The sequence below is a fragment of the Myodes glareolus genome, chromosome 25 (assembly GCF_982192425.1).
Source record: "Myodes glareolus chromosome 25, mMyoGla1.1, whole genome shotgun sequence".
Classification (NCBI taxonomy): domain Eukaryota; kingdom Metazoa; phylum Chordata; class Mammalia; order Rodentia; family Cricetidae; genus Myodes; species Myodes glareolus.
Window position 1 is genome coordinate 20,167,693 of NC_142050.1, and position 72,089 is coordinate 20,239,781.

A 72,089-nucleotide genomic window follows, 5' to 3' on the forward strand; every position below is an offset into this window, starting at 1 on the left:
GGCAGTGTTTAAATGAATACAATTTGTGTATTGTTATTTCTGGAGCTAAGTTAGCCGTGCAGGAGCCGGGCGGGACAAAAAACAGGCCTGCCCGCAGCTCCTCACTACAAAGAGCTTCCAATGTCTGTAGTTTAGGGACAGGTTCATTCATTTATCGGGTGTCTCACGGCTGCCTGCTTAAGGGCAGAAAACCATTGAGGGCGGAGCATTCTCTAGAGCGAGTATCTAGATCCCATTCCTCACACCTAAGGAAACTAACCAACTGAACCTCCTGTTCCGTATTCTTGGACTGCCCAGGTTACAGGCACCACTGACTACTGGCTTGTGGGTGACCCGAACACATTTAGATGACAGTGCCCAACATGATTCACTCTGAAATCTTCCCTACATCCAGAACTGAACTCCCAAGACATGCTGTTCACTTCTGCTCTCGTCAAATAATGCAGGTCTCTAATGAAGTTCCCAATGTAGTTGCCAACAGAACTAAACCTAAGCACAGTAGTTTTGGAGCTGAGCTTGAAAATTATTCAGATTTCCACGTTAATGTCATCATGCATAAACAAATCAAAATGCAAAGCTTGACATTTAGTTTTAAGATAAAGACACTTGAGAATCACATGTGTCCCTTAGTTCTAACTTTTCTGGATCTAGAAGTCTACTAGTCGGCAATAGGCATCGGTAACTAGACTTATTGAGTATTTTGTCTTTGGCTGGCACTGTAAACACTCTAGTACTGCTTTACAGAAAACCAACAACATTCAAACCACAACCAGTGGACACACAGGGCACACTCAGGCACATCAGTGGTGTTAAGCAGTATGCTACACCATTTCCTCTTACAGAATGGCCCCCCCTAAGGTTTTAGGCCCTCTTCTCTCTGGTTATCAAGCAAACAGAAGCTAATTCTATGAAATGTTGGCAGCTGGCATGTCCACAAAGTGTCCCCAATACTGGAACATCTTTATTAATACAGTCTCAAGTTCGCTCCATGTTCAGTGCATTCCACGCTGCAGAACTGATGTAGACAGAGAGTTTAGTACTAGCAACAAATAGCACCTGTCAGCTCAGGGGCTAGCGAGTCTCCCCAAGCTAATCACAAGGTTACAGACAACCCAAGAGAAACATTGATGTTACCTAACCTCAGGGTTGACCAACCCCCTTGTCCTCTGGCCACCATAGAATTACTTCCTCTGTACAGTGCTCTCATGGGGTACCCTCTCGGATGGAGGAAGATGTAAAACTCCCTCAATGGGCCTTCACTAGCCTCAACTTTTTCCTTTGATGCTCCGTTATCCTACCTGGCAACAATCGCCCCTCCCTGACTAAGCCTGACAATTTTTCATCCCACCTTGCTCTGATTTGATGGGTGCCAAGAGTTTCAAGAAGGAATAAGAGGAGAAAGAAGGGATTTGAGAGGTGGGGATTAACTGGCCATTTGGCATATGACAATCAAACCAAGTTTGTGGTAGCAAAGGCTTCCTGGTAAGGACAAGAACTCTTAGAATGCTTTAGAAAAGGTAAGATCCATTTCTAGCTTCTATAACTCCACACCATACGCACTTGAAAAGGTGGAGGTAATTGGTTGAATGGCAAATCTTTAACCCAATCAACAAGCATCCCCATTTCATACTGAGTTGAAAAGATGTTAAATGCATTTCCATTTAAACTGCTTCAAACTGTACATTTCTCTTTTTTTTTCATTTAAAACGGAAAGAGTGTACTAACAAAACAGAATAAACTATGCATCATTTTGAGATCAAATTATAGTTCGTGCAGACCTTTGAAATACAAAACACAAGCTAAATTATAAAATTTGCAAATTACTGGCTGATTTATTCAAAAACAATATAACAAAAGAAAATGAATTTAACTTGAGCCAAGTTAAAAAATATAAACCTTCTCTTTATTTTTCTTATTGCCCAGATACCCACTTACTTCCCCTTCCTGTTCTAACACCCCCGCCCATAGCTCCACAGGGGAGAGCCTGTGATCACAGATGGACCTGCATCCGCAGACCTCTCCCATCACTTCAACAACTACACGCCAGTTAGAGTTTTGACTTTAATAAAGAAAATTCTCAACACCAAACGAGCATTGTTTCACTTCTAAGGCTGATGTGAACGTAAAACAGTCGATTATTGCTTCCAGTAATGCTGGTGCAACCAACACAAGACAGGAGCCAGACGAAAACAATTGCACTGTAGCAGTTCCATAACCAGGGTTACTCTTCTCATACTTTACACTGCAAGAGCCATCTCTCCGGTCAGTAAAATCCAAAGGGATAGTCTGTTGTCAAGCAACTTAATTTCTACACATGTTCAAATATATCCAGAGAATATTACTGTGTTTAATGCAAAGACTTAATTTTTAAATGTTAAGTACTAAAAAAATTGTCAAAAAAGACAGTCATGTGATGTTTTGCAGATACAGTATGTACTTTGTCAAATACACACAGACACAATTCACAATGTGCAACCAAGAGTACTTACATTATTAAAAAGACAAAAAACAAAAACCTGCAACATTTATTTTCCAATCCCCAGAAACTGTAAAACAACTAACAGAATCAAGGGAAATATTTTACATGTCAAGACATGCATGTTGGGCATGAGTTAGGATAGAAGCACCAGAACTCTTAAAAGTTTACAAAACTTGCCTGAAGACAGAAGACAAGACTCTTTACGAACTACTACATTCAGTTCTTGAGAAGAAACAGTAACACAAGGTCAGTAATATTCAAGAAATATGTGAATTGCTTCCAGCTTTTAACAAAATAGCAAATACTGCTTTTTGATTTTTATACAAGCCACCTAAATTTTAGGTTCAAATTTTAAGTGTTGCTTCATCCCATGAAAAGGCAGCATGAGCCCTCCATTTATTTACGTTGCATTTTAAGTATTCCATACATGTCACATATGATAGGTATTGGTGCCCTAATAAATTAATTAGGGCTTTTTAAAATATTCAGTTGCAATTCCAGGCAGCGGTGGCTACTATGAAGTGAGAAGTAAATAACAGAAGTTCTTGGTTTACAAATCAACGCTGTGACAAGCAGAGTAATCCACGTGGTCAGTGACAGCAACCAAGCAGACGTGAGCCTGCATTGCCCTGGGGGCGCTGACCCAGCTGTTGTGAACGATCTGGTTAGGTTGAGGAAGAGACCTGGCCTGGTTCTCCAATTCGGTCCCACCTGTAGGCGGACTCTAAAAAGCTTACACAAATCACATAATTCACACTGCTAACACAAAATCCAGAAGGTGAGCCCAAAATGACACCTACATTAATGTTCATTTTCAGTGTATATATATAAAAAAAAACATTGTGCTTTTCACAAACCTGATGAAAATTTTCATGTGAAATATTTTATTTCTTGCTTTCTTTGGAAGGAAAAAAAATTAAGACTACGAAAAGAGGTACGCCAGGGGCCAGACTGTAAGATAACATTATACATACAACTAGTCAAAAATCTCTTTAATTTAAAGGATACTGCCATCACATGCCAGATATTTATACAGAGACATATGTATGTACGAATAAAATTTCCTCCCTAAAAGCCATGTTTTTCCAGGACAGAGTTTCACAGCAACCAGAATATAAATCAATGCCTATGTAGCCTGCCTGGTTACCCACCGAATATGCTTTCCGTACTAAAGTACATTATTGCCACTGAAGTCTACAAATTGTTCTTGTAGGGAAATGTGCTTAAAAGGGGTTTAGTGATCTGAGGGCTATTTACAAAGGTAGTCATTTATGTTAACAATAAATAATCCTGGAATCGACAGAGACGATCTTGCTCGTGCACACCCTGAACGGCCGCATGCTGCTGGAATATGTACACGGAGTGGAGCGGCGGCTTTATAGCCTGCCTCGTCGGAATCAAAGTGCGTTCCTCCCGTCTTCGCGCTCCCTTCAGTCTTGCTTCTGGGGGATGCATCCTTCCATCTCCACCACCTCGGGCCATCCTTCGTACTTGTTTGTATCCTTATTGTTCTTGATGTGCTGCGGGGGACACAACGGCAGTGCACAGCTTAACGGATGTTTGCGATCTGCTAACTCGCAGTGGCTGAACCGGCTCAGCCTCGTTTCGGGAACACAGGTTAACAATGCGGTAACATAACTACAGCTCAAGAGATTAAAGGTCCTCTGTGGGCAGGGAGCTATGTGGCAAACCATACAAAAATTAAAAACGCGTGTAAAGAAAAATCTGCAAATGCTTTGAAAGGATTATTTGTCGAAAAGTTTACATTCTATTTGAGTTCCGAGATACCTGCAAATTCAGCTGTTCCAGCACGAAAGCACAGCTGAAATCCTTAACAACTGAGAGTGACAATGCATTGTCGAATAAGAGGGTAATAATTTTAAGTTGAAAAAAATTTTAAAGGTCATCATTATTTTAATTATATACCAAGAACTTACAAAAACTATCTGGACATATTCAGTATTTGCTTCACCTAATTTTCTTCTATCTTTTCTTTTTTTTCGGGGGGGGGGAAGAAGTTGTTCAGATCATGCTTCTCTACATAGCCCTGGCTGTCCTAGAACTAACTCTATAGAGCAGGCTGGTTTTAAACCAGGTCCACCTGCCTCTGCCTCCCAGGTGCTGGGATTAAAGGAGAACACCACCATTGCCTGGAAATTAATGTAATTTTTAAATAAATGGTTTGAGAATATTATATGAGGAAAACTCAGACACTAACCTGTTCAAAGGGGCTTTTGGTCTTAATCCCCTTCCCACCACAGAAGACCCAGTTATCTCGGAAACCAAGACTAGTGATAGACGTACTGCCCAGCTCACCAATGAGCCGCCGCGCCTCGTCGGTGAGTCTGAAAGAGAGGACGAGACATAAACACAGGGCATGGTACTTTTTAAACGCTTACCCAGAGACTCACTGAACACGAGGGTGAAAACACTTCAGAAATGAATACGGAGAAAAACGTCTAAAACAACATCCCTACTCAAGGCAGAAATAAAGCAGTTAGTCAGTCAGAGCGTGCCCCGGAAACAGCCGCATTTCCTAACAGTCTGTCTGCACTGAGTTATTTCTAAGTGCGTGCACCATCAAGGGAGACCACAGCCCCGCTCACATTCGCCAGCGTGTTCACTCACTCCCCAAAGCCTCGTGGCAATGGAAGAGAAGCCAACGCTGACGGATGCCGGGGGCTTCTTAGCACTGCCTTTTATTTAAAGCAAACTTTGAGAAGAGATATATAAAGTGCCCTTTAGTTATTAAATAACTACGTGAGGGCTAAATGTTTGCCAGGAAGACTGTAACGAACGTCAGCCTCCAGACAAGCTCTCAATTGAAAGGTGCCACTAAAAATATCTGCAGAGATGCCTAAAATGTTGAGTGAGTCCCTCTCCTGACTCACAAAGAGCAGAAACAAAGCGATGAACACTAGCTACAGAGCTAGAAAGGGAAACTAAGAATCAGACACACAGGCTATTTGACATGAAGTCCTGCACAAACAAACAAAACCACCACCACCGACAACAACAACAACAACATGACTTTTATGGACCTATGTCGGCCTGTCCTGCTAACCCTCAGAGCAGCATGCTCCCCCTGAAAAGAGCAGGACCATCAATGAGGAAGGTGCTGATTCACGCCAGTAGCAGCCTTCCGTTCTCTAAAGCCTTAATGAACAAACTCCACCTTAAACTGACTTAAAGTATGGTGCTTGGCATTTAAAGGGAGAGCTTTATAAAATATGAAACGCACCGGTGTAGCACGCAGCTTTCACAGATTATTCAGTCACATCCAGAGGGCACAGGAACTGTTTCAAACACAGCTGGAAGGCTGTTGACACCCTGGAGGAAGCTCACCAGAACCCGTGAGAAAATAAGCAAAAGCCCCAGAACACGCCGCCTGCCCGACGCACTTCTGAAAAGATGCAGTGTGAGTAAGGGAACCGAAAAGAAGCACATTGCCTACGTTCAATAGGAGCCCATGAAAACAAAACACCAAATAATAAATGTTTCGAGGACTAGGGAAATGGTGCAGCGGCTAAGAGCTGGGGCAGCTCCTGCAAAGGACTCTAGTTCAGGTCCTACATACCGCCGTGGGTGGCTCACAACCATGCGTAACTTCACTTCAATGCCTCTATGGGCACGCACACACACACACACACACACACACACACACACACACACACACACTATTAAAAAGAGAGAGAGAGAGAGAGAACAGGCTTCAAAGCTACACAGAGAAACTCTGTTTCAAAAAAACCAAAAAGGAATTTAAAAAAAAGCAAGAGCCACGCCACCTGAGTCTGTGAATCTGTGAGGACCCTTGTAGGAATGGTGCTCACATGCTTCTGGGCTCCGCCTCATGGGTTCAGCTGTCACTTCCCATGGCTGGCTCGGCTGTGGAGCACCTTCTGCACTGGAGCAACCCTGAATGGACTGGCTGAGCCCTGCCTCCCCAGGAGTCCTGGTTCTTCTCCACCTGCAGTCTCTCTATGTGCTCCACTGTCTGGCTACTTTGAAAAGAACTCTCCGCTTCTCTCTACACAAGCAGAGGAGCTGCGGTACTGGAAGGAGAGTGAACATACGGCAATGTGGATGTCAGGCACTAGGCTCCAGGGTGCTAACCTCACTGCCCCCCCCCCCCCCGAGAGCCGCAGGGCTCCATTCACACTGATTCCTCAGAAAAAGGACAGTTTGCAGTCTTGATAAACTGAAATAATGAATGCTAAATGCACAAACAACAGGAACAACGCCCCCCCCCATACAGGGGTTATCCTAATGCTGTGTGCTTTACTTCTTCCTGATGGTGGTGGTCACCAGCTGAGCTCCTCTGAACAGGTGAGTTTAGAAACCTTAAGCAGAAGGCTTGGTGGCTAAGAGTGCACAAGGACGGTTTGAGCGTCCGCAAGTCTGTTAAAAGCCGAGGAGGCCATGTACGCCTGTATCCCTGGCTCTAGGGAGAGCATGGAGGCTGCAGGATGGTATGTGAAGCTTGCTTGCTAACCAATGGCCCAGGTGAGAAATGGTACGTGTCAGAAGCAGCCAGAGACTGTCTCAAGGGAATAAGCAGAAAGCAAGAAGAGGACACTTGATGTCCTCAAGGGTATACACACTTACACAAGAACAAGCCAGGACATATAAGTACATGGAATTCTGGAAGAAAACAGTGACACTCCTCTAGAGTCTGAAGACTAAAAAATATAATCACAGGTAGATAGAGAGACCAGAGATTAAACACAGTTCCTCAAAAATTCTTATGAGCATGCAGTTCTTTGAAAGCAAGCAAACATCTGTCTAGGAGATATCCCAGTGGGTCAAAACACCTACCAACAAGTTTGATCCCTGGGCCCGCAAGGCAGGGGAGAGTCAGTTCCTAAAACTGTGGCCTGACCTTCACACCTGGGATGTGTATTCCCCTATCCCCACCCCAACAAATAAATAAACTAAATAAATAAATGTAAAAACAAGCAAGCAAACAAAAGTAATTTTAACAATATAACAATCTGGGGAGGGAAGTAATTTCTAAATTAGTGCTATCATAGGATTGTACTTAATCGAAAACAGGAAAGCTTTTAAAGTCTAGGGCAAAGCACATTACTAAAGAGGATGCTTTTAGTAATACTATATGAATTCTGCCCTGTAGGAATGAAGCAGGACTCAAAAAAACCACTTTAAAAAAAAATCTGCTACGAAGACAAAAAGAGTAGCAACAAAGTGTAATGAAGAAACCCTGTGTTACAAAAAGAGGAACAGGATACTGTTTGATCAAGGCCATGCGCCCAGGGAGGCGCGCATTGCTTGGGTGGCGGAAAAAGAGAACCATAACTCAACAAAGTCCAGGTATGCATTTTAAACACAATCTAAGCCTCTGGGTCCACATACATCAGACACAAAGTTTCTAAAGGAAACACCTGATGCAATCTAAGGAAGCGTCAATTGTTTCATAATGAAAACAGGAGATGTTAAGACGTTAAAAGTATAATACTCCAGGGTTTTCTTTTTGTAAATCTTGTATTTTATTTTTAAAAGTAACCTTTATTTAATTATGTCCGAGATGACACCCTTCCTCCTAATCCTCCCCCATATCCCTTTCATTGCTCTCTCTCCAATTTAAGTCATGGCCGTCCTCTGTCTTGGCTGTCCTGAAATTCACTACGTAGACCAAGCTGGCTTTCCTGTGCCTCCTCCAGAGTGCTGGAATTAAAGACATGAGCCACACGTACAGACCCTTGGTGGTGGTGATGTGTGTTCCTAAATAAATACATACACCTGCTCTGCCACATGCTGGTGCTTCCATGGCTCCGGTTATCATTGCAGAAGAGAAGAAAGATGCTAACAGCCAGAGGAGCCGGAAGTATACAGTGAGATTTCTTTATCTCCGAGAAATATCCGTAGCTGCAGGCATGAAGTCTCAAACATGCCTAAACATGACCTGAGCAAGGAGAATAACAACAGACATGCCAACATGGCAGGGAAGGGGCACTCAGGAGGCCTCAACCCTACACGAACCACACAGGCAATGAAGGAATGCTGAGAAATAGTCACGCTGATTGATCATCCAGTTTGTGTTTTGTTTTAAAGGCAAACAGGGCGTAGGGGATGACGGCTTGGTGGTGAAGTGCTTGCTGGGCAAAAACAAGAACACACGAGTTTGATTCTAGAATTGCACTTAAAAGCCAGAAGTGACAGCGTACACCTATAACCCTGACTCCGATAAAACAAATTCCAATTCCTAAGGAAACACTAGCTCGGAAGACAACAAAAAGCCCTTGTAAGTATAACAATGAAGGGAGGCATGGGGGGGGGGGTGTGGCTGGAAGGGCACAGAAGCGAATCCAGCCAAGCTAAATGACATCTCTGAAACTTAAGCTCCATGGCAGCAGATCAGGGCACTGCAATTAGTTTCCTCTATGAATTTCAAGTTAGCAACAGACAGCCTCCGAAAAATGCTGTTGGGAGTAGAGGAACTAAGTTGCAGTTGGACGGCACACCTACTGGGGGACACTGGCAGTTGTCCGCAAAGCCATCCCTGCAATGGATTAACGGAAGAATCCGGTGAGCAACCAGGTCTCTAGTTTGGTGGCATGCTGCCCTTCGTAAACATTTTTATCGAGGGCTGAAAATTTAGACACATGAATGGCTTTGGAGTGAGTACAAAGCTTGGATCACAGAACCCTCCTAGGACACACGTCAGACTCAAGACCAAGCAGGCCCAATCAGTACAATCAAATCTAACAGGAATAAATGAATATAAAGTTCTTCATTTACATTAAATAAAATCAAATTCAGAATGGAGAAAAACCTGACTTGGCAGTGGCTTAAAAAATAAAGAACGGCTGAGATCAAAGGAAAAGATTTGACAATTTAACAACCTAACTTGACTAAAAATTTATGAGCCAAATATGTGATTTGATTGCTTAGAGAAAACTAATATAATTCCAGTCTGCATGAATATTCAAAGAAATGTAATCTCTGAAACATGGCAAGTTAGCGTCTCCGCTGTAGCCAGTTCTGGCCAGACCACATCTGGAACACTGGGTTTAATTTGAGACACTCATTTTAAGAGAGACAATAACGAACTAAAGAATGCCCAAGAAATACAGCCAGGAAGGGGAAACCAGCAAGAACCTAATATGATAAAAGGTTTTAAAAAGCTATGTGTATTGAGTCTGGAAAATTGAAAGAAAAATGTCAATTAGCTTCAAATATTTTGGTATCAGGTGACAAGGGAAGGCTTTCAGTGTTTTGCTATTCCATTTTACCCAGCATAAGGACTGTTGAACAGAACTGAGAGCTGGCCCTCAGCAGACAGCATCTCTTCCCTATGCCCTCAGCTTCTTTTGTTACAAACTGGGAAACAGCGAGGGTATTGGCTTCCTTCCTTGGGAAGTCCAAGGACACACTTGAGATTTTAAGAACTTGTCCAGGCTTGCTGGCTGCTTCAGGTGGGCTTCAGGGCGCCCACAGTGCAACCTTCTCAAGGCTACATCAGCGTCTCATCAGAGTTCTGATTCCCATCAGCTCAGGAATGAAAGCACGTGGTGGAAAAGAAAGGTCACGTGTGTCTAGATAGAAAGGGAGCTTCTATGTTAAAAGCTGACATTATACAAATAATAGCCCATAATCTAGACAAACCACTGCACATGTCACTTTTGCTAAACGAATAAAGTTTATTAGACTCTGTACTACTTAGCTATGCAAAACCAGCTGAACCTGCCAGTCACACTAAGCTTCGAGTTTATCGATTTAACGTTATCATAAGTTGAGTCAGTGAAAATGCAATGTCAGGGTCCCTCATAGAGTGCTCTAAAAAAATAACATCGGGGAGGAATAAAGCACGCTCATTTTGACAAATCAGGCAACCGAAACAGTGTCCTCACGAACAGAAAGAAAGAGGTTAACAGACAAGAACTAGAGAAAACCCAAGGAATCTTAGAACCTGACACAACACAGACACTGGGGATCTCTGCAGATTACAAATGGGCTTTTAAAATACAGGAAAAGGGTGAAATTCCTGCAGGAGGAAATCTACTCGTTATCTAATATGGAGATGGAAAAATACTTCTCGAGTTTAAGAGTCAGAGAAACAAAAAAAAAAAAATCTACAGTCTCAAATATGTAAATGCTACCCTATCTGCCAGAAGTCAAAGATACCTTAAGGTGACAAAACTAAAAGCAAACTGCCTATAAAATCTGTATTTTTAATAAAGGAACTCATTAATATCTTAACACATAAAGGACTCTTACAAATCAACATGGATCAACCTGAATGCTCAAAGGATAACTCATAAAAGAAAATATACATAAGGGAAAAAAAGAAAAAAACCACCTTGTATACATACACACATATACACACACACACATGCACATACACACATATACACACACACACATGCACATACACACACATGCACACACACACATGTGCGCACACACACACCTCACACCTATGTTCTTGACCACTAATTTCACTTTTTAGAAATTTACCCCAATGTTATAATCAAAGGTAAAGAAAAAATTATGTAAAAGAACGCTATTCATTAGATAAAAAACTTTGCCGTTACAAAGAGACTCTTCACAAATGTGAGCCCACAGGTCAAAGTGCTAAGAGCCATAAAAATGTTACTCAAGAATGTTAATCCAAAAAACAAAGAAAGAAATGTCAGAGAAAGCAGTTTAACATTGTTACAGTGTAAAAGAAGTTATAAAACACTATGTACAGTGTGATTCAAATTTCATCACAACACATGAAGAAATGTTATATGTAAAGCTAGAAAGGAAATAGGATTTTTAAAAACTGATCGCACTTATCAATAGTTACCTTATCAAGTTAATAGATTTTGTCTTTTGAGTGAAAATATACTGCTTTTTAAAGGGTAAATAATAGCTCCAAAAGCTGTTAGGCTTTAAGTTTACATACTTGGTTGCTCCATCATCGTATGTTGCCATTAACACTATGGTTCCATCTTGTATGTTCTTCAGAAACTCGATGAATGGTGCCACATCTGAAGAAAAAGAAGGGTTAGAGATTTTCTTAGAAATAATGGAATTATTATCACAATAATCTATACAATTAATGTCATATGCAGTTTCCATAAAACAATTGTTTCTAATGAAAAATAATGTAAATTAAGACAGACAAATCTTAGGGAAAGCTTAAATGGTCAAAGTTTTTAAGTCCACCCAGGGAAGAAAAAAAAAAAAAACACTAAACCAAATTACCAATTAATATGGTCCCTCCACCTCCTGATTTCTTTCCCAGTTCTGAATCATCTTTCATACTCATATCATCGGGGCCAATAAAAATCCATAGGAAAGTTATGTGAGCATATCACTTGTAAAGTGAGGGCCTCAGAGGCCTCTCAGGAATACACAACTGAGTCTAGAGTCCACAGGAAGCCTGTTCTCAGGTCCATGTGAGGCTTTGGGGACTAGAATGCCCATGGCCTTGAATGTTAATATGGGTGCTTTTCCGGGAAAAGGAAGCCCTGCTTTTAACCAATCCCCAGAGGCCTCTGAAAAACATTTTTAATCAGTAGCAAGGCGGGTTTAGAAAGAGTTTCTGGGTGCACCACTCTGGGGAAGGGATGTAGACAGTGACTAAGAGCCAAACTAATTACGGCCAACACTGGTCCCCTTAGGAAACCAACCCACAGGAAGCTCCCAATCACCCAGCTCAGGGAGTGCAAACTGGTGTCGCCAGAGAGACTGCTCGTGGACTCACGCATTTTCCATCATGAGCTCTCTGCAATGCTAGCTTTCCTTATAGACCACAAGCCTAAGTCTACTCCAAAACTATATTACTTCAAGTCTTCCCAACTTTTTTTTTCCAACATCGAAGATTCCAAAGATTTTTCTCTAATTGATTATATTTTACAGTAAGCACATTTTCAATGCGGGAACATAAATGCCAACAAATCATTACCATTGAAATGAGAAGATGGCATTAAGCTGCTATTATTTCTGAACCAGGAAGAGTCTTTGGCAGCAATGTGGCTCCTGTGATGGGCAGTGAGAGCAATCCCAGAGCTCTGTTTACATGCCCAATTTCAACAGCTTCATGGAAGAGTTTCTGTGTTATAAATTAGACTAAGAGCAATTATGCTCTCAGAATCTAAAATTGATGGGAACGGTGTAATTTAATACACGTCTGACAGCTATGAAACATGCTCTAAAGCTTAAATAAATAATATATAGCGTCTTATTAAAAGCTGAAGAAAAATTAGACACGTTAGCTTGTCTGGAAACTGAACATAAATGTCTGGAGGCCTGAGAGAAGTAGTAGTAGCTTGTAGTGCATATGTAAAGAAGCCAGGGAGCCAAAAAATAACCCAGGGTCAGCCTGCCTTCCTTAAAGACGAAGAAATCCTGGGGGCTGGAAAGTTAGGCTACTCAGACATAAGCAGCCCACTTTTTCCTCTTTCCGAGGACTTGAATCTGGCTCCCAGCATCACACCCGGTGGCTCACGGTGCCTGTAATTCCAGCTCCAGAAATCCGTTGCCACTTGCCTCCTCAGCCACCTGCACCCACGTGGCCATACCCACCCACGTGGCCATACCCACATGAAGACGCACGTCTACACAAAATTAAAATAATGAAAACAAATATTTTTCCTTATTTTTTTAAAGAAACATTCCCCTTTGGGGTAACATTCTTTGCTTCAAATTCACCAGTATTTGATGGTGACCTCTTCCTATTCCTAGGACTCCCAAACAGGGAAGGGAAAAATATCTGTGGCTTGTTCCGAGTCCAGCAAATTACAAGGAAAAGTCTGTGCGTTTTCTAAATGTTTGCTATTGTCATAGGAGAGTCCAAAAGTAGAAACAGGATGGGTTAATGGGATTACTGCTTTTCGAGAACGCAAGCCACTTCAGTCTAAAACTGTGTGAACTGGTTGGACTGGTCTTCTAGTAATCTGACTTTCAAGTAGAAATCAAAATCGAGTCAGGGCTTTTAGTCAGTTGTCCTGTGAAAACACGGAATGCTAATGTCCTTTAATCTCATTGGAATCTCAATCGCAGGCAACTTTCCTACCATAGCCAAACCACATGCAACACAACAGTGCACTGAAACATGGCTGGACACATAGGGAAACAAAGCGGAAATGCAAACACTGGCAGCCTTCTCTCACATGGGTTTGGATCGGCAGCAGGAACACAGGGTAAGTCGTACGTACCTCCACCCCACATGTCAAAATATTTGGTGTCTAGTACCTCCCCTGTCTTCCCTGAAAGAGACAGAAGACACATCAAATTTAAATCACACAACTGAAATATCAGCGTAGAAAAAAACGGTCTTACCCAACAAGGGACATGAACTCATCAACAGAAGGAATGCTTCTAGAACTTACGATCTGAAGCATACACACAGCTGTGCCTCACTGACTTCAGACCCGTTCCGTACTACACTTCACTTTCCTGTGAGGTCATCAAGCCACGACATTAACCACCAACACATAACCTCTACAGCAAAGACATTAGCTACTTAAATCAGAGCAAAAAACAACAATCTATAGTAAAACTTTTGTTTCCAAATAAAATTCACATTTATTTTATCTTGAAGATCCATTAAATAGAGGAGACATTAAAATTTTTACTTGGGGAAAAGAAAGTACAAAGTCGTATAAATACTACCCATGATGAGAGCAAAGAGAGCTTCTCTCTGCTGGGGGTTGGCTGCACTGCCGCTGGTAGAGTCTACTCACCCCAGGCAGAGGAAACACGTGTCTGAGCAGAGGCAAGCAATGCACGAAAGCCTGCACTTCGTGGGCTGGATGCTTAAGATCTACTTTTGTAACACTCACTATGTCCAGGATTCAGTGAATTTAGGGGCACAAATAACCTCTAAGGAGAATGTGGACAGTACTGAAAACTTACAACAAATATGACTTTACTCTCCCCTCTACTTATCTGACAGTCCACCATCCCTTGTCATTTTACACAACCTTAATCCTGCCTACCTAGCTCCTTAGTAAGAATTCTGAAAGGTGCAGCAAGATTGCATCCATTCAGTATCAGGTTGGTGGCTTGCAGTTTCACAAGAAGCTCACCACACAATGCACATGGCTGCAATATGCCCAAGAAAACATGCTACCCACCAGGAGATTCCGAGTCTCCATCTGCAATGGTTTGGACAAGAGGGTACCCTTGTTGGGAAGGCTTCAGTACTGAGTGGTGCTTTCTACTCTGGTGCCAAGGGTAAATTTTAGTGCGGGGCATACATACACCCACTGATTACATCAATAAAGTACAATAATTATTCTTACCATTTACCAAGGCAACATTTATTCCTCTTCCAACATTGTTTTTGACACCGCTCATCAAACTAGAGGAAAAGAAGTCAAGACAAACTCATTAGAATTAGATAGTATATGAACACATGTCACACAAATATAATGCAAAATATTATACACATAGCAAACACTCAGCTCAGCAAAGTAAAAACTTACTATATAAAGACAGCCTTAGTTGGATCAACTATAACGTTAACTCAAATAATACTTCATAAAGTCAAAAACTACACATAAAGGTACACTGGCGCCAGAGAGAGCTCAATGGTTAAGGACACATACCACTTATACAGAGACCCAACGCTCCCAACCTCCTCTAACTCCAGCTACAGGGATCTGATGTCTCCGGCTGCCACCAACGCCTGCACTCCCGTGCACACACCCAGGCACACAAAAATAAAAGGAAAGCCTTTTAAATAAAAGCATTATGGCTCAACGACAGTGTTACTGCTCTGCCTCACTCTGTGCAGTGCTACCTGAGATATCCTTTAAGACATGGGCACTACCGGGCTTGATCCCCACCACTCGCAAGGAGCCAAACACACCCTCTCTTCCCCACCTCCACAGGGTCACTGTGACACCGTGACATGAAATGGAGCCGCATTCTATATGGACACTTTCAAGTCTGAAGCTGGAGGAGTAATGGACAACGGTCATGCCCATGTCACCTCACTGTGAACATTTTCCTATCTTCCTACTGATTATTAACAGAAACTTTCTCTGCATGCAAAAAGAAGGCTGTTCTTGCTGATTACCTCACCATAGCCATGAACGGGCTGCCTGAGATTACCGACGTCGCTGCACCCAACAGATCGTAATGACAGATGACGGTGGGGTGGGGGACACAGTGGCAACCAGCATCATTGCGGTCTACAGACCATAGTGCCAGAAGACCACAGTGGCACACTGGCTTCCTGCTATCAGTTTATTTTATTGACCATTAAACCAAAATTTATAGGTAGTGTTTAATTAATAGAATTAAATGTAGTAGCAACGCCCTCAGCAGTGTGTGCTGGAAGAGGGGCACTGTGTGCACATTAGTACACTGCAAATTTTCCTGATAAAACATGTAACACACAATTTTGCAAAAAACCACACAATACTTTATCATACATTCCTCATAGCCAACTAAGTCACACAGGTGTCAACTGATTCCCACCAAACTCATACCTAGAACTGAGCTGTGGTTGCAGGGAATATAATTGTAACAGTTGCACCAAAGAACAAACTGTCTTTGTTCACAAAGACAGAAGGGAAACCATTGGCTATAACAGAATCAACTACATAATGATGGCAATAAATTCATTGTAAATATAAGGATATAGGTAATAGAAAGTAAAAGAGTAAAAATATCTTTATACAAACAACCCACAAAGGAAATACAAATAATCATCAATCGATTTTAAAAACAACAGAAGATTGGGTGGACATTTCTCTATGGCAAATTTAAAGAATGTAAGACATTATAAACAACTAGGGAGGCACAAATCATGGACTCAATGAGCTACAACTTCACTCCTATTAGATGCGTAGGCAAACAGAGGACCCAGGACTTCACACACTTTTGGTACAAAGGTCAACTGATGATGTCACTTTGGAAAAACAATCGGACAATTCCTTAAAAAGCCAGACAGCTATCAGAAAGAAAAGTCCATTCAGTACAAGTAGAGAGTGAAAACACATCCACATAAAATCTGCAGAGAAATATTTCAGAAACACTGCTCTTGATAGTTAGAGAGTAGAAATAACTCATACATCTACCAACTGATAGAGGGCAAAGCAAATGAGGCATATCTGTAATAGGAAATCATTCATCTGTGAAAAGAATTAACGTGATACGTGCTACAAGCTGGATGAACCTTGAAAACATTACGCCAAGCAAAAAAGCCAGTTCCTGAAGACCACAGATAACACATCTATGAAACATCACAAACAAGCCAGTCTGCAGGGACAGAAGCAGACAAGGTGATTTAGGCCTTGGTATGGAATAGAATGGAAATGAACAGGGGCCAGAGTCAAAGGGTATAGCTTCTTTTAGAAGTGTGGCAAGGTTCTATGCTGGGCCCGCAATCCCAGTGTTCTAGAGACAGGGGGTAAGGACAGCCAAAAGGGAATGAAGGACGGAAGAAAAAGCCTAAAATGACTATGGCACAGTTTATACACAACAATGAATCACACAACAAACCAGTGACTACACAGTGCAGACGAGGAAAGTGCAGGCATATCAGCTGCATACCCCAGCTGTTTAAACAAAAGGATTTGCCGTGAGCACACACAGAAGACGGACTAAGTGTCACCACAGGATTACTGGCTGGGCTGCACCAGGAAGATGAGGAGCGTTCCAGACTCTACGGAAGCACATTAGACAAGTAAATTCCATCAGTGGTCAAAAAAGGAATGGTTTCTGCTAATGGGTTGGTTAAAAGTTGGAGTTGAAAGTCAAACTCCAGTGACTTTCCAAGTAGAGATCATCTTGGAACACACTTTCCTATTTCAATCAACTTAAGTTCATCACAGAGCAAAGAATGGAAGGCAGCAAGAAGCACACTGCCACAGGCTTCCCACAAGAGGGCAGCAACCTACCAGGTTTTAAACAGATCAAACCGGGGAAACTTGCAATCAATGAAAAACTGCCAAAGAAACCAAACACATCAAAAGCAGACACAGCAATTAAAATAAAGAATACTTTATTCTTTATAACTGGGAAGGCCCCCTGGCCAATCACATACCTTCAGCAAAAACACCCTAAAGGAAACGACATAAACACTGTACATTTTCATATACAGCTCTGCTTCCCATACCCGCCACCAGCTCCAACTACCCTAAACATCTTGGAGGGAGCTGAGCAGTGAAAATACTCAACAGCTCTGGCTCTCCACAGCGATGACAAATAACAAATACACAACAGGGAGCAAAATTCGCCCTGCCGTTCACAGCAATCTAGAGCGATTATCTATCTCCACGGCGAGCTCCTGGACTCAGATGGGGTGCAAGGACACACGTATTTTTATTATGCACCTGCACATTTTGTAGAGTAGATAGACAGGCATAAAATAAAAATTATGAGTAGAGCCACCATGTCAACTAGCGATGGCTTTATTCTACTACACGAGTCATTTTATATACCTGCGAAATTCGCTTTTCAATACAAATGCGATCGTAACACAGTAAGTAGGAAAACTTTCTCAGCACACTTAGAAAATGACCTCAATCCTTTATCTGCATTGCTCAGAAGTTCTCGTATGGTCTAGCTCACTCCCTTCTAGAACTTTCCTCCCCTCTGGCCTGAGCATGTGCCCCCTGTCTGGGATATTCAGACATTTCTGCTCTGCCTCTGGCTGTCTCCTGATCCCTAGGTTCTTAGACCACACTCGGGGTCTTAGAACCAATCCACAACACCCAATCTAAAGCCAGACCCTTTCCCCTCACTTCCAATACCCCACTCACTGGACTCAGTCCCTCCAGCATCCCTTTGGAGATCCCTGGCCAGTTATGAAGCCCTTCCTCGAGGACCATTGTCATGTTTTGAAGCCTAATTATAAAATTTTATCAATTATTAATCTTTTATGGAAAAAGTAGAATGATTGTTGAAATGCAGCTGATAGATGGGCAACCACAATTTGGGGGGGGGGGGGTCAAACTACTGCGCAGGACAAATCCTACATGACATGCCCACCATGCTAGAACTAAAGAATCTGGCTCCCAGCCTGGCACACTTATGCTGAGCCCTACTCCCAAGAAGCATTTATCTTCTATTTATCTTCTAAAGTGTGGTTGGAAAGCAGTGTTTAGAAGGGTTTGATCCCTTCCTTGCATTCAACTCCATGCTTCAAAGAGACGGAGTAGGCGTCAGACAATGGTCCTGGGTGAGGTATTCCACACGAACCTTCATCCCATTATTCAGTCTCAGACATGGACTCTTCAGTAAAGCAAGGGAGAAAGAACTGTCTTTAAAAACCCAGAAACTTCCTAAACCCACATGCTTTGTGGTGTTAATAAGCAGACCGGGTACTGAAAAGTCAGAAGGCAGCTGATTTGGCAGTGGCTGCCCATTAGTCTGGGGGGAAAGAACGGGAATGGACAGAGTTAAGTGAGCATCAGTTTTGCAGGAAGCTGTTGCCCCATGTGGCTAATTCTTCCGTAGTTCACTGCAAATTTAACTTAAGAGTTCTGCTTGAGATTCATGCATAAGAAGCTGGAGAAAAGGCCCAGTCTCTGCTGTGTGACTGTACATCATTTTCATCTTCGGTCTACACAGCCAGAGAGCATATCCATTATTAAAAGAGCTCATGTCCCGAGTTTCCTGAGCAATCAGATGAAAAGCAACTAAAGGCGGGGTTTCAGTTTCAGAGTAGAAACTTGTGGCAAGGCAGGGTGACAAACCTACACGCATCCTGTGTAAAAAACACCACCACCAGGGAGCCACTCAGCTCAACCCAGAGCAGTCTGAGTGCAACAAGCCCGCCGTGACCGCCAGGTCATTTCACACCTCAGGAAGCGAAAGGCACGGGCCTATAATGTGACAGTCATTGCTCTGGGAAAGCTGTCAACTGAACTTTGTTCTGACCAAGTATTTTTTATGTGGGATTTGTGGTCAAGAGCCCTGTGGAGAGCCTGGCGCGGGTGGTAATCACCTTTAATCCCAGCACTCGGGAGGCAGAAGCAGGCAGGTATCTGGTGAGCTCGACACCAGCCTGGTCTACACATTGAGTTATAGGGCAGGCAAGGCTATCTGGAGAAACCATGCTCAAAAACAAACAAAGCAAAACAAAACCAAAAACCAAAAACAACAACAAAAATCCCCAAAGAAACCAAAATAAGAGCCCCCAGGAGCCACTGAGCCCTTGAAATACTTCAACTATGTATGAAGAAATTTTTTGAAATAAATTGAAATGAATCAGTTTTTTTCTTAGTATTTAAAAATCAAAATGAAGCAGCCACATTTATCCTTACACAAAGTCAAATAAAAAGCAGGTTTCTTGGTCGTACAATAATAAAAGCATTTCAGAAGCGCCATCTCTCACAAGCCCACCAGCTGTCACTCAATACAAGCCCTTCGCGTCCTGAGCCATCCAATACTCACACGTTGTCTTCTAGGCAGATCTTGGGCCCCACGACGTTGGCTGCTCCGCTGGCCATTTTAAAAGCAAAATGCTTCTCAGGACATGCTTTTGAGATGCCACATTTGTACCTGGGAGGCTTTGTAGCTTCAGGGAGAACAGAAATAGATTTGAGATTCCTTCAGAAAATGAACTAATAGAATTTCATAACCAGTTTGTTTTAGATTGCAATCAATACATACAAATATATATTTTATATCATTAAGGGATACTTAGTTAGGGGCTAGAGGGACAACTTGGCAATTAGGAGCACTGGCTGCTTTTCCAGAGGACCCAGGTTTAATTCCCAGTGTCCACATGGTGGCTCATATCACCTGTAACTATAGTTCCAAGGGATCAGATGCCCTTTCCTAGGCTCCCTGAGCACAACACATGTAATGTACATATGTACATGCAAAGCATCATACATATGAAAAATAATATAACAAGAGCAATACACATATTTAAAAATAAATACACAATTTTTAAATCTCTAGAGCTATCCCCCCCCAAGGGTATCAAAAAGCCAAGCAAGGAAGAAAGGCAGGCAAGCCCCCTGAAATGAAAAGACACAAGAACGTAACTCAGACCCTCCTGGGGAATGAGCCAACTATTGAGAGAAATGGATTTTGCCATATGATCCTGCTGAGCAAGGCAGATCTTATTTAATCATCCTCAAAGTTATCTTTACATTTCTGGGTGCCTGGGGCTTTTTAATTGCTCCTATGCATGCCTAGTACATCAAAATCAGGATTAGTAAAAAGCTCGGTCCTCCCATCCATCCAGCTACAAGCTGCAGCTGGGTCTCCTATTCAGTCTCACGGGCTGTGCTCACACCTCAAGGGTGCAACCCAAACACAGAGTAAACACCCATTGGCAGTGAAGAACCTATGATACGAGGCCGTCCAACAAATGGCAGTTGATAATTTTAAAACTCAACTTCTCTCCAGGGTTTGTTCACACAAACTGCCCACGTTGCCTGCACACAAGCCCTTAAAGGGCCACACACTGCGGTACTACATGGAGCACCCATAATCCACCAAGCTGAGGGACTTACGGCGGGTGGCTGGGTCCAGCACAGATCGAGCTAAGAAGAGAAACAATTAACATCATTAGAAAACACAGGCCCATTGGAAACTCTCTACTTCAAACATAGTAAAGCTTCTAATAAGTCAAGGAAATATACGTTCGGAAGACTGCCAATACCAATACCAATACCACTTCAGAGAAGCAGTACTTTCTGTTAATTCATTATGGGCAAGTGTGTGCTGAAACCATGAAGAGTAATGCTTTATTATGGAAAGATCATTTTAAACTTTGGGGGCTCTTTTGGAGGGAGTGAGACAGGTTTCTCTGTGTAGTCCTGGCTGTCCTGGAACTCGTGCTATAGACCAGGCTGGCCTTGAACTGACAAAGATCCACCTGCCTCTGCCTTCTGAGTGAGTGCTCGTAATATTAAAGGTATGCGCCACCTGGTTCATTTTATACTTTATATATATATATTGCTTAATTATTTACTACAAACCCTACTCAGAAAGTTAGTCTGAGAGACTAACTTTTTAAAAGGTATGTTTTAAAGAACATACCTTTAAAAGACTAAGTGGATGGGGGCTAGGATGGGGGGGAAGGGTGGGGCAGGAGGAGGGGAGTGGGAACAGAGAGGGACAGCTATGTAAAATGGTAAAATATTATATTAAAAAAGATCTTAATAAAAAAAGAAAAAAGATGACTAACTGTGTTGGTGAACAATACCGTAATCAAATGCTGCTGGGCAGGGCTAGGCTGGGTACCCACACAGTCCTAGAGAATGTGCACAAATCTATCTTGGGGTTTGGTGAAGATTTGGGAGACCAAGAAGAGGAGGAAGGATGAATGTTGGGGAAATCTGGGTTTCTCCACAACAGAAGTGTGGAGTATATATTAAGAAGGCCTATGGGAAAAAAAAAAAAATCAGTGCTGTTCCTGAGAGTTTCTTATTTCATTAGTTCAAGGAAGGGAAAAGGTCAGCTCCTAACACCCACACTGGGTCTCAACCGTCCTCCTTCCCAACCACACTCTGTGCTCTGTAACCGCACCAGTGTCTGATTCCGGTCCAAGGGATTTTAACCCAGACCATCCAAGCGCACTGAAAGCTGGCCTCTGCTTTGACTAATAAGCACACAGTGTGATGGGTGCTGGCCAGCTGTCTAACTATAAATAGTCGCTTAGTCTGTACTTCTGTACTATTTCTGATAACTATGAATTTCCTGTAACCCCACTATTCAAATTATGGAACAGGAAGTCGAAGCTGAAAGAGAAGATCGAGATGGTTAAAGGGAAGGGACCAAGCCAGCAGCTTCAGGACTCAGTAGGGCACTTAAGAGATCATCCTGCCCCGTTAATCACACAACTATAACATAGGGAAGGAGAAATGCATGAAACATAGCCGAGGGAGCCTTCCCCATCTCTAGACCCTAAGGACACAGGTGGTTCCCATGCAAAGAGAGATTTGCGCAAGCAAATAACAAAAGGGAAAAGAGGAGGGGAGGAGGGAGCATAGATTCAGGCACTGGGTTTTCCGTGGCTCATTTGTTCCATTTCCTTATACAATTACAGAGATTTGATCCAATACTTTCACTTTTTTAAATGGGGAAACTAAACCCCAGGGCAGCATCAGCGACATGAAGACTAGAAATTCTCAACTTCAGTCTGTCTTTTAAAAAGCAAACGGTGGGCAGTGGTGGCGCACGCCTTTATTCCCAGCACGTGGGAGGCAGAGGCAGGTGGATCTCTGCGAGTTCGAGGCCAGCCTGGTCTACAGAGTGAGTTCCAGGACAGTCAGTCAGGGCTGCACAGAGAAACCCTGATTCAAACACAAGAACATAAAGAATCAAAGGGAAAAAAAAAAACTAAATTAATTAATCAATAATTAAAGAAAGAGTGTATCATCTGTCTATATCATGAGAAAGGAACACTGTGAAAATCAGGAATTTAGTCTCCCTGACCGGTGCGAGGCTGATTAAGTGACATCTTCCCTGATCTGTGGTAATGACAGCGGGAGACAGTGGGATCTGGACAGGGCTGGCACAGCACCACCCATTCCTACGTGCCAGCTGTGCCAAGCACGCCTGGGTGGTCTCTGCCACGGTCATCATGTGTCACAGAGATAAGGACACTGAGGACAGAGCACTTAACTGGTATGTGTTAGGTCGTAAGTATAATTGGTGGAGGTAGCTTTTAGTTTATTTTTCATTTTTCAAGCCACTTACTATGTGTATGCATGTGTGTGTATGTGTGCATACAGGCCATGAGACACATGTGCAGACCTCAGAGGACAACCTGCAGGAGCCAGTTCTTCCTTCCACCATGTGGACCCCAGGGACTGAACTAACGTAGTCAGGCTTGACGGTGAGCGTGTTTACTTGTGGAGCCATTGACCAGTCCACAGTTGGCTTTTTAAAACCATCTCATGTAGCATCCGGGCCACTGTACCACTTCCAAAGATGACTATACAAGCAAAAAGCACCAATCACTCCCAGAGCAGAACAGAAAGCCAGGTTAGGGACCTTTCAGAATCTGACCAGAGGCTCAAGTCTGAGTCTATCTAGAAAGACCCTGCTGACGTCATGGAGGATTACAAACAAACAAACAAACAATAAAGCCAGTTTTGTGGGAGGAAAATGTGAGAGGTGTTCACTGGACTTTCTAAAACAGACAAATACAGAGCTTCTAAGGAAACAACACAGACAAGGCTTAGGCTGGATGCAAAGGCAAGAATCAGGATGCTGGCTTAGCTCTGCAAGGACCTGCATTCACTCACAGGAAGAAATGATCAAAACACTTTCTCTGAACTCAAGACCTTTGGAACTATGTAAGGAGGTGTGTGTGTGTGTGTGTGTGTGTGTACACCAGGGATGGCTTCTACCCACCATGTCTTAAGATACTTGGTGAAGACATAAGAGGAACAATATGGAGGCCAGCTAGAAATAAGACCTGGGAGTAAGACAGAAACTGGAGTATGAGCGAACGGATAAGAACATCCAGGAAAGAAAGAATCTGAGGACATCAACATTCAAGTACTGACCAAGACAAGAAACTTAGAGCCTTGAGTGATGAACAGAGAGGCAAAGGCTGAGGGACTCTACAAAACGGTAAAATCAGGGCTGGGGAGTAATCTCAAGTAATCTATGCATATACTACTAACCAAGGGCTTAAATAGCCAAGTGTAAGAATCAACAAGCCCGCAGCAGTCACTGCAGCAGTATCTGCAGAGATAATCTGAACTGCGTTCAGCCCTGCACTGGCTGAGTGTCCCTGCTGAAAACTAACACCGCATTAGAGCGCAGCCAGGAGCAAGACTGGCAGAGTGTGTGCAAGTCTCCATCCTGCCCTGCCCATGACAATTCACAGTTCCCCAGATGTTACTCACGGGTGGAAGCCAGACAGGTATCTAGGGTCTCTGGATGGTATGTCTTACAGAGTGTCACTCTAGAATTCCTTCGAGATTAAGTCTTTTTAAAAAATAAGAGTGCCTCTGTGTGTTTGGGAGTGGGGTGTGCTGGGCTGGGGACTGAAATCTGGGTGTGCTAGGGAAGCACCTAGCATTCTACCAGTGGGCTACGTCCCCATGCTAAAATACTGCTTAGGGTTTAGACTGTTTTAGTTGTTCTTCTTTGCCTTTTGTCTTTTAAATTTTATAGTATTCTTTTAAATCACAACCTATCTTGGTATTTTAAATTATTAACTGTGGGCAAATTTTTCATTCTTCCTGTGTAGAAATGTCTGTTTTGCTTTTCTAAAACAATACACTATAAAAAGCCTGAGTCAACGAGCCAGTTATCCCAACATTCAGGAGGCAGGGGCAGGCAGATATCTGAGTTCGAGGCCACCCTGGTCTACAGAGTGAGTTCAGGATAGCCACGGTTACACAGATAACCGCTTATTTCAAAAAACAAGCAAACAAAAAAGCCTGAGTCAAAATGACCTGTCCAAGGAGTGGGTCTCTGATTCTTGTGCCTTCTTTGGACTGTTTCCCTTCTCTTGGTTTGCGTTGTCAAACTTCGAGGAGATGGGTTTTGTTTTATCTTATTATCTTTTATTTTATCATGTTTGGCTATTATCTCTTAGATATTAGTTCTTTTCTAAGGAGAGACAGAAAAGCGTGGATCTGGGTGGGAGGGGAGACAGAGAAACTGGGAGGAGCAGAGGGAGGGGAAAGTGTCGTCAAGATATATTGTGTGAGGAAAGAATATTTTCAACACATAGGGGGAGAAAAGGATCTGTTCAAGCTACCAAGTTCTCCCAAAATGAAGTTGAAAAACTGACTTCCGAATGAACTGCAGCTAACCACACAGGTAACTAGAGACCAGGTCCCTGAAGCTATACTCTATGGATTCAACCTGATGACCTTTGCCAATTTAAATTGGATGTTAAATAAATGGTTAAGAGAACTAACATATTCCAACAAAAAAAATAAAACAAGCCCGCGTTAATATTTTCACCAGTTCAATCTAGACTGGAATCCAGCAAATAACATTTTATAGAGCTTCCCGCGATGGCTGAGGGTCTCCAGGAGAGATCCGGTATCGATTTTATATAGTGTGAGATAAATATAGTCAGTTCCATTTCAATATATGAACCTTAGGTTCTATTTTTCACCCTCCTAATAACATACTTAAGGTCACAGATGTAGTTCAGTGCTATAGTACTTGTCTGGCACTTCACAAAGCACCGGGCTTTGACTACCAGTGCCTCAAAGGGAAAGAAACTGGAGGGTGGGCATTGTGGTGGTGCACACTTGTAATCCTTGCACTTGCGGACTAGGGTGAGGCAGGAGGATCACAAGTTGGCAGACACGGCTGCACAGTGAATTCTGAAACAGCCTACTGTGTCACAGGAAAACCCTGGTACACTTCCAGAACAGAAACATCTGAAAATCAGTAAGACAGAGAAGTATCTAGAATGAGCATTAAATATAACCGGTTCCACTTTATTAACTGAAGGGTTTTGTTTAAAACTACTAAGAATGTAGCACAATGGTAGAACACTTGTCTAGCATGTGCAGGGCCGTGAAAGGAAATCCCCAGCATTGAAAAACGTAATTTGAGTTAACGTACCTTATACGGGTACATTTACAACATAAAAACACCAAATAATGGGCAAAAATGAAAATCACAGAGAAAAGAAAAAGAACGTTAAAAGCCAACATGTATAACATATTTCTCTGACTCTTATAAGCTAGATAAGGGTCCATTTCTAGCAGCTAACTCAAAGAAAGAAACAATTTAAACACACTAGTATGGTGTTTTCCAGAGGGAGCTCTTAAGAGTCGTGATTAATGCTTCTCATTGCCATGTACCAAAGAGTCACTAAAGATGTTTAAAGTGTCAGACGGAAAACTGATTGTTTCATACAAGCTTTATCCTTACACATGCTATGTTTTTTAGAATATTGTAATGAGTGACATTTACTCACATAATAATTCTTTTTCTACACAGACAAAGCAGCAGTGAATTCATGCTAAGAACTTACACAATTTAAGAATCTGGGCCTGGGGAGATGGCTCCCAGGGGGAAGAGCACTGGCTGCCCTTTGTGACTACCCAGGTTCTATTCACAGCACACACACAAGCTCACAACTGCCTGCAACTCAAGTTCCAAGGAATCCGATGCCCTCTTCTGTCCTCTGAGGGCACCAAGCATGTACAAGGTCCATAGACATACATGCAGGCAAAATACCCATATACATAAAATAATAAAATAAAATAAAAACTTTTTAAAAGAATGAAGTTCTAGCTGGACAGTGGGGGCACATGTGTGCCTCCTGAATACTCAGCCCTATACAGGACACATGTACCCACCCTCTTTAAAGCTAGGAGAACACCATGGAAGAGGGAACAGAAAGAATTTAAGGGGCTGGGGCTGAAAGTGCTGTTTCCCAGACATAACATGGCTGCGGCTCTCAAGAAATCCCATCAGCTGTGATTACGAGCACAAGACGGTGCCTGTCAACATCCCATCGTGGATGGGGAGGAGTCTGCAAGATAATACTCCTCCCTGAGCAGCCACTGGAAATTAACTGCTACAGTAGAAGGGGGAGCCATTTTCTTCAGGGGTGTAGGTGCCCATGCTCCAGTAAACAACCCTAAACTCACACCCATGTGAGTAAGCCTGAACTGAAGGAGTTGAAAAACACAAAGACGTGAAACTAGAAGGGACGTGTGGAGCCAATGGGAGCAGAAGTGGGAGGGACATAAAAGGGTGGGGGTGAAACTTACCAAATAGATTTCCTAAACTTGCATCCATTTTAATTTCAAATACTTGAGAAATAACATAAAATGTCAATAGAAATACTGCAACAGCCACCACCAACTTTGCAGCGCCTAGAAAAAAAGGCAGAAGTAACTCAGCATGGTTTTATAAGACAACAGAATTCCTGCTACACAAACACTATGCTTCTACAAAAGCATGAGGACGAATACAGTCCTGTTTTATAATCTCTAGATCTTACTGTTACTGGAGTTACAATGACCGTATGATACCCCCCAATCACAGGACTCTCAGACACAAGCCAAAGCGACTGGTGGGTAAGAGGTTTACCTTCCACTAGCTGCTGGCTGACCACAGGTGTCCCAGAGAGTGGAGCACCACCAGCAGACCTAGGAGACTATACCTAGGAGACTACATGCTCCTAATCCTTTCCAGATCCCCTCTGGGTGTTGGGACCTGTGAACCCCCCAGGTCCTGAATTCCTGGTAAGCAACTTGTAATGCTTGCAGCTGCTCTGAGCAGGAGACCCTCAGGAGTTCCTGATGGCAGGGGAGTGGTTTCTGGTTGGTTTGGTTGGGGCGTGGCTATCAGTTAAGGATCCCTGTATAAGTTGCCCCTGGACACAATAAAGGGGGCATTCCTGTTTCAAGGATGAACCGTGCCTCTTTCTGTGTGTCTTTGTATGTTACAATCACCAGCCCCTTGCCCGTTTCACCAACTGTATGGTGGCACAAAGGCGGGTGTGGTGCGCCACATCTGGGGATGACGCAAAACACTAAACTTGGAGATGCCAAGGCCAGGACACCCGGGAAATACTGAGTTGAAATGAAATACTGCAAGCTTACTATCCTATCACCAACTCATCACCTGGAGCTCTCTGACCCCAAGGGGAACTGCAAACATTTCCTAGTTTAAGCCAGGACTTTGCCCCCGGAGGACAGCTGACATAGTGACTGGCTATGTGATAAGCTCTGTGGGAGCGCACCCCTCAACTGTAGACTTTGTATCTTTATGATGTCCTCACGGCCACATCTGCTTAGTATTAATCATCTCTGACTCCTTTCTCCTAGGCATCCAGTCTAAGAAACAAACCACCAAGGGCAAGAAGGAAAGGGAACAATGGCAGAGTCACGGTCTCCCTCTCCATCTCTGGATTTCACCCACATGATGGGTTTCTTAACAGCACTAGCTAATTCATGTCTACACAAGCTTAATGACCGCTCCTACTAATAGTCCAGGTTTAATCTCTCCTGATATGAAACAGATAGACAGAATCAGCAAATATCTAACCTTAAAGAGAGGGGGAAAAAAAAATCCCAGAGACGATTACAGATTCACCAGTCGTTGCACAAGAACCAGAATTCAAGTCTGCCTCCCAAAAACCTAGTGGCCTGTACAGTATATCATTCTAAATGACACATTCTTCAGGGGAAGGGGGGCGATGACAAACTCAACATAGTAGGTAAGGAAGAATTAAAAAGGAAATTCTCTAATCTCATAGACCCCAAGGAATAGTCTACATCCTCAGAGGGGAGGGCCAGAAAGAGACGGAAGATGCATGGAAAGCCTGAGAAGGCTGAACCCAGAGTCTCTTCAGCACTAGAGATTCTCTCTATTCATAGGTACATGTGAGGAGATGACAAGAAAAATCTCTGCACCTTCCTTCCAACCTGGCTGTGAATCTAGAACCGCTCTAAAAAGCAAAGCCCTAAGGAACTCTACTAGTACAAGAACCAAGTGGCAATGAGGACAGCCAACGAATCCCTCCTCACCTCCATCGCCTCCTCCTTCCGTCCAAAGGTTGCTTCCTGACCTTTACAGCAACTACTAGCTGGCTACCTACAATTTTAGCATAGAAGGGCAAAATTTCATTTGGTTTGAAGCTCCTTCTCCCAAGGGTGTCTCGTAGAAAGCATGTTCTCAATACATATATGCTCAACAGAGGAATGACAGCAGGGGGCACACAGTGTTCTCATCATGGAAGACTGAGCCAGGAGGCTTGAAGGGGACAAACCGCATGGTGGTCTCTATTTTCCAGCAGTCGTGGGCAGGTGTAAGAGGGGATAAACCCTCACTGTCCTCTAAAACAGAGAAATGAGACTTGCCTTGTTCTTGCATATAGGGTCTTATCAGCGGTGGGGGGGGGGGTCTTTTCTTTCATAAGATTTGCATAAATTATGTATGCTATTTTGCCTGTGTATGCCTGGTGCCCATGGAAGTCAGGAGACAGTGTCACATCCCCTGAACTAGTTACACACTGAAGGTTGTGAGTCACTGTGTGGGTATTGGGAACTGAGCCTCCTGGGTCCTCTGCAGAAAGAACACAGAGAAGTGCTCAAACCCTCTGGTCCACCTCTCTAGCCCCCGCCCTGTCTTAGACCAGGACCTGTTCATTTACACTGGAATGGAACAAGGAAGAAACAGACACTCCAAGAAACAGAAGTCAGCAGCAGAGACACATGTAGTCTCTACAGTGGGAGAGTGCAGGAGCCTGCCACAGAATACGGTCTCTAGGGTTGGTCCCAAAGTCCAATGCCAGCCTCGGAGGGGATCACCACATCGCACGATGCCAGCCTTGGAGGGGATTACCTATCGCACCAATGCCAGCCTTGGAGGGGATTACCTATCGCACCAATACCAACCTCGGAGGAGATAACCACATCGCACAATGCCAGCCTTGGAGGGGATTACCTATCGCACCAATACCAACCTCGGAGGAGATAACCACATCGCACAATGCCAGCCTTGGAGGGGATTACCTAGCGCACCAATACCAACCTCAGAGGAGATAACCACATCGCACAATGCCAGCCTTGGAGGGGATTACCTATCGCACCAATGCCAGCCTTGGAGGGGATTACCTATCGCACCAATACCAGCCTTGGAGGGGATTACCTATCGCACCAATACCAGCCTTGGAGGAGATAACCACATCGCACAATGCCAGCCTTGGAGGGGATTACCTATCACACCAATACCAGCCTTGAAGGAGATAACCACATCGCACAATGCCAGCCTTGGAGGGGATTACCTATCGCACCAATACCAGCCTTGGAGGAGATAACCACATCGCACAATGCCAGCCTTGGAGAGGATTACCTAGCGCACCACAACTCCCAGTTCTGGCATGGTGTGTCATTCCTCTTCCTTCAGTCACTGACAGCACTGCTTTGAGTTTATTCCTACGTTTATAAACTAAAGATCATTACATTTCAGGCTACGTGAGCAGCAGATACTATTAATTTGGGAGATACTAATTAGTTCAGAGCCGTGAACTAACAATAACTAATCTTCCTTATTTGCCCACTAAAGGCAGCACCCCCAACCCAGATATATGCCAGGAAAGGACAAACATAAAAACTAGATGGCAAAGTTAATTTTCCTGAAAATGAATTTAGAATTATGTGCAAAACAAGGACTTGCTTCAGTTACCACATTTAAATACCGCTTTTAAAAATCCTCAGGAGACCACAGTTATACATTGTCCTGTTGACCCCAAGAAGATCCAGAAATATAAAGCAAAGACAACAAGAATCCCACGTTTTAAAAACAAGCAAGCTCTTGGCTTCTGGAATCTTCTTCCTGCACAAGTGTAACTTCACAGCAAAGAGAGTTCAATTTTTCAAATTTCTACAAAAGCATTGTAGCAAGCATTGGTTAATTTGGTTTTAGTAGTCTCGGTGTTCGATCAGCTCTGTTTGAGTCTATACAACTGTAAGCAAACTAAGAAGAGGGATTTTTTTGTCCACTTGCTTCGGCTTCTGGCATTCTGAGAGATGACTCCATGAAAATACTTCTAAGAAAATGACAATTAAAAATAAGACTAATTATCTCGATTATGGAGGAACAACCTGTTTTCTCTTGCCACGAGGATTTAGTGGAATTCCTCAAAGCAATGTGCCTTTAGGGGTGGGGAAGCAATGGCTGGAGGCCGCAGAGCAGAAGCACATCTGTTTTCACTTTCAGATTGGGAAAGGTGAACTGGTTCTTATGGGTCCACCCTCTAAAGATGCTTACCAATGCTTATATTAGTACTATGGCCGTCTAGCAAGGACTTTAAGTGTATATAACACGCTACTTCAGACTGCCGTTCATGTTCTGGATTTATACGCAGACTAAGAATTCAAAGCCAAACCACACTTTAGTAAATTCTCCCTTGACTGCACACAGGAAAGAGTTCTATTTTAGAATTCCTTTTTTCTTGATGGCCAGATTTAGCAGGAAAAAAAGTTAGTCTCTTTGCATTTTCAAAATCATTCTTATTTGAGTATTTTATATGTACTGTTAGACATAAAAATAAACATTAATGTTTGGAATAATTTCAGTAAGAGGTTTATCTACAAAAATCCATGTAATGCGTACGTGAGATTTGTTGACTACGTAAAACAAGAAAGGCTAAGCATGATTTAACTTACTGTAGCCTGGTACTTAACTTTCACAAACATTACATGACGGCACCTTTACATAATCTCTGAGGCAGGAAGACAGCTCGAACCAGCTTAGACTGGGAAGCAAGACCCACCACAAAAGGAGGATTGGGGAGAGAAGGATGAAGAAGAATCAATGAATTATGAACCCCCTCCTTGAGTCACTACTGAACAAACAAGTTATAAATTAAATTATAAAATAAAAAAGTATTTTCACTGGATTAAATATCTTACCTGCTATCCTCATGTTTGCTTATCTAGCCTATGGCACTTCTCAGAAATAAGGTCCTAATGGCAAAAGAAAAAGATAAACATCATGAATTAGACAATGAATATTTCTCTTTAGATTGTTTATTTTAGAATGTATACAGGAAGCCAATTAAGTATATACCATGATATGTCTAAGTATTTATTCTATGAATACCAATGATTAATGAGAAAACTCTTTATTACTGGCCACTTCTTCCACTGGGCCATTAAAAAAAATAGTTAAAAAGAGCTGCCTTGCTTGCGTCTCCCACTGGCCGTGTCCTTTGCTCCCGTTGCACCCCTGCCTACACATAACTATTATGCTCAGAGATTACACATCCTTCAGGAGCTCACTACATTTAGATTCAAACACTGGTTAGCATATCGTATCACACTGAAGTTTCCACAAGACTTCACACAAAAGGGGAGGCAGGGAGCCCTTTGGCTGCTCAAGAGAACTCTGTCCAACAGGTCATAAATCCTCTTTGGGCTTGCAGGGAAACTGAACTCTGCATTCACAACACACACACACACACACACACACACACACACACACGCCCTTCCCTGCCCTTTCATATGCCAAAAGAATTCCACTCCTATCTGAGTGTGGCCTAGGAAAATGTCTTTGAAAATGTGATAAGCAGTTGGGTACCAGACACCTGCTGTTCTACTTCAGCTTCTGTTCCAGGGGGAGACCACACCTGCATAATTACAGTCAGCAGCAGCCCGCTTGCTCCTGCCAGCAATTCTGCTCCTGAGCTCATCACCGACAGCGGCTCATGGCAGCAACTGTATTTGTGAATACAATTGTTTTCCATTTAAATATCGTAGGGAATTAACATTTAGGAAAATTTCTATATTAAAATCCCATCAAAGTGCCTCAGTCATTAACACATCTTTACTTGATTTCCTTAATTAACTTTCCTGCTTCTTTAATGATGCAAAAGTGTAAATCCGAAGAGCAGGAGTATTGAGAGAGATTTGAGGGCAACGTATGGCATGTGTTTATGATGTGCTAATTCTAAACCAAGCCTGGCTGTTTAGAGAGCATCTGAGGACTTATTACAATCTAGGGCAGTGGAAGAAACAGCTCATGAAGACTTCAGGCAATCGAGTTCAGAGGCAATGAACACAACACTGAAGGAATAAAAAGGCCTGGGCTAAAAGCTCAGAATGCTAATCTGCGCACTTAGAAAGAGGTAGAGATACAGAAAGCAGAATTGCCAAAACTAGAATATTAGTAATTAAGAATATTCTTGAACATGTAAATATTCAAGACAGGATACTGAAGAAATTCATCGTTCCAAAGCGTAAAGCTAGATCAAAACAAGTCTTGGCGTTTTAGATAGACAAAGATGCTAAACCTGAAGGTCAATGCAAGGAGGGCCACACTGCCCCTGAGAGGAGCAGTGGCCTAGAGAAAAGGGGAGCCTAAAGCAGGAACTAGGAGGGGCCAACCCCACTTATCTGGCTGTCCTTGCTTCAACACTTCCTTTAACCCAACAACAGGACTTTGTCCAATTTAATACAATTTTGTTACTCAAAATTGGGCTGCTATGTGAATATGGAGAACCTATCTAGAATTCATCAAAACAAGAACCAACAGTAATAAAAGCGCAAATCTTTCTTCCGGAGAAATGAAGTCTAAATGAAGTCTAAATTACAATACTGTCCTGTATTGAAGAAACAGGTCAGAAAAACAGTTATCAAGAAGGGCTGTTTTTCCGATCTCTTCCCACCAGCTCTCCAGCTGCCCTGGGTATTGGGGTGGCCTTACAAGGGAGGAAGAGGGGTTTGTCTGCTGACCTGGGAAGAGCAGGGACACTCACAAACAAAGCCTGTTCCATTTCTCCTCCGGCACACTGATGTACTCATGTATACCAGTTTGTGAACAAATACCATGTCAATCAAATTGGCTTTTACAAATTGATCTGGGAATTGAGGATCTCTGCTGCAAACTAGTCACTCCAGAGATTTGACAGTTTGTCAAACTGACTTAAGTTTGAGTGTTGGAAATGCCACTACCACCTCAAGACAAAAATAATGCAAGAAAACATGCATACAAATAAATAATGTAGCAAACTACTAAAAATAAAATTAATCCAGCCAAAAGAAAATATGAGATTGAAATGAAATTTATACCCTGGCAATGCTGAAGCAAACATGGGCTGCCCGTATACGGCGGTTCTGTTGAACTTGTCCATAATGGGTTTCATGGTCTAAGTTGATGAGGACGACTGACCAGGTCTCTTCCTCTGTAAGAACAACTACTCTTAACCCCTGAGCTACCTTTCGAGCCCCCCGGGGAGCAGGAGCTTTTCAAGAGATTTACAAAAACACCTGTCTGTGACTGGGAATTGCATGCGGCCACCTGACAGGGCCACAGGCTGTCTGTAAGCAAGCACCATTCAGGGTGTGCTGGAAGGACCTCCCTGGATGGTTAGCAATCGAATCTAGAACGAGGGAAGCAAAGTGCCTTCCTCAGTGGGGCTCCTATCCAGGCCCCCTGGGTGCTAATAAGTACCTCCTTGTATCTGTGAGCGACCATAGTTCCTGACCCCAAACCATTAGGCAGGGAGTAAGAACTATCTAGTTATTTCTTAGTCTAGATAACTTCCCCCTTGCAAGAGACAGAAACCTAATCTACCTTTCGGTGTTGATGCTAGCTACAAATAACTCTTCTGTGCAGCTTTGTCTGATAGAAGATCCTCCTCAGGCCTGAGGATGCGGCAGAGGCCAAGATGAATGGGTCGGGGGGAACCCCATACAGTCTACTGGCACTAGTTCATTTCCTTTTTGTCAACCACATTTCCACACATGAAGGTCCATGCTTCAGTCATGACTATGTTATTAATTCTCACAAAACCCCAGGACAGGGCCCCGAAGGCTTCCACAAGGCCCAATGCTGGGGCTCCTGGGGTACGGGTACAACAAAAGATGGCCGAGAACTCTGTCTCTGCTTCCCACACCACAGCCTCTACATCTGTTCGCCAGCGTAGATTCTAACAGCCTCTAATGCCGTGAATATTACGTATAAACCACTCAGATTACTAGAGCCTCAGGGAGGGGTTGCAGAGGTCCCAGTTTATAACTGGTCCAGCAGACCCGCATGTAAAACAGCAGCCTGGACTTGTAAATGGCATCTGAAGTGGGGGAGGTAGTCTAGAAACTAAGCCCTCAACCCAGGAGACCTGACACTGTCTCCAAGCAGATGGGAGGACACCCACCTGGAAACTGTTGCAAAACTCATTTTTTGGCAGGAACTCCCAATACTTTCTGAGGACACATCTTTTGCATTTATCCTGGAATCTGAGTAGAGGAAGAAACACTGCTTTTTCTAATAGGGGGACGATGCGCTCTGCCTGTCTTTACACTGGGAGAATGGTGCATAAGCAGGTTGCACCACCAGCTCTGCTGGACTGCTAATGACAACATCCCAGTACAAAACCTGGATCTCTCAGCCTCTGGAACGGTGTGAGCCCATTTCTTCCAACAAACGGCAACATATGTACAATAAATCATACAGCTACAGAAATGTATATGGCTTATTGCACAGAATAATACATACATTTCTTTTTATACACATACATATATACGTATATGCACATATCTATCACCTACACATCAGTTAGTTTTTCAATCTTGGACTGATGATCAGGAGGTAAGAAAACCAAGTTTTCACCCTCTGAGCATTACTACGCAAGAGAAAAAGAGGTTGGTACTGAGAGCAGAAGGAGCTACATCTAGAGGAGTCACTAGGGTAAGCTGCTCTGTCAACGACACACAGAAGTGCACCGTTAAAGACAAGCGGCCCAGTACTCAGGAGGCAGAGGCAAGCAGATCTCTGATCTTCACAGAGAGTTCTAGGACAACTAGAGCTAAAGAGTGAGATCCTATCTCAAAAAGAAAGGCAGAGAGAGAGGGGAAAAAAGGAAACACACACACACTGCAATACCATACAGCATCATACATGTGACTACTGCCAGGTAAAAGTCCAGAGACTTTCTATGTAAAAGGACCAGGCAGAACCAAACCAAGAATAAGCTTTGGCTTCAAAGGCCACAATTTCTATCCCAACTCTAGACCCATATCTAGATGAGATGAAGATGGACGTTCCAACTGCATTGTGGCTTTGGGTTTTTATTGTTTTTGAAATAGGGTCTTACCTTATAGCCCTGGCTGGCCTAAAACTTACTATGTAGACCAGGTTGACCTTGAATTAAACAGATCTGCCTGGCTCTATCTCCCAGGTGCACCACCAGATCTGATGTAACTGTGTTTTAATAAAACTTTATGGACAACAAAATATTAAAATTTTATTTTTCAACCTACTCTGAAAAATGATCCTGACCAGAAGACGACACAGGATTGATGTAGGAGGGTCTTCTATCTATCTGTTGCTTTCACTGGTTAATTAATAAAGAAAACTGCTTGGCCTGATAGGTCAGAACATAGGTAGGCGGGGAAGACAGAACAGAATTGTGGGAAAAAGAAAGCAGAGGCAGGCAGACGCCATGGCTCTCCTCTCCGAGATGGACGTGGGTTAGAATCTTTCCCGGTAGCCACAACCTCGTGGTGCTACACAGATTATTAGAAATGGGTTAGATCAATATGTAAGAGTTAGTCAATAAGAGGCTACAGATAATGGGCCAGGCAGTGTTTAAATGAATACAGTTTGTGTGTTGTTATTTCGGGTGTAAAGCTAGTCAAGCGGGAGCCGGGCGGGATGAAAAGCAGGCCTGCTCACCTCATCACTACACAGGATTGGGCATCTGATTAGCTGAGCCTCAAGAAATACATTTTTTTTTAATTAGAGAGAAATAAAACGGAAGACTGAAAAACTTCCATAATGGTACCTGAGTAGTTGACCATTTTTGCTAGATTATTTGGAGAATAATCCAAGTATAATCTGCTTCTGCAGATCATCTCAGAAGACAAGCCTGCTGCAGGAAAAGTGTTGACCAAGTTCTGTGCTCGATCAGACATTTTTCAGCATGGGCCCCCATGAGAAGCAGAACAAATCCCCTTCAAATGAAAACAACTCTACTTCCTACAGCGGGAGCGACATGCTCGCAACAAAGGCAACGATGAGTCTGGACTTGGTCCCGTTTCAAAACCCATTGCTGGAGACAGAAAGACATGGACAGAAGTGGTTACCCAATTCTATGTCCCTGATGATATGATCATGCTCACAGGAAGGAGGTGACAGCACTCTTCTTACGTGGGTACTGATGTGGGATCATTTTGGCGACAGGCTTTTAAAAAGAGTGAGTACCTTTGTGCCTGATGCTTGGCCAGTTTTTATAATTTCGCTCTTAAATACATTTCCTAGTCTGGGGAGATGGTTCAATGGCTAAAGCACTTGCTGCCGAGTCAGGAGGACAGGGGCCTGGATCCCCGGAACCCACAGAGTGCCAGATGGATCTCTGCCAGGCCAGACACAGGTTTGAAACAGAACAAACGAAAGAAGGCAGGTAAGAAGACTGTGCTCATTGGAGAGGAATATCAACATTCAAAAAGTCAGGATGAGAGAGAGGTGGGGGTGCACACATCTAAACCCAGTACTTGAGAGGCAGAGGAAGGCAGATCTCTCAATGCAAGTGCTGTCTGGCCTGCAGAGTGAGTTCCAGGACAGCCAGGGCTACACAGAAACCCTGTGTCCCCCAAACAAACAAATAAATATTTCTAAAAATTCAGTACGAGGACTGGGGCTCATAAGCAGGGTCAGCAGTGCCTGTCCACCATGCACTAAACCCTGGGTCTGATCCCCAAACATCACAAAAACTAGATACCATGATGCATGCCTACCACCTCAGCATTCAGGAGGCCGAGAGCTGTGGTGGTTTGAGTAAGAAGGGCCCCCAGAGGCTCATAGATTTGAATGTCATCAGGGAGTGGCACTATTTAAGATGGACTAAGAGACCTTGGAGGAAGTGTCCCTGGCGTGGGCTTTGAGGTTTCAAAAGTCCACTGAGTCCCAAACTCACTCTCTCTCTCTCTCTCTCTCTCTCTCTCTCTCTCTCTCTCTTTCAGAGTGAGGATCAGGATGCAGCTCTTGGCTACTGCTCCAATGCCATGTGTGCTGTCTTGCTCCACTATGACGATAACAAACTCCACTGCTGAAGCTGCAAGCAAGTCCCCAATTAAATGCTTTCTTTTCTAAGAGTTGCCTTGGTCACGGTGTCTCCTCATAGTAATGGGACAATGAGTAAGACTGATGTGAAGTTCAAACTTCAAGATCACCCCTTACCATTGGGGTGATACGGGAGAATTGTCTGTATTCTGTCAATCATTTTAATAAAACGCTGATTGGCCAGGCAGGCAGTATAGGCGGAAAAGCCAGACAGGAAGTAGGGGTGGAACAAAGAGACTGGGAGTATTCTGGAAGCAGAGTTCCCTCACCACTCCCGCGCAGACCACCAAAGAGGCAAAATGTAAGCTGTCACACTGAGAAAGGTACTGAGCCCATGTGGCTAAAATAGATAAAGATAATGGGGTAACATAAGTTACAAGGACTAATAAGGAGCCTGACCTAATGGGCCAATCAGTTTATAACCTTATGGAGTCCTGTGTGTGATTTTCTTTGGGCTTGCCCGGTTTTGGGGTACTGGGCAGGACAGAAACCCCAACAAGCCGGCCCCACATGTTACATTGGGGGCCAGTGGGGCTACTTGAAACCCTGTTCGAAACAAAAACAGCAGAACAAGGGCAAGGATTTAGCTCAGTGTACACCAAAAGGCCTCCTGTACCACAAAACAGGAACGAACAATAGCTCGGTACGCACCATAAGCTGTTATTGCTGGGTCACTGTGAACTTAATAGATCTTAACATCAAAGGACTCAAGATTTCCACACTAAGTGGTTAACAGAAATATTAACTTGAAAAATGAGTTAATGTTGACAGGACACTTTGGTACTGAATCCCACCAGACACATGTTTTTAAAAACTAATCTACACAGAGTGAGCGTTCAAAACGCCAAGTATGGTGCACACACCTGTAAATCCTTGCACTTAGGAGGTAAAGGGAAGGGGGCAAAGAGCCCAAAGCCATCCTTGCTCAGACAGGGTGTTCAGAACAGAATGAGCTACACGGGACTCGATCCCCAAACACAAAACAGGGCCCTACAAAAAGAACAAGAAAGCTATGGAAGGGAAAAAACATTCATGGTTTCCTAACAATGAAAAAGTCTTCCAAGTTTTTAGGGCAACAAACTGATGCGGGAGGTCCTTCTGTATATGTGTTGCTTTTATCGGCTGATGGATAAAGCTGTTTCAGTCAATGGCTTAGCAGAGTAAAGCCAGATGGAAGTCCAAACAAAGATGCAGAGGGCGTACGGGTGGAGTGGAGGAGATGCCATGTAGTACCCAAAAGAGTAACATGCCGCACTGGGAGACTGCAACTCCGTGGCATTAGACAGATTAATAGAAATGGGTTAACTTAATAGTTGGAGCTACCCAGTAAGAAGCCAAAGACATTGGCCAAATAACTGACTGACAATAAGTCTCTGGGTGGTTATTTCATAAACGGCTTCAGGAACAAGCGGGCGGGACCTACGGGTGGAGAGAAACCGGTCCAGTGGGACCAGGCAAGACAGAGAAAAGCCTGTCTACAACAAACTAATCTTGTATTCTGAGTAGAGGAAGAAAAAAAAATAAGAAAAACAACATTAAAAAAAGCTCTGTTTTTGCAAAGAGGTACTCCAAATGGAAGACTACGCCGCCACAGACCAAAACTTTTAAATAAAGAGTCGGATAATATAATAATAATAATCTCTTCAGAATATTGTTCTAATGAAAAACTCTGGGAAGAATGGGATGCAGAGCCTAGCTGCTCCTTTTTGTTTGTCTGAGACAGAATTTAAACACCTCACTCTCCCTGCTCAGTCTCAATTCTCCAGAATGTTGGGATCACTAGCCTGGGCCACCTCCCCGTCTCTGAATTTTCAGGTATCTGAAGCAACATCCTATGGCTTTTCTTGCTTGTCTTCAGTAGCACAAAATGGAAATCCATTTGAAGCAGCTTAACATCTAAATGCGGGAAAGTAGAAACCCAAGTCCAGAGTGTTCTTACTTCCCACGGACTGTTAGCCCATGCATCGTCGGAGATGAGGCAAAACAGGATTGGACTCGGGAGACCTCACTGTCTCCACACCCACATAAACTGTCCTTATACCTTACCTCTCAGCTACTCTTCCTGGTTAGCAACAGGGAAGAACACTCCAGAAACCTGTTATCTGATCTACCACAGCCTGGAGAGAGATCCACTCTCCAACACTGGCAAACACGCTCTAATACCCAGTCTCTACTTAAAAACAGGTGAGCGACGGTGCCTAGGCTAGGCCAACTTTGCCTAGGCTAGGCCACGACAGGTGGTCACGCCTGACAGACATTCTGCAACACCAGACAGCTCAGTGTTAGCGATTTCATACCAGAACTCCGGAGACTATAGAAACCAGGAAGAGACCTAGAATTCTTTCTGCCCCTCTAAGACATGGGGCTGACGGCTGAAACATGCCAGCTGATCCACATGCATTTAACCAGTTTTCCAACAAAAAACGCTTAAAGGATTAAAAAGAAAATAAAAGAGAGAATTCTTCCCTCAACCTAATAATATAGTGAAGCAACTTTCTTCATCCATGAAGGAAGCTCACACACACGTGGGGCTACTCTCCACCTGTCAGAAGTCCTGACTTCTCAGTGGTACTGAAAGGCGGGCTCTAACCCACAGACACTCCCTCAGGATCACAAATGTCATCAGAGTTCTCATTTTCCTGAGCTGACAGCCAGAGTTTGGGTCTCTTCTGAGACAGACTGGTTAACCTTATTGCCACTACACCTAAAAACCATTCTGCACAGGAGGGTACATGGCGTGTGCAGGCTAGTTAGTCAATAAAGTGGGAATTAACGAAGACTATTAAAAAGAACTGATAAAAAGCTACAGGTCAGATGGGCCTGCCACACCTACTGTACATGCTACATAATTATTTCAGTGTACTACAAGACTTCCTAGTAAGCCAGTCAACGCATAAATGAATGGGAAGGAGCAGCTGGGCTAGAGAGCCCAACACTGATAGGGGAGTTCAGCCAATCACATTTCTGTCCATGGGATGTGTTGCCCTAAGGCAAAAATTTACCTATAAACCTGGCGGGTGCGCTTCCCCTAGCTCTCTCGCTTGGCTCCTACGTTCTGGACGAGCCGTTGGGATTCTGGTGTAAGTCTTCCTTCTGCTTATTAAAGCTGTATCTTTCGTATTAAGCTAGTCTGGCGGATCATTAATTACCGATCGACCTCGCCCCTTCACGACACCACAAGGTGCACCTGAGGTACACTTCAGCCACTAACACAATCGTCATTACAAACAGACGTCGGGGCAGGACACCGTCCACCAACTCCTACAAACACTTCACGTGGTTGAACATTTGAAGAAATATTACTGGAATGATTCCCTGTGCATGGTATTAACGTGTGTCCACATCTGTGTGGGTCTATGCATGTGCCGTGTGGCAGGGTATGCATGCATGTGTGTGTGGACTCAGACATCACTGTCCACTTTCTTCTTCAGTTACTCCTTGTGCGGTCCCTCACTGAAACTGGATGCTCATTAGGCTCCACGGACCAACCAGGGAGTCCCAGAGATCCCTTGGCAAGCACTCTGAAGAATGAGAGATCTCCCCAAACTCCAATAGAACTGTTCTTATCTTATATCCTAACCCTCGCAATAACTCTTTAACATCACAAGAGCAGCCCTGAGGCCCTAGACACCTAAAATCCTTTCTTAAGAAACACACTGCCTTTCCCATTACCAGTCTAAATGCAGAAGGCCCTGAACACACTTTTCTTTGTAAAGATTCAGTGACACACCCTACCGCGTTCTTTTAAGGCCTCACAAAAGTGTTACCCACACCAGGGAGGTCAGAAGCACGAGTGTGCCTTTTAACAAGCAAATTCCTGTGCTCCTACAGACCTGCAGGATCAGACTCCTCAGAGCAGGCATTAAAATCCTCCACGTTTAACAAGCAAGCTTCTGGACTGAGTGAGTCTCTCTGGGGCTTAGAGCTGAGAGCTTCAGGGTTACAGCACACCAACCCACACAGAGGAAAAGTTGAGAGGGGAAAAAAAAAAAATGAAAACCAAGGCGAATCCAAGACAAAATAAAAACCCAAAGTACAAGTCATATGGCAGGAATGTTCATTCTTCTCTGTACCACGGATGGAAATGAGGCTGCCTGTCCCTGGGCCAGGTCTGCCAGGTGGAAGAGGGGAAGAGCAGGCAGGGAATCTGCAGTGCGGTGAGGGAAAGAAAAAGAACTCGCTGGCAACAGTTAAAACAGATTCCTCAAGCCTAAACTGCCCACATGTTTTCCCACAGATCTTCCGGGTCTTCTCCTCTACAAAGCAGAATTCTGTTCAAAACTCTAATGGCCACTGGAAGAACTGAAATGGTGATTGGCTTTCTAGAACCCAGAACATAAACGAAACCAATGCAGACTCCTACAAACTGGCATGTTTAAAAACCTTAATCCTACCCTATACAATTAGGGGAAAGGCGGGACAGACAGATATTACCAAGAAAAAAGTACAAAGGGGCAGCAAGGTGGCTCAGCAGGTAAATGCGCTTTGCTGACAAGCCTGACACCCTCAGCTCAAATCCCATAAAGAAAACCAACTCCTATAAGTTGTCCCTTTACTCCCACACATGAGCCACACCATGGGTATTCTCCCCACTCCCTACATACAAAAAGGAACAAAGAAAAATACAAATAAACTTCTTTCGAAAAGAATGACAAAAATAAAAACTATGTTTTAATTATAGGAGGAACAAAGTAGGGTGTGACATTTCAGTTTACACACTGTTGAGGTTTTTTTATTTGTTTTTAAGAGAGACACCAAGGAAGAAAGGGAGGCATAAATCGACACCCCATGTGGCGGGGGTTCTCATTTCCGGCAACTACTTTACACTACACTTGAATAAGGATTTGCAGCTTCTGAAACTCAGGTTTCAGGATTCCCCTACACAGACACTTCCTTTATACTTGAGGTCAACCGGAAAACTGAAACACACCAAGGTTGACAGGCATCAGCAGCCAAACCACTTCTGAGAAGGGTTCAACCTGCTGGAACAGAGAGGCAGCTCAGCAGCCACTGGCCCAGGACAGAAAGAAGCCACAGAGGAAAAGAAAAATGTACCAGCTAAAACAATTTTACAAGCTCCTATTTTGTACTGTCCAATGCCCTTCGAAACTCATTCCGAGACCACTAATTGCAGGTGCCATTAGTCAGCACAGCTGATCCCACAGCACTATCTTAACAAGCAGGGTGGCGATGTGGTGAAAATCACCAGCAACTCATTGCTAAGTGCGGATGCTCCTGCATCAATCTAACTAGAGCACAAGATGCTCAACTGGGTACCAAGGGGGCAGGGGGGAGACAAAACAGAGAGCAGAGCGTGACACTGAGAGTTTGTGGCGATCACTCGGGTTTACATAATTCCTTTCTCTGTAGCTTCCCATCTCCACAACCATGCAGACACAAAAAGTCACTGACTGGAGGAATTGTTATCCTGACCTTTTATGTTATTTCTTTTTACGAAGAATGGTCGTTTCTAATAGAGAACACGTTTTGAGAATCTGTGAAACAGCCCTAATCACTTGCATAAAGCTAAAAACAAAACCTAGTAAACTGCCAGAGAAATCACCAGACTAGCATGCTCCAGAAACAGAAGTACAGTAGCTTAAGGAAGGCTAACTTACCCACTCCGCCACTTTCCTGTTTAGTGGCAACCAGAAAGTTATTAATTGTATGTTCTGCATTAAATGGGGATCTCTCTGTACTCCCTAAGACGCCTAATGAGCAACAATGTCTCCAAAGTCTTGGAAAATCTAACAGTCTATCCTGGTCCTGAATGAATCTCACAGGCCCGGAATCTACCATTATCACCCAATTTCACTTAGTATCTCACGAAACTCTTATTTTAATACCTAGAATGTGAGTAGTAATAGGACCCTGTGAGGAGTTGTGAAAAATAAGTATGTGCGTGAAAATACCGGGTAATTGAGATAGTAAAGGCACAAAGTACTGACTTTGTATCTATGTATTTCTGCCTAAAAAGGAGCAAGGCAAACGTTCTATCAGTTCTGTATTATAGGAAGTGATTGTAAGTTGAGGCTGACAACTTCCACCAAGTTCCAGCTGGACACATCAATCTCAAATAGTCCAACTGTCACTCGTAAATAATGGCACCGACCGACCACCATGTGTACTACAGCTATGAACACAGCGGGAAAAAAAAATGAGATAATATGAACAGCGCTCATCAAAGACATAAAACACCAGCGGGCTAGCTTGCAACGGGAGAAAGTGGCTCTGCAAGTGGCTCCAGCTGGGCAGAGCCTTTAAACTTTACACGGGAGTCAAGACGGCCCTGCACGGAGTTCAAGACCAGCATTGCAAGTCCCATCCCATCCCGTTCTCCAGGAACGCGGGATTCCGGCCGCCAGGGGCACACCGGGCTTCCAGGTGCACGCAGCGCGAGCCCGGGGACGGCCGCGACCCGGAGCCAGGTGCAGACGCCGCTGGCCGTGCGGGCCGCGATGCGTGCACGGCCCGGCCCCGTGGCAGCAGCAGCCGGGATCCGCGTCGGGATGCCAGGCAGCCGGCTTGGGGCTCCTCTCCTGCCTCGGCGCCCAGCCGCGCCCAAGCCTGCCTCCTGCCCGAGCCTCACCCGCCAGCGGCCGCGCCGCCGCCAGTCCTGCCGGAGGCCGACGGGAGCCTCCTCCGCCGCCGCCGCCGCCGCCTCCCGCTCGCGCCTTTGCTCCCTCCGGCTCGTCCCGCCTGGCCTCGCGCTCGCCCGCGCCTAGGAGGAAGCCAGCTCGCCCCAGGCCTCCTCCCACGCTGCTCGCCGCCGCCAATGGGCCCCGCCGCCGCGCAGCCGCGCACGCCCTCTGGCGGTGGAGGACTGAGCCGGCGCCGCCACCCTCCCGGGTCGCCGCTGCGACTCCAGCCTCGCGTTGCTCAATCTGTACTTGCCACGTGGGAGCTGCCGGCCGCGTCCTCAGCCAGGGGCTGAGTGACTCCCCGGGAGGAGGGAGAATGTGTCAGCGCCTCCGCCCTTAAGTCACACGTACAGAATCCCAACCTTTGAAATGACCAGTCCCCTCCTAGGCTTCTAGTCATCAGACTAGGGCCATAAGGAATCTTCACTTGACTCCTAGAAACTAGGTAACTGATCATGAAAATCCTATAGAAGGAGCTTCATAGCGAATTCTGCAGCCCTGAATGGTCAATCCAAGAAAAAGAGTATTGTTTGCAAGCCAGTTTCTTTTTTCAAATTATTAACAATATGACAAATGTTTTTCCTCTTTTGTTAGGAACTTTATTTTTTGTAAGATTGTATGGGTCACTGGGAAATTAAGACAAATTTTAGTAGCCACAAACTGAGAGTAGAATATTATATCATGCTTCAAATCCATATCTGAATGATTAGCAACTATTAACTATTATTTCTTGGGAAAATTTCATGGTTGGATAATGTGTGATAGCAAAGATTAAACTGCAATGAAGTAGTAGGGTTTGCCTATGGCAATTATGTTATCATATTTCAGCTTTCCTTCAAAAATATGAAACATGCGACCTAAAAAAGAGTTTTGAATTCTGATGCTCATGACCCAGGAAAGGGAAAGAAATGGGAAACAGCTGAGCACCTTCTAACTGCCCAATACCTTTCTAGGTCTTTGAGTCACTGTCCTATTGCTGTGAAGAGACACCATGAACAAGGCAACTCTTGTAAAAGAAAGCATTTACTTGTGGACTTTCTTACAGTTCATGATCATGGCAGAAGGAAGCAGACAGGCATGGAGCTGGGGTAGTAGCAGAGAACTTTGCGTCCTGATCCGCAGGCCCCAGGTAGAGACATTGCTAGGTCTGGCAAGGGCTTTTGAAACCTCAAAGCCCACCCCTAGTGACACACCTTCTTCAACAAAGCCACACCTCCTAATTCTTCCCAAACAGTTCCACTAACTGGTGACTAAGCTCTCAAATATGTGAACCCGTGGGCGAGGGGTGGCATTCTCGTTCAAACCACCACTTTCTTAAGGTACATGGTCTCATGCTTAGTCAAAGTAGAAATCTGTATGTTACTCTAATGAATCAGTGAACCAAGAGTTAAAAATTAGTTCTAAATCACTTGCTTAAAAAGTAAGGTGTGCACTTCCATTTGATCCCACTCAGCCACAGACAAGAAAGCATTTAGCTTTTATTGTATCACAAAGCTGTGACCATGGATATACGCCATTCCTCTAGTTCCTATATCCCACTGAAAGAGTTTAGGAAGCCTCTTGAGTAGAAATTTCCTCTTTGGGAATGAGCTTTTTCCTATATAATTGAACAGACCAGTAAGGAAACTATAGTTGCCACATTCTGACAGCAGTGTTTGTTCCTAAAGTCTGTTTGATCTCCTATTCCCAACGCACAATAAGATGTAGCTCAAAGTCCTTCTGGTCAACAATAACATTAAGAATACTGAGTCACAACCAACATGGTTATGTTTTGATTTGTTGAATAAAATAGAGCGCAACCATTCCCAAACACGTGTAGCCTGCACTCTGTGAGAATCTGTGTGTCTGTGGATATGTCTTGTCTTATAATGTAGACTATTTATTTCTTACTTAGGACAGGTTGTGAGTTTTTGTTTTTAAGTCAATAAATCACTCCTTTAGAATGGTTTTAACTTAGCCTGTTTTGTGAAAAGGTCAGACTAACTTCCTGTGTTTTATTTGTCAGGGTTAGGGAGGCAGGGGAAGTATTCGTGTTTAATGAGCACCAGTTAAGGAAAATGTCAGACACTTTACAGCTCTGGGAGGTACTAACCAACCTGGTGTTACTGTGTGTTATAATGGGTGATGATCACTTACGTTCTAAAGCTAATGTTGCATGTATACTTACTATGTGTCGGCACAGGTCTAAGATCTTTACATCTGCCCTTTCATTTAATCCTATAAATACAGAGAAGGAAAAGAAAGAGTTGAAGAAAACTATGCCTGAGTGGAATTGCTAGGACCTCACAGGATCAAGCTGCAACCCATGCGAATAAATTCCTAGCCCCTCCCATTTTCTTGCCAAAGAAGAATATGTATGGATCGGGCATGATGCCACATACCTTTAATCCCCACACTTACTTGAGAGGCAAAGAGAGGGAGGTCTTTATGAGTTCAAGACCAGTATGGTTTACATAGTGAGCTCCAGGACAGCCAGGACTACATAGAGAGAGTCTGTCTCAAAAAACAAAATGAAGGAGGAGGAGGAAGAGGAGGAGGAAAAGAACATTCATCTTCTATTCAATGGGTGTGGGTTTTGAGGTAAAACTACAACCTGTAATTATAAAGATTCCATCATATTATAAAATATAAAAATTATAAAAATCCTCAGGATCTTAGTTAACTGGAATAGTCCATTTGGAATCATTCTTCTGTATTTAGAATAGATTATACATAAATATGACCTCCAAGGATTCCAGTCATCCTGCAAAGTAACTCAGACCAGGACACTAAATGATGAGAAACTACCACATGGGAGGGGACGGTCCACATCTCCAAGCTGTGCAAATCACCCACGCTGGGGCAATGGTGTGGATGTGTCCTGTTGCGCCTCCAACCTGCTATGGTTTGGGTTGGTGGCCCCAGAAACAAGTGTGAAAGTCCCAGTCGGCAGTCTGTGATACTGTTGGAAGATGTTGGGACCTACCTATAAGAAGTAAGCTCTCAGTGAGGACATAAGATTTCTAAGGGTAGATTCTTGATTGAGACACTGGGAACCCAACCACTTCCTTTCTCTCATTTGCTCCTCTGCCACTGTGAAATGAGTATTCTCCTGCATGGGGTCTTAGTTTAGAATTCAATATAAGCATATTTTTATATTTTAAAGCAATCCTACTGCCCAGCTCCTGCCACGAGGCTCTGCCATGAAGTCCACGGGCCCAAAAGTAACAGTTCAGTCAACTGATGGATACAAACATCTCAAATGCTGAGCTAAAAGAAATCCCTCTTCCTTTGAGTTAGTGATTATCAAATCTCAGGAATTCTGTCCACTGACAGAAAGCTAACATAACCCTAGCTGTGTTCGGAGCTAAGTGAATCTCCAAGTGACTCTAGACAGTGCCAGTGGGCCTGCCCAGATGGACGTCACAGACATTACTTAAGCTTTGACATGGTTTTTAAGATAGTAGTCAGTAACGTAACCACAGAGAATAAGGCTTATTGAGCGGTGAGGAGAGCTGGTTGGAGATAGGAATAGGATTACTTTAAAATATAAAAATATGTTTAGATGAATTATAGGCACAACTGTAGATATGGTCAGAAATTCACTGTGCTTTTTTTTTAAAAAAAAAGTGGGAGGCATGATAAATTTATGCGAAACACAGAGTAAAAGTGGCAAGCTTTATAAAGTCATACTGGGTAAACTATAAAACTCAGGTGTAGTTTAAAACTATGATTCAGAATTTTTAAAACAAGTTGCACTCAGAATTTTGAGCTTTGTCCTTGCTCATAAGAACACAATAATTATAGAGATATTAGAACCTTGACCCTTTTCATAGCACTGACTTTTGATAAGTCCACAAACTAAGTGGTTTAGTTTGCTATGATGTATATATAAAATAGAATATAATCATTTCCTTTGCATAAAAAGCATGCCTAAGTTTTCAGTCTATTCCCACTTTTCTATTAATGTAAAAGAAAATTCTCAATGCTCAAAAAGTTTGCTTGTTTAAATGCTATCATTTCCATTCTGCTTCAAGAGTATCTTTCAGTGTACGAAAACTTTAGCATTTTTGTCTAAGTTATGAGTAAAATTAGGTGAGAGTGTATAAGATGACCCATATCTTGAAAATGTATTCAAGTAGTGACTACAAAGAAATAAAGTAAATACTGTAAAAAAAAAAAAAAAAAAAAAAACCTAACGGTCCCGTAATGCTTGTGCCATGGCAGGTTGGTATGCGAGTCAGGAACTGGGCCCCGGAGACTTAAAAACACAGGCAGAGACAGACAGAGACACGGACACAGGTCATCCTTGAGACAAGAATGCCCACTTTATTATGCTCAGGGGCAGCTTATATAGGGCTCTGGCCACGCCCCAGCTCTCAGGATCTTTCAGCAGCAGACCCATCATCAGAGCCCACTCCACCCTCAGCGTCTCGCGCTCAGAGCAGCTGCAGGCTGCTCAGAGTAGGGGAAAATAAAGCTGTTTACAAGAAAATCAGGGTCTGGAGGTCCACAGCCCCCAACAGCTCCCAACAAAATACATCTACAAATACTGTAAATTTATGTTTGTCGGATTTTTTAAAGTGAATGCCGTAAGTATTTTCTTTGCCATGGAGCAAATAGGAAAATGTGACTGCACCTTTGACATTGGTGTAACTCTGAGTAAATGCGATTAGATAAACCTCAAGGCAGCAAAAACATTTCTGTCCACATCCAAAAAAAAAAAAAAATTGGCGAGAAAAGCTTTACAGAAAACACAACTGAACGAATAGTGAATAAAGTTGCGTTATTCTAAGGCATAATTGCTTAGGTCTGTGACTTCGTTGCTGAAGACGGAGTGTGGGAACCCTTTAAGCACAAGAGGACTCAGGCTGACTGTGCTGTTTTCATTAAACATTAACTTCTCTAGTTACATTTAATTGCAATGTGCTATTTGCTCTGAGAGGCAAGAGGGTAGGAATATGTGTAACAAAATACTGCCTAATTGTTAGACTCCCATTAACATTGTTCTCTAGTGAATTACCTGGCCATTGCCAGCAGAGCAACAACAAAGTCGGGGCCAAAATCCCGTGTGTTCACAACAGGGCTAAGAAAGACACAAGTAACGAAAGAGAGATAAAATAAAACCAAGCAGAACTTACCGATACATCGCTGGCTTCCTTCTGTACATTTTCCGCTGGGCATTCCCTACTCTGACCTTTGTGGGGCCTTTTGTCATTAGTACAATGATCATCTGCCCCAAGAAATTAGAGGGAAATACTGGAGCCCTGGATAGCTGCATTGACTTTCTAATGCTGGCATGATTTCATGAGTGTCATATCTTACCTCAATGCAAATCTGTGACCTAAATATGGAACCGGAACCACGTCATCATCCTTCTTCTCTGGTTGCTTTTTAAACTGCTTTCCAAATTCTAGGTGCATATCTATTGCAGCGGCTTCATTGCCTCCACTCCCATGGTGAGAGAAGTCACATCTAGGTTCCTCAATGTTTCTTCTGTTTCGCTCCTTCCACGCTGTTGCTTATACTCACTTAGGGAATTGACTGCATTTTAGTCATTTTTTTCTTCTTCTGTCACTGTGAACAAAATACCTGACAAGAAAAATAATGTATGGAGGGAAAGACTGATTCATATTGGCCCACCATTTCAAAAGGATTCCATTCTATCATGGCATGGCAGCCACTGCAGTGTGGCTTGTTTTGGTGGTGGAACTGTATGGTAGAGGTTTGTTACATGGAGACCCAACCAGGTACCACATCTGAGCTATTCCGACTGTACCCTGATTGAATATGAAAGCTTAGTTATGAATTCTTTATTATTTTTCTATATATATTTTAGAAATATTTTCTGTAGAGCTGCTGTGGTTTCTTTGAGGCTTAGTTTGTATTTTAAAGTGTAATTTATTTACCCAAAGAAGGTCTGCTCCCATGCAGCATCTGGTATTTTGTAATGTTCCATTCAATAGTCAAACTTTCCATTTCTATTCATGAAGCCAAAGCCAAAGAAATTGCTCACTTTACTGGAATAATAATAATAATAATAAAATAAATAAATAAATAAATAAATAAAACAGCAGGGGGGAAATTTACCCTTCAGGTTGTAGAGATTCCAAAGCCGACTCATCCTCCCAAATCCCTTTTTCCTTCCATTCCTCCAGGCCACCATATGCCCCATCATATGGTAACGATGACAGACTTGAGGTGACAGGGCTATGTTTGGAATTAGAAAGAGGAATTTGGATCCTGGTTCCATCCATTACTAGCCAAGTGATTCGAAGCAAATTGCTTGGTCTGTCCAAGGCTGTGTTGTTTCTGTAAATTAGAATAATGACATTTCTCTTACTGTTCTTAATATAGCTTTCAGTATAGAGATGAAACGCACCTTAGGAGTGCCTATATTCCCAGAAGTTGCTGAAAGAGGGCCTTCCTCCTTGTTTGTGTGCACACACAGAAGTGCGCGCTTATCAGTTTGGCCAGCCATCCTGCTCATTTGCATGATCTTACCTTCCCCATCCTCGGGACTCAAGAGGGTCATTCTAGCAAGCTTGTTATTGTCAGTGTAGTCTGCATTACCTTCCGCACGTCTACCCTGAGTCATAGCCCAGGCCTCCAGCAGTCAGCTGAAGTGTCACATCTCTGTCCCCAGGACACAGCCACTGGTGCTCATTCACTGATGTCATCCAGGACATCAGAGGCTACATGCTTACTCCCTGTGCCTGTAATTTAACTCACCCTGCCAAACGCTTAGCTTAGCTCCTGTACCTATCCTCTCCGTGTCCCTAGAGGGGGCTGGCCCTTTAACAACTTTAGGGGAGCCTCTCATTTTCACCAGGAATTTATGATGTAATTTCATTTTAGAGCTGCTTGCCTGCTATCACCAAGGAATTCTGAAACAGTAGCTGAATATTTTCGGCATGAAAACAGCGTCAGGCACACCGCAGCTCCCCTACCCTGTGTCTATTGAACTCATCAGCACAATACAGGACAATTGTGAGCTGTGTATGAACCCTCAGATGTTTTAATATATCTCATTTTTAAGAGAAAACACACTCCCTGGCAACTAGATGTCTGTTGTATATTACTGCAACTTTGTCACTTCTGCTATTGCCCAAATGGAACCTAGCGATGGACTTTTTTTTTTCCCCAATGAAATTTCCTTACCATTTGCCCGTTTGCTATCCCCAAAGTAAGAAGAGGATGTGGTTAGAAAAGGACTTGAGAGGTTTCTTTGTGGCGCTCAGGTAATTCTGTCTCTTCACTGTGGTGATGGATTTGGGAATCATCATGGGATCCAATGACACAGAACAAAAATCACAATGAGAGGTAGCTACTGGAAAACCTGAGATCAGGAGATCAGGGGATTGTGTCCATGTTAATATCCTGGCTGTAGGATTGTGTAAGGAGCCGCCAGGATGTCACCTTGGCGAGATAGTTCCAGCAGTCCTACAGCCTGGAGGTATACAAATCCTTTGATGTTGCCGCACAGGCCAGTGTGCTTGGAGCCTTGTTTTGCATTTCAGAGACTTGGTTTCCTGACCTGTCCTGTGGCCTTGGACCCTAGCAGAATGGCATCAACCAATCAGCATTCAAGCCTCTCACCCTAGAAAAGTGGCTGTCTTTGGGTTTTTCGCTCTCTCTAAGCTCTCTCTAATCTTTCTCTCGTCCCTGCGCTCTCTCTTCCTCTCTCCCTTGCTCTCCCTTTCTCTGTCTTTTCTCTCTCTTCCCTTCCCCCAATTTTCCTCAACCGAGTGCTCCGAATAAAGACGTGATAGGGAAGGAATCTCGTTTTCGTGGCCGTTCATTCCTGCTGGTCAGGAAGCGCGCCGCAGGATTGCACTAGGTTTGTAAAACACTACAAATGTAACTAGCACTGTGGGGGCTGATACCCAGTCTGTGTATCCAGGACCCTGAACTGGAAAGGAGGGCAGTCTGTTCTGGTGGCGTCAGCTCTGCTCAATCCCCTGTTGCTGATGGGACCTATCCAACTGATGTCTCTCAGTCTGCCCTTCTTGCACATCTGGACCTGAAGCTGTTAGTTTTTGAGAATATCGGGTAAAGGACTAATGAGATCTTTCGATTGCTTCCAAAAGCTGCATACAACGCTACAATGGCCACAAAATAAAAGACTTAATTAGGACCTTTCTAAAGGAATTTATGACTAACAACCTAAGACAGTATTCTTGAAGAATCATCTCATCTAATTTTATGTCAGTTTGTATCTGAGTTTAAGGGATTTTGGCATCTGCTACTGGAAAGAATTCAATCGGTACAAATTATTCAAGGAGCCTGGAGCTAATCTATTAGCCTCTAGCATAGAACAGGTCTCCTATTACACAATGACAGATAACGATATCTTCCAACAATCCTGGAGAATGACCGAGGTCTTAGTTACTGGGGCTGCCATGACAAATCTTGGACTTGTGTCCTAAACAACAGAAATTTATTCTCTCACTGTCTTGCAAGATGGAAGTCTGAAATGAAAGCGAAGCCCTGGCAGTGACAGGGAAAATTAGGATCCCCTCATAAAGTTCCTAGTCACATCAATAACAGAACTTGAGGAAGAACTCAGGTGGAAAGTAAAGGACAATTTCTTAGTTAGAAAGAAGACCTCAGGAGCTACTGGAGGAGAACAGGGGAGAGAGGGAAAATCCTTTGAGCAGGAAATCAGATATGATAGATGACAGAGGAATGTGGTGGAGAGGGAGGACCTAGAGAAAGAGAAAGGAAGCTCCTAGTGTCAGGGAGAAAGCCCACACTGTTAGAGAAATAACACTAAGAAAAGAGATAGAAGAAAAGGAAAACTACGTGGTTCTAAATAATTCAGAAAAGCAGGCAGACTTACAATTCTTCATGTAACAGTGGGGATTCTGGGAAGGAAAACTAGAGTATGTATTTCAAGGACTAATTATCACCCCCTATCTCATTAACATGTAGTAGGGGTCTTCTCAGCCAAAGTGAAGGAACCAACCCAACTGGAAAGTTAGGTATCCACACGGGCCAGGGACCCCGCTCTACTAGCAGCTCTTGGAGGCTCAGTGCAGACTCCTTCTTTACCTTGCCCATCCTGTGGTGGTCACAGCTGTCCTTAGCTTGTGGTGACATCACTCCAGTCACCACACCTACCGTCCCATGATCCTTTTCTCTGTTTCTCCTCTTTTGGATCTTGTAAAGACACATCATTACTTTGGGCATGCTTAAATAATCCGGGGTCTGTTGGTGTGGCAATAACTGGCCACCATAATCTTACAGGGAGTGGCACCATTAGGGAGGTGTGGTTTTGTTGGAGGAAGTGTGTCACAGTGCGATCAGGCTTTGAGGTTTCCCATGCTCAGGATATCGCCCACAGTCTCAGTTGACTTCCTGTGGCCTACAAGATGTAGGATTCTCAGCTACTCCAGCACCACGTCTGCCCGCACGCTGCCATACTCTCTGCCATGATGATAATGGACCACACCACTGAAACTGTAAGTGAGCCCCCTCAATTAAATGTTTTCTTTATGAGCTGTGATCACAGTGTCTCTTCCCAGCAATAGAAACCCGGACTAAGACTGTTAGTTAATTTTGTGTTTCTGTGACTAAAGAACTGACAGAGACGAAAACCTACACAAAGATTTATTTACACAAAGATTTCATGGTTTGGGAGGGATTTCATTCCATCACGGCAGAGAGGCTCAGTCGTGGTGGGCGGGATCATTGGGGAGAGTCTTGTTCACCAGCACTGAACCAGGAAGCACACAGTAGCTGCAGCTAGGAGCCAGGATATAACCTTCAATGGCTACCCTACTTCCCCAAGGTCGGCCCTACCTACTAAATATGCCCTGGCCATTTAAAACACATCACCAGGTGGGGGTGAAATGTTCAAAACATGACTCTGCGGGGAAGTTTCATATTCAAGTCATAACACACCATATTCTCTCAGAGATGTGTGTTTTCTGTAGTGTGCATATATTTTATTTCTATTTTATCCAAAGTCTTGCCCAGTTTATACAGCCTGATGTTATCAAACACATTTCTATCTTCCTAACTTCATTCCTTCTCTTTTCTGTTATCTCTCCTCCAATCATATTGGTTTTATCGCTGTTCCTAGGCCATGCTTCATGGACTCCATGTTACCATGGCATCTGACAAGTACCTAAAAAGAAAAAATGAGGAAAGACTCCTCTGATAACACAGTATCAGCTTTGAAAAAAATATACTAAAGCAAAGAAATTATAATTGTGAAATTAATTTGTTTTTTGTTTGTTCTTTTTTTTTGTAGACAGGGTTTCTCTGTGTGATAGCCCTGGCTATCTTGGAACTCACTTTGTAGACCAGGCTACCCTGGAACTCACAGAGTTCCACCTGCCTCTGCCTCACAAATGCTAGGATTAAAGGAGTGTGCCACCACACCTGGCCTGGAATTATCTTCTTAATAGAGTGTTATTCTAAAATGAAAGGTCATTTATATTACCATGTAAACCATATATGAACAACTTCACAATAGATGTATTATAAGTGTGAAGTGTGGTCCTGTGGTAGACTGTTTGCTAACATGCAGGAAGCTCTGGTTTCAACCCACAGTGTTGCAATTTTAAAACTTTATAAGTATTGTGCTTTTTTATGTTCACCTTTGCCATCTCAAGATAATATCTTTTTTATATACATGACATAACTCTCTATTGATTCTTTGGGAACTTCACATCATGCTCCCCAATTATGCTCACTTCCCAGTTGAAGCCACAGGGCGACTGGTAATGAAAAGTTCCCAGACTATCTTGATACGAAATATACAGCTTTAATAAACAGAAGTAAGACTTACAACAGCTTACACCAGAATCCAAACGATCAGTCCGGACGCAGGAGCCAGGGGAAAAAGGGGCTAGCGAGCGCACTTGCTAGGTTTATAGGCAGGCTTTAGCCTGAGGGCGGCACGCCCCAAAAACAGAATGTGATTGGCTGAACTCCCCTATCACCCAGTTCCTCCCATCCCACTTCAACCTGCCCCACACACACCAAAAAAAAAAAAAAAAAAACCAATTAAAAGCAATCAAAAACTCCACTTTGCTCCTCTGTCTTTCCAACACCTCTTTATCCATCCTAGCGGCATCTGGAGCTGCAGTTTCACACAGTGCACCCTTTCATCCCAACAGCCCTACCTGCAAAACGTTCTTTGCAATGAGTCGCTGGTCTGATTCAAAGCCTCTGGCGCACCATCATCACTGAACTCTCACCAAAACCCCTCTCAGATAACCTGCTGTGAAGTTTTAATGTACTTTCTATATAGCATGTGTTGCATTTGTAACCAAATTTATTATGATTGTAAAACATGATCATACACTGGGCAGTGATGACACACACCTTTAATCCCAACACGTGGGAGGCTGACGCAGGTGGATCTCCGAGCTCGAGGTCAGCCTGGTCTACAGATCAAGTTCCAGGACATCCAAGACTACCCAGAGAAACCATCTTGAAAACATAACAAACCCAAAAAAACCCCGAACCATGATTTTAGAAGTGGCTCATCTACTCAGGGAATCCTGCATTAGTCAACTATGAGACATACCTGACAAAATCAGCTTGTGAAAGCCTTGTCTTTGCTCATCTTTGGCCAGGGGTCATAGACCCTGAGTCTGACTCTTCTCATGCTGATCTGTGGAGGCCCAAAACTGTGGGCCCATTTCCACCTTGTCTGACAGTCAGAGTTGGAGGATGCTCAAATGGTTGACAAGCCTAGTTGCACATCCCAACTCACGGTGTGATTGCTTGATTCTTTTAACATTAAAATAGCTCATACAAGTAGGTCCATGCCATCCTGACAGGTGATCAGGATATGCGAATGGACTTCTGCTCCTTCTTTTGTAACTATGGGGTCACCTGGGGAGGGGTAGCCTTCAGGGTGTGTGATCTACAGCAGCTTCACACTTAAACAACAGAATGCTAATGATTTGATGTCTCAGAATGTTAGAGCGATTGACTGATTAAGTTGTCATTTGTATCGTGCTAATAAAGTTTTCATTACATTCTTCACCCCCCCATTTACATTGAGTATAAAAGCTATGGAAAAATAAATGTAGGTGATTTCAGTATTCACTGAAATGCCCTTCTGGTACTGTTCTATGGTTTCTGTCTTATTATTTTTCATGCATCTGCATATTCTTTACTAATATTTCAAAACCCTCATGCCTATACCTGGCAAGAGATATTTTTGTGGAGGCTGATCCATGCCTTACTGTCATATTTGCATCAGGTTATTGGTGAAGAACTTGAATTTCTGTAAGAGCTGCTCATACTTACTCAACTTTACCTTTTTCCTGAATTCAACCCGCCGCTTCTTTCACATGACACTTTCCTTTCTTAAATGATCTATTCATTCAAGCAAACTATGTGTCAAGGGTGTCCCTGAATGGAGGACTAGTAGAGAGGCCATTGAGTGAAGCTGTGAAGTTGAAGCCTGGATGGTCTTGGGTAACACCCGATTCTGTGTTACCCTCTCGATACAGTTCGCGTGCCACTGTACCTTATGTGAGTCCGGGCAAAGGCCTGGAGATTGAAAGAAACACACAAGAGACCTGGGTCATTCGATCAGCCGAATGCCGCTTTATTCAATTTAGGGGAAAACCTATATACTTGGCTGCTGCCTAAGGATTACCTCTCAGGCAGGTGGGCCCTGGCTGCTGCATAAGGATTTCTTCCCAGGCAGGTGGGAAATTACCATACCAAAGAATGAAACAGTGCCCTTCAGCTAATCACCAGGCTAGGGCAGAGGGAGCACAGGAGCAAACAGGATGCTTAGCTGGCTGGCCAGAAACTGTCCTCAATATGCACTCCAAGGAGCAAGGGTAGACCAGGCCCTACAGTCTTGTAGAATCCAAGATGTTAGAGATTCCAGAGTTGTGGGATATCTGCCAAGGAGAGATGCTAATAGGTTGGTTGTAGAACCAATCCAAGAGGAAGAAGTGTGTTGCAGTCAACAAAGCTGAATGGAATTGGAGATCTGAAGAGCACTTTGCCATCAGACATGGAGATGCTGAGTTTGGAGTCTACCCAGCTGGTTTTCAGTCTTCCTTTGGTCTAGTATTTCCTCTCTATGCTCCCTTCCCTGAATTTTGGAATGCTTAAGTATATCCTATGCCATTATATGTTGAAAGTATGTGATCTGCTTTTTATTTTTAATTTTACAGGTGATTATAGTGAAGAGATTGCATGAATCTCAGAAGAGACTTTGAACTTGAAAACATTGTTGAGACTATCATAGTCTATGGAAATTTTTGAAGCTGGACTAAATGCATTTTTGCATTATGATATTATTGCAAGATTATGGAGACCAGGGAATGGAAGATGGAAGTTTGGATGTAATTGGCCCCCATAATCTCACAGGGAACGGCTCTATTACGAGGTGTGGCTTTGTTGGAATAGGTATGATTTTGTAGGAGGAAGTGTGCTACTGTGGGGACAGGCTTTGAGGTTTCCTGTGCTCAGTGTCTCAGTTTCTGATCAAGATATAACCACCACCTCTGTCTGCATACCGTCATGCTTGCCACCATGACTGAACCTCTGAAACTGTAAGTGAGCCCCCTAATTAAATGCTTTCCTTATGAGTTGCCATGATCATGGTGTCTCTTTACAGCAATAGAAAGCCTACCTAAGATACCCACGTCCAGCTGCTAGGGAATCTCATGTGGGGTGGGGGTGTGCTAGACTACACTGGACTGTTATGAAGTAGGAGTGGGCATTGGCAGCTCTTTTAACTAGTAGTCGACTCTAAGATCTTGACATGAATATTATACAATATGAATATTGTACTTTGTTAAATTTTCAATGTATTTCTATGTCTAAGAAAAAAATCTAGATTTTTTTTGCTAAGAAATTAATTCGATGGTGAATCCGATATTTCAAAAGGAGAAAAAATGAACATAATTCACCAGCTTCAATACGTGAATGTCAAAACACCCAGTTTTATGTATTGATTTATAGACTAAATAATTTCAAAGTTGGATAGAAAGGTGCATTGTCTCATACTGATTACTCATGGTGCTAAAAACTAACCTTTATAAAAATAAAACTGATTTGTTTTTCTTATTAATTAAATGAAGTAGAGACTTTAAAAAGCCAAAAACTCCCTCTCCACTTTAGGGATCTTGACTACTACTTCAGTTTTTGTTTTTTAAGTTCAATGTCAACTAAGTATTATGCCCTTAAAATCTAGAGCTGGAAACTTTTAATAGGAAAAGATTCTTTTGCTAGATGAAATTTTCTTATCTACTAAATCAAATTAATTCTAAACAGTAATTATCACCACTTAGAAAGCAGCAAGCAAAATTTCTTGCCAAAATGTGGGTAGACCTATATTTTCCCCAGCCTACTCTCTTTTTATTTTTGTCGCTTTGGAGTTGTTAACAATCGCCCTGTATTTATAAAAGCACCGAATTTCGTATCCGTCAAGTGCCTCACCTTCTGTTGAAGTGGTGGGTAGTGTAAAAGAAGGATGTTCCTATTACCTGTGAAGTGCATATGTGCAAGTTCTGACCGCTGATGTATTTGAATGTACATCAAGCTTTAAGAAGGGCTCGGATTTGGAAGAGGTGCTGACTGAGGGTGGGGCAGGGGAGCTCTACAGAAGAACTGGAGCTTTTGTAAGATGATGAAAACTCAGGCTTTCTCTGCCTTGTGAGGATACAGTGACACGTTGGCTTTTTGTGCTAAAGAGATGGCTCAGTCGTTAAGAACATTTGCTGGTCTTGCAGAGGAAGAAGGCTTGGTTCCAGCACTCACATGGTGACTCACGGCTGTCTGTATCTCTTATTCCAGGGAGTCTGATGCTCTCTACTGGCTTCTGCAGGCACCAGGCGCATGTGAGGTATGTATATACACATCATGCATGCAAATACTTAGACATATAAAACAAGTAAATATTTTTTAAAATTATTGTTTATGTGTATGAGGGTTTGCACCACAGGCATACCTAGTGCTCACAGAGCCCAAAAGACGGCATAGATCTCCCAGAACTAGTGTCATTGACAGCTGTGAACAGCCAGGTGGGTGCTAGGAATCAAACATGGGTCTTCTGGAAGAGCAGTCAGTGCTCTTAACCACTGAGTCATCTCCACAGCCCCATGAACAAACCTTATTAAAGGAGGAAGAGGAAGGAGAGGAAAGAAGAAGAGGTGGTGTCAGCAGTAGCTACTTCCCAGTCAGGAAGGGAGCTTTCCCCAGAAATCAAATTCTCTTATACTTTGATCTTGAATGCTCAAGCTATGAAAAATAAACCCCTGAAGCTTATCTCACTCAGTCTGTGCTATTTCTTACAGCTACAAAGATCCATGAGTTGGAGACATGGTCCCTGCTTGGGGCTATTGGGAAGTGATAGGACCTTCCAGAGGTAGAGCCTAGAGGGAGGTCTTTAGGTCACTGCAATAACTTCATGTCCTTAGTGGGGTAATGGGTCCTCAGTCCTTTCTTTTTCCTCTCTTTTCTCATTTTCTGGCTGAAGGTAAGCACTTGCAGTATGATGTACATGCATGGTTCCATGCTACAGGCTCAAAGCAATGCAGCTCATCACAGACCTGATACCTCTACAACTAGAGCTCATACTGACATTTTTCTTTGTAAACTGTGTCAAGTATTTGTTGTGGCAGAAAACTGACTAACACAGAACACTAAAACTGACTCAGACAGATTAAAAACTGGGCTGGAGCGATGTTTCAGAGGTGAAGAGTGTGCCCTTCTCTTGCAGAGGACTCAAACGCAATCCCTAACACCCACATTGGGTGGCTCACAAACACCTTAAATTCTATATCTGTTGTCTCTTGTTAGAAGGCCCTGGCATTCACATGTACATACTCACACGTAGACTCATACACGTACACATAGCTAAAAATAAGAATGAAATAAATCTTTAAAATGTATTAATAACTTTCACACTCAGAAAAGTGCTGTATGACGTAGAAAGAACCAAATGCAATGGGGTTAAACATGCTCTGTCTGTGAGATAGATTCAGTGCAGCACCGGCTGTACATTCAATTTTCAAACCTACACTTTAATCAAGGACTCTCCCACTGCATGTGAGTCTATTGTAAAATTTGCCCTAAGCCAGCAGCAGGTTCAAGAATAATGTTCAGAAAAGGAGCAGAAAGAGAGAGAGAGAAAAAAAAAAACACTCATAAAAAAAGAGCCTCAGGTCTGAGCCCAGAGAAACCATTAGACCTGTGAGTGTCGATTTTTAGTTCTGTGAACTTGGGAATGTAATTAACCTCTTTGACCCTCAGTTTTTTCCTGAGTAAAGTGTAGATAATACAAACTGCCACACTATGTTCTAAGGACTGAATAAAATATCTATGACAGTGGGGCAGTTTGGGCTTTGGTCATTTAAGATCTCAATCTTGTGAAGGTTAATTCTTCTATTACTCTAGATGATGTAAGAAGAGCGTCAATCATAGAACTCTATCCTGTGATCATAGGCCACTTATGAAGGCTAGGATAAACAAAGTTTCTTACCAGGAATTCAAGTCTCCAACAGAAACATATCAAGATGGGTGCATCCTTTGAGAGTTGCTGCTATTGAGGTCTGTTGTCGGAGGCATGCTCATTTGTTTCCCTAGCATTCAAACCAGAAATAATTACATAAACTGTATTAATTAAAACACTGCTTGGCCAATCACTTAAGTGTATCGCTAGCTAGCTCTTATATCCTAAATTAACTCATTTCTATTAATCTGTGTATCGCCACATGGCTGTGGCTTACCGGGTAAAGTTCTGTTCCATTTTGTCTCTGGCAGGGGCTACATGGTATCTCACTGACTCCGCCTACGTTCTCCCAGCATTCAGTTTAGTTTTCCTGCCTAGCTCTAGTCTGCTCTATCACAAACCAAAGATGCTTCTTTATTCACTAACCAATAAAAGCAATACATATAAAAGGACTTCCCACACCAGAGATTTTGCAAACCATCTGGAATTTTATCCCTTTTTAGATTTGGTTGTTGAGTTCCTTTCTGACTCTGTTACTAACATAGTTTTCCTGATAAAGTTCCATATCTATTGTCCATGCTTATGACTAAGAGCCCACGGTGTAAAAGATAAACAGAGTAGGAGAAGGGTTAGATAGTAAATGCTTAGCATCCTTTTTATTATTAGAGCAGAATTTTTGGTGTTCTTTGTGGGACAGTTGTATAGTGTTTGGGGGTATATTGCTGTGATTGGTGTGAAAAAAGGCTGAGAGGTTAATAGCTGGGCAGGAAGTGTAGGCAGGACTTCTGGGGAGAGAAAGGAAGAGGAGGAAAAATCTAGGTGCATGGGAGATGCCAGGAGGCACAGAGAGGAAACAGAAGGTGCAAGATGTAAGAGAGTTCTGACACCATGTGAGAGAATGTACATTAATATAAATGTAAAGTTATAAGGGCTAGTTAGGAGCAAGCCTAAGCTATAGATCGAACTTTCATAGTTGATAAGATGTCTCCATGTCATAATTTGAGAGCTAGCTGGAGAGACAGAAGAAGATTTGTTACGGTATTCAGTGTAGGTCATTTTAATTGAAGAATACTGTCTCACTGCAGCTGGCCCTCTTCTGTTGTGGGACACTATGAGCTTTATTCTTAGAAAAGTAGTGTCGTAGCTGGGCATGATGGAGCACACATTTACTCTGGAGTCAGAGAAGCAAGCTGATCTCTGTGAGCTTAAGGCCAGCCTGGTCTGTAAAATAAGTTCTAGGAGACCCATGAAGAAGCAGAAGAGGAAGAGAAGGAAGAGTACAAGGAGGATGAGGATGAGGATGAAGGTGAGGAGGAGGAGGGGGACAAGGATGAAGACAAGGGCGAGGAGGAGAAAGGGAGAAGAAAAGATAAGAGACCAGGTAGTGGTGGTGTATACCTTTAATCCCATACTCAGGAAGCAGAGGCAGGTGGATCTCTATGAGTTTGAGGCCAGTCTGGTCTACAGAGCAAGTTCTAGGACAGCTAAACTACACAGAGAAACCCTGTCTCAAAAAAACAGAAAGAAAGAAAGAAAGAAAGAAAGAAAGAAAGAAAGAAAGAAAGAAAGAAAGAAAGAAAGAAAGAGGGAGGGTGGGAGGGAGGGAAGGAAGGAAGGAAGGAAGGACGGAAACAGTATAGTATAGTATAGTATAGTATAGTATAGTATAGTATAGTATAGTGAAGTATAGTATAGTATAGTGAAGTATAGTATAGTATAGTATAGTATAGTATAGTACAGTGAAGTATAGTGTAGTATAGTATAGTATAGTATAGTATAGTATAGTGAAGTATAGTATAGTATAGTATAGTATAGTATAGTATAGTATAGTGAAGTATAGTGTAGTATAGTATAGTATAGTGAAGTATAGTATAGTATAGTATAGTATAGTATAGTGAAGTATAGTATAGTATAGTATAGTATAGTATAGTATAGTATACTATAGTGAAGTATAGTATAGTAGAAAGTGGTTCAACTTTGAACTCCATGACAGGGGTTCAAGGATTGGGTCTTCTGTTGTCCGTTTCATGACTGCTCCAGCCTTGTTAAGTCATTTTTCTTGTATAAGAATATACATTGGGACAAATGAGCTCTGAGGACTACTCTAGCTCAAAATCGAGCTTCTGCATATTTAACATTATTTTCATTTATCCTCATCTACAGGAATTATGAAAATGGGTTCCATTCCATTTCATATCTCGCCACTCCTCTTCAAACTATGCAAGCTACACTGAATACAGAATTATGCTCCCACTTAAGAGATTTGCTCTTACAGTCCTTGGATAGGATGCTGGGAAACTACCCTCATTTTTCATAGTTCTGCTCAAACCACCCGGAAAGCCATCCCTAAGCTCCTGTGTACTGGTTCCTGCTCCATCCCTTTCTATATACATAAATATCTCGTTATTTTCAGTTTTTTTCAAAGATGTATTTATTTTTATTTTAAGCATGAATACGTGTGTGTGTGTGTGTGTGTGTGTGTGTGTGTGTACCCTATGCTATATGTATGTACATGCACCACATGGATGTCTGTTGCCCACAGAGGCTAGAAGAGAGCATCACATAATACATGACTAATAAAAACTCAGAGAGGAAAATTGGGGTTCAGCCTGAAGACCGGAAAAGCAAAGCAGCCAGCTACTGACTCTTACCTCGACCTCAACCCAAAATGGCAATCCTGCCTCCAGGAATCTCAAAATGAGACTGAGACTGGGGGCTGTCTCCTCCCATTTTATAAGCCTCTCTAGGGCTGGGATTAAAGGCACGCACTGCCTGGTTTCTATGGCAAACTAGTGTGGCTACTGTGACTAAAGGTATGTGTTACCACTGCTTGGTCTCTAAGGCTGATCAGTGGAGCTGGTTTACTCTCGGATCTCCATGCAAGCTTTATTTATTAAAATACAAATTAAAAGCCACTACAATCAGATCCTCGGGAGCTAGAGTTAGAACAAGTTGTGAGTTGCTGAGTCAGTACTCTAAACCAAGAGTCCTTAGCAAGAGCAGCTCTTAACTTCTGAGCTCTCTCTCTCTCTCCCACTCTCTATTTCGCTGGAGAAAAGCACTCCAAGAAGTCGACTTCATGGTAAGTATAGATACTTACAACACACGCTGTGTGGATTATCTGTGCCACCTAGCAGCGAGTTTACACTTCTGTCTTCCTTCTTTGCCACTCTCTAACGCCTCTCTCCCAAAATCTTCCCCCTGATGCTCCACTTCTCAGAGAGATGAGATCACTGTCTTACCCAATGCAAGTGGAAACTGGCAATGAATCATTTCTCTAATCACCACAGCATCTACCTCATCCCAGTACCTGAACCCGGCCTCTTAACCCCTTCCTGCAAGAAGCGATCGTTATCTCGAGGGCCTGCACCCTGATAAGACTGACTTCGTCAATCCCTGAGCAGTGGGTGCCTTTTCCTCAGTCACGCTGGGCCACTTAGCTCTTCCGTTGAATATTCTTATCACCATGCACATATTCTCTAGTATCTTCATATAGCAGCTGTTTCAGAACTGTCTTTCTCTCAGATATCACATCCCAGTCTGTGTTCCCTTCAAAACTTCTCAAAAGAGTTGCCCTCTGATCCCTTCTCCCTTTCCTCACCACTCATGCATTTTTATGTTCATTCCAGGCTAGCTTCCGTGGCTGCCCTGTGTAACAGACTTTCTTTGGAACCCCAGCTCATGAACATGGGAACATGGGAACTTATTAAGTAGGAAAGCTTGCCCTTACCTTAGGCTTCTTCCCAACTAACTCTTATCACTGAATTTAACCCATTTTATTAATCAATGTTCTGCCACATGACTAGTTGCCTCTCCTCAGTATCATTAAGTCTGACATCCACAGCGTCGCCCTGGAGAATCTCCAACTCTTTGAGTCTTTGCCCAGTTACTCTGTTCCACCAGAATTCCTGCCTATCCTCGGCTGCCTAGCTATTGGCTATTCAGCTCTTTGTTAAACCAATCAGAAGATGCCTTAGGCAGGTGAAGTAGAACAGAGGCATCTTCACACAGTGTAAAAGGAGCAGTGGGCTGCTGTTCATCCCGCCCGACTCCTGGCCGCCTGGCTAGCTTTACCCGAAATAATTACACAGAAACTGTATTCTTTTAAACACTGCCTGGCCTATTAGTTCTAGCCTTTTATTAGCTAACTCTCACATATTAATTAACCCATTTCTAATAATCTGTATATCACCAGGAAGATTCTAACCCACGTCCATCTCGGAGAGGAGAGCCATGGCATCTGAGTGCCTCTGCTTTCTTTCTCCCACAATTCTGTTCGGCCTTCCCCGCCTACCTGTGTTCTGATCTATCAGGCCAAGCAGTTTTCTTTATTAATTTACCAATGAAAGCAATACATAGAAAGAAGACCCACCTACATCACACACAGTGTGATCAAGTAGCCTGTAAAAGGCTTTTATTCTATTTCCTGTGCTCCTTCAAAGTTGGCAGCTGTTGGTTCTCCAGCTGCTCCGATGGCCTGTGCTGTTCTTCACTGAACTTGTCTCTTTCTCTTTTGTTTTCTCGTTTCTGGGCTTCCAGGATGGTTTCTTTTTTATTACTTAGTAATTGGCTCTTTCCCTGTCTCATTTAAAGTGTTCTTTTTACATACACAAGTTTGGGGTTTTTTGTTTGTTTGTCTATTTTATTGTTGTTGTTTTTCCCAGGTTGGCATAAGCTACAGTCCTCTGAAAAGAGGAATCTCAGTTAAGAAAATGCCTTCATCAGATTGGCCTATAGACAAAACTCTGGGAACATTTCTAGATTAACGATTGATGTAGGAGGTCTCAGCCACTGTGGCCAGTTCTATCCCTGGGTAAGCAGGTAGGTGGTACTAGGCTGTATAAGAAATGAGGCTGAGAAAGTCATGGGGAACATCACAGCCAGCAGTTCTCTTCCTTGGTCTCTACTTCAGTTCCTGTTTCCAGGTTCCTGCCTGCTTTAGTTCCTTTTTCGAATGAATTGTGATTAGGATGCATAAAGCCAAATAACCCCTTTTCCTGTCAGTTGATTTTTGTCATGGTGTTTATAACAGCAACTGGAACCAAATTAGTAGAGTTTTTCCCTTCTCCTTACTATCTGCTCAAGCTTTGGACGCTTAGTTGCTCCAGAATTTATTTCTGAACAATTTTCTTTATGTGCATAGTATACCTGATTAATCTTAGCCAAGTCCCTTGGCTTTAAGGCAATGTAAACATTGCCAGTGTGTTCGCTTTCTGTCATGACAAAGTACCTGAGATAAAGAACTTATTATAAGCATTGCAGCTGGCACAGGTTGAATCCCACAACCCTGGCTAGTGGCCTAAGGGAAATGAAGAAAAAAGAGACACAGGAGCACGCATGCAATGAATCTGAGATCAGGTAGTGTCCTCACAGACACAACCAGGAACATCAAGCCTGTTTCTTAGAAGGGGGAGGGGTGGGCTAGTCTCAGTAGGAGGTCTCTGTAGGTGATCAGTCTCCGCTGTAAACAGCTGGGAGGAGAATGGTGCCAGTTCCTAATCTTTGTCCACACTGATAATCATTCATAAACACTCAGACTTCCAATGAGAGCCTTGCCTCTCTCTTAAGCCTTGCCCATATGGCTAATGGCTTTGCCAGTTTGTCGTGGGTCAATTTATCTTGCAGGCCTTGACCCACCGTGCCCATGTTTACTCAGGACTTCATTCACTCAGGGCGTCTTCTGTTTCCTGTGCATGAGGAAAAAAGATTTGCTCTGACTCACAATTTCTGTGCTTTCCAGTCTGTAGTTATACGACACCATGTTTGGGGGCTTGGGAGAGACAGAGAGTAGAAGGAATGGGGGGATGAAGGGAAAAGAATCGGGAAGAGCGAAGAAGAGAGACACCGGCCTTCCAATGTCTTCTTAAATGGTATACCTTCAGTGATCCAGTGTTTTCCTACTATGCCTTACTCCGTCGGGCTCCATTGTCTTTTAACAGACCTCCCCCCAACCAGACTGACAACCAATATATGGTCTTTGTCTTAGTTACTTTTATATTGCTGTGAATGAAACACTGTGACCAAACTCACTTATAAAAGAAAGTATTTAATTTGGAGTTACTATTTCATAGGGTTACAGTCCATGATGGCAGAGTAAAGACATGATGTCATGCCTTATACATGGTCTTATACATGGCCTTATACATGGCCTTATACATGGCCTTATACATGGTCTTATACATGGTCTTATACATGGTCTTATACATGGTCTGTAATTAGGAGGCAGAGACAAGGAAAGAAATGGAGAGCAGTCACTAGGGATAGCACTAGTGTTTCAAAACCTCCAAGCCCATCCTCAGAGACACACCTTCTCTAGCAAGGCCATGTCTCCCAGTCCTTCCTGAAAAGTTCCACCCAACTGAGGACCAACTATTCAAACATATGAGTGTCTAGGGCCATTCGCGTTCAAATCACCATGTGTGGTCTTTGGAAGGAAGAGGGAACTTTTGGGTGGCATGATTCTGTCTGCACATCTGATCCGCTGCAGTTTCAGGGTTGTGGAGGCCAATGGAGGTTAGTATGCTGAACGTATCTGAGTTTTCTCTGGTTCTAGTAGTCTGTAGATGTTATCAGTTAACACTTTTCCTGCCTGGAGTTTCTCATCCCACGTGAGGGTTGGGGGCTATCAGAGCTTCAGTTAATTACTGAAATTACCTGGTGCAAGCGAGAAGAAAACATGGAACAAGCAGCAAACCCACTTAGGAGTTTATTAGAGAGGGTGCATACAGGCCTGAGAGTCGGTGTACAGAGAGAGGAAGAGAGCACATCCAGCTTTTTAAAAGCTGCCTAGCACATGCGCACAGGGGATTGGCATAACTATGTCATATGCTGATGATGCAGATGACGGGCTCATGTATGCACGCAAGGGTTTAGCTGAGTCATATGTGGATGTAACCACACATGTAAGCACATGGTTCACGCAGGGCCCTTTAACATTCAGGCAATTGCCTGAGGGCCCATCTACACGTGCATACCTTTAGAAACCAGAAGTGCAGCTTTATTTGTGAGTGAATAATTACAGTTACCCTTAAATCTCTCTCTCTCTCTCTCTCTCTCTCTCTCTCTCTCTCTCTCTCTCTGCCTCTCCTTCTCTCTCTCCTCTTCCCTCTTCTCCCCTTCCCTTCCATAACCCACGAAATAGATATCCAACCACACTCTGCAGGACATGCCTATTTATCTGTCTCTCACCTGCCATAGCTGCGACTCCTTGTGGAACTCACGGCCCCGCCGAGGTCTCTCACCCACCATGTAGCTCCCTGCCTAGGATCCACTGGCCTTTATGGTCCATGGGCTACTTGGGGGGCCCCCTGCCTGAGACCCGACTGCTTTCATGGCCCACCGTGGTCTCATGGCCCCTCTGCCCACTGCCACCACTCAGGGATCTGCAGCATTTTACTTTCACCATAACGGTGTGTGTGTGTGTGTGTGTGTGTGTGTGTGTGTGTGTGTGTGTGTATCTATGTATATATCATCTGACTATACACACATGTATATATATATATGTACATATGGATACACACACATACACACACATATACACATACATATACCTATATGTATTACATCTAACATCTTAACAAGCAGAGTCAGAAACGGAAGAGAAAAGATACAGCATCGCAGTTTTACATATACAAAATAATGAGTATTAAGCACAATGTATTGTAATGGCAAGATTTTCAAGACAAGGATCAGTGTCCAGAAATATAACTATCTGAACAAAATGTTTAAATTGAAGAAAGGTTCAGGGGACGATGGAGAGGGACGCTCATTATCTTTTTATCAAAAAAAAACCAGAAATAGTTTTTTGGGTTTTTGTTTGTTTGTTTGTTTGGTTTGGTTTGTTTTTTCAAGACAGGGTTTCTCTGTGTAGACCTTGGTGTGCTGGAACTCACTCTGTAGACCAAGCTGGCCTCAGACTCATAGCAATCCACCTGCCTCTGCCTCCTGAGTACTGGAGTTAAAGGTGTGCCCTGCCACAGCCCTGCTAAAGCACAGAAAACAAAAAGCAAGCTTTCAAAGGACCTGACGATAAAACTGTCATTACATCACACGTCATGAGAACAGTTTACCTACACAAACATGGATATTGAGTTTAATAATCCACTGAACACAGACTCTCAATCTATCATTACCCTCTTGTGAACAGTATTGTTATTATTATAATATAGCAGATTAAAATTTATAAAGAACAAAATTAAATTCTTAAAGGAGCTATCTTATCATATTGCAAGTAGTTTTGCATAGCTAAGTGCTGATATACAGAGTAAACAAGTTCCTGCCCGTGGATGTACCTGCCAGGGTTTCCTTAACTGGGGCTGGTGAGGAACCAGCCCGCCCCATCGTGGGCTTAAAAGCCATTTTATAGTAAAGACAAACTAGGTTCATTCCTGTTTATGATTAAACCTTCTTCTCATTGATTGGCTATGCCCCACCTGTAACCTTAGCTACAAATGATTCTATACTGCCTTTGTTCCAATCATGTCTTTGTTTCAAAAGGTTGTTTATAATCATCTTGCATCATTACCTTCATTTCAAAAGATTATATGAACGCCTATTATAGGACCTAGCTTGCCAAGCTCAATAGAGGCCTGAGTCTCTACTACTGAGTCTTTACCCTGAGGCAAAACCTGGTTCCACAAAGACCACAAACTGAGACTACCCAGGCACCACCTAGGAAGAGACCATCCATAGGAAATTCCTAACGTTCCAACCGTTGGAGATAGGACACCTGCCAGCACACACCCATCACTTTTCAGTAGGACACTCCTAGACAAATGTCAACCAATCAGGGGTCCTAAACCTTAGAAATCCTTCACCCCCACCTTTGCTAGTATAAAAGCTCAACTCAAACTGAGCTTGGGGGTCTCCCAATACGTTGGACACACGAAGAGACTGAGTTTGCAAACTTGTGTAAGAATAAAGGTTCTTTGCTTTTACATACAGGACTCAGTCTCCTGGTTGGTTTTGGGAGCACTCTGGTCTGCTATCTGGTCATAACACTATGACTACCTTATTATGACTTCCTGTTGCTGTAACTACAGTGTTATACCCACATTGCATCTGTCTTTGTTTTCAGGAGGTCTTCAAGACTAACTTGTTATGATGTTCTGCTCTTGTAATCCCCCTATTTTTCCTGCCAGGTCTCCATTTGAAACCCCTTTACCCTGAGACTTGTCTTCCTCACATCCAATCCTGACCTCTCAAACCCTGCCTTGGCTTTAATAAATTGCTTTGGTCATGATGATTTGCATTCCTGTGAACTTTCTCCATCTTTGGGATTAACGCTCTAACTTTTGGAGAGATCTTTCCGACAATACCATTAATAATGTAAGATTTTGATAGGCCAGAAAGAAGTTCCAGGAGAGTCAGCAAATCTCCACCCTTCAAGGAACTTGTCACTGGAGAACAGAGAATTCATGTAAGCATGGGATTTTGTCATCTATTTTCCCCATAAGAATCGTGGAGACTACTTTCCACTTTGAGAACAGAGGCACATATGGTTTCTATTCCATTTGCCAAAGCTGAGGCTTGAATAAAAGCATACCTCTACCAATTCTTCTCTTTCCATTTGTCTCGGGAAAGGCTGCAGGTGGTTCAATGGCAGGCATCCACGAAACGCTGCTTTGTTCATTTCCAAATTAAATTGTCCTCAGCTTCCCTTTGAGCCCTGTTTTCAAATTTACAAATCAATGAATGAGGAAAAGAGGGCCCTGGTAACATATTTAAATCTTAAAATATATTATTACAACAAAGTATATTGCTCTTAATAACTATTTCTCAGCAAAAGCACATTTCATTATTATCAAATTGTCAATAATGTTTTTTCTTTGTTTTGTTTTTTGAGACAGGGCTCAAAAACTGTAGCTCTGGCTGTCCTGGTACTAGCTCTGTAAGCTATGCTGACCTCAAACTCAGCGATCCACCTACTTTTGCCTCCCAGGCATTAGGATTAAAGGTATCACCATCTCCAGCCTGTTGACAATAAGTATGTTTTAAATGGATCAAAGCAAAAGTATCTCTGAAGACAGGCCAACACTCAAACTAACTTTACTTTGTTTGTTTCTTTTGTTTTGTTGAAACAAGGTCTCACAATGTAATCCTGGTATTCTAAAATGCATTATGTAGGCCAGGTTGGCCTCAAACAGAGATCAACCTGTCTCTCCCTCTGGAGTCCTGGAATTAATTTAAACTAATCTTTTGATTACTTCAAACCAATTTAAACTAACCTTATAGTTTGTCTAACAGACACAGTTTAGAATTTTTTTGTCCATTCAATAATATCCGTCTGGGTATCTTTAAAGGTTAGTGCTCCTCATTTTATGATCAGGTTTTTCTTTAACCTGAGCTCCCATAATTAACTTTTGAAAGTATCATATTCAGATCATTTTAAGGAATAAGCTTCAAATTAACATTTCAATTAATTTTAGATAGGCCTGCCAGAGGTAACATCTAAAAACCAACTTTTTTCTGTTAAATTTAAATTATCTAACACAGAAGCAGTTTCTCTTATTTATTCCAAAATGATCCAAAATACATTCTGATACACAAACACTCAACATTTTTTATAAGGGCATGCCAGTGACTATTAGTGTACAATAAGTTTTTCCAAAAATGCAAAACCAGAGTGGTCAGCCTTTCTTCTTCAAGAGCTCCAGGAGTAGAGACTGGTTTCTGCCCCAACATTGTCATAAAAATCACCCTAAGTTTGTAGAGACTGGCAAACTATAAGTGTCCTTAGGGGGAGCCAAACTAGTCAGATTCAATGTCTTCATGGTTATATAAATCACACCAGATCTTCTCAACCCTCTTGTGTCTTCTCTAAGTGGTTCCACAGAACCCCAGAGGCTCAAGAGATCCTCCCGACCTTTCCTGCCATATAGTAGTTGCCCCACACAGTTCAACAAAATTTTAAATTTGCTCAAAAGAGCTTCCAAATTGATGAGGCCTGTCCTTCAAGTGACATATTGCAGGATTATGGATCTATGTCTCTAATACATTGTTAGTCTAGAAAAATCAAGAAGTCTTCCCTCTGGCAGGTGACTGTGGTAGTTTGAATGTAATCTGCCCCCTATAAACTCATAGGGATTGGCGCTATTAGGTCATGTGACCTTTT

The 72,089-nt window shown here is 43.0% G+C and overlaps 1 protein-coding gene and 1 long non-coding RNA gene across 2 annotated transcripts; one reads left to right on the forward strand and one right to left on the reverse strand.

Annotated features, from left to right (window-relative positions):
- Positions 1–1,804: 1,804 nt before the first annotated feature.
- Positions 1,805–44,605, reverse strand: Fam3c (FAM3 metabolism regulating signaling molecule C). The gene is made up of 10 exons (XM_085683779.2): positions 44,502–44,605; positions 31,765–31,818; positions 27,112–27,216; positions 20,914–20,943; positions 19,841–19,964; positions 14,734–14,792; positions 13,645–13,695; positions 11,388–11,472; positions 4,698–4,824; positions 1,805–3,999 (listed from the first exon to the last, which is right to left on the reverse strand). The coding sequence occupies exons 2-10, from the start codon at positions 31,775–31,777 to the stop codon at positions 3,910–3,912; spliced, it is 684 nt and encodes a 227-aa protein (XP_085539905.1). The 5' UTR covers positions 31,778–31,818; positions 44,502–44,605; the 3' UTR covers positions 1,805–3,909.
- A 13,369-nt stretch (positions 44,606–57,974) lies between these two features.
- On the forward strand, positions 57,975–63,400 carry LOC148117843 (uncharacterized). The gene is made up of 3 exons (XR_015736679.1): positions 57,975–58,073; positions 59,320–59,368; positions 63,140–63,400. It is a non-coding gene; the product is annotated as an uncharacterized LOC148117843 (long non-coding RNA).
- The last annotated feature ends 8,689 nt before the right edge of the window (positions 63,401–72,089 follow it).

Bases quoted from the DNA above. Each gene is read 5' to 3' on its own strand.
- Fam3c (XM_085683779.2), bottom strand. The intron at 19,965-20,913 runs GTAAGTCCCTCA...TTCTCCCTGAAG, and splicing joins GCTGGACCCAGCCACCCGCC to CTACAAAGCCTCCCAGGTAC. The intron at 4,000-4,697 runs GTTAGTGTCTGA...TGTCCCCCGCAG, and splicing joins CCAAAAGCCCCTTTGAACAG to CACATCAAGAACAATAAGGA.